Raw genomic sequence first — 72,089 nt, forward strand, 5'->3', positions numbered from 1 at the left:
CTTTAATTGATGACACATCCCTTTAAAGTTTAGACGAAGTCTGTAGCCGTAGAAGGATGTCAGTGCCTTCAGGGAACGTGTGTGTCATGCTGTGACATGGATTAATGAAGATGGACTAGGCCGTCACTACTGCACCACCAAACGGTTCCTTCCTGTCTGTCTGGACATTTACTACTGAAATACCTCCATCTGTCGGGCTAGTACGGTTCCTTCCTGTCTGTCTGGACATTTACTACTGAAATACCTCCATCTTTCGGGCTAGTACGGTTCCTTCCTGTCTGTCTGGAAATTTACTACTGAAATACCTCCATCTGTCGGGCTAGTACGGTTCCTTCCTGTCTGTCTGGACATTTACTACTGAAATACCTCCATCTGTCGGGCTAGTACGGTTCCTTCCCGTCTGTCTGGACATTTACTACTGAAATACCTACATTTGTCAAGGGACTGTTAGTACCACGGTCATCATGGGACTGTCTGTACAGCCATCATCATGGACTGTCAGTACAGCCGTCATCATGGACTGTCAGTACAGCCGTCATCATGGACTGTCAGTACAGCCGTCATCATGGACTGTCAGTTCCACCATCATCATGGGACTGTCAGTACAGCCATCATCATGGACTGTCAGTACAGCTGTCATTATGGACTGTCAGTACAGCCGTCATCATGGACTGTCAGTACAGCTGTCATCATGGGACTGTCAGTACCACCGTCATCATGGACTGTCAGTACAGCCGTCATCATGGACTGTCAGTACAGCCGTCATCATGGACTGTCAGTACCACCGTCATCATGGGACTGTCATTACAGCCGTTATCATGGGACTGTCAGTACCACCGTCACCATGGACTGTCAGTACAGCTGTCATCATGGGACTGTCAGTACAGCTGTCATCATGGACTGTAAGTACCACTGTCATCATGGACTGTCAGTACCACCGTCATCATGGACTGTCAGTACAGCCGTCATCATGGACTGTCAGTACAGCCGTCATCATGGGACTGTCAGTACCACCATCATCATGGACTGTCAGTACCACCGTCATCATGGACTGTCAGTACCGCCGTCATCATGGACTGTCAGTACAGCCGTCATCATGGACTGTCAGTACAGCCGTCATCATGGGACTGTCAGTACCACCGTCATCATGGACTGTCAGTACCACCGTCATCATGGCACTGTCAGTACCACCGTCACCATGGACTGTCAGTACCACCGTCATCATGGACTGTCAGTACAGCTGTCATCATGGACTGTCAGTACAGCCGTCATCATGGACTGTCAGTACAGCCGTCATCATGGGACTGTCAGTACAGCCGTCATCATGGGACTGCCAGTACAGCTGTCATCATGGACTGTCAGTACCACTGTCATCATGGGACTGTCAGTACCACCGTCATCATGGGACTGTCAGTACCACTGTCATTATGGACTGTCAGTACAGCTGTCATCATGGACTGTCAGTACCACTGTCATCATGGGACTGTCAGTACCACCGTCATCATGGGACTGTCAGTACCACTGTCATTATGGACTGTCAGTACAGCTGTCATCATGGACTGTCAGTACAGCCGTCATCATGGACTGTCAGTACAGCCGTCATCATGGACTGTCAGTACAGCCGTCATCATGGGACTGTCAGTACCACCGTCATCATGGACTGTCAGTACCACCGTCATCATGGACTGTCAGTACCACCGTCATCATGGACTGTCAGTATAGCCGTCATCATGGACTGTCAGTACAGCCGTCATCATGGACTGTCAGTACCACCGTCATCATGGACTGTCAGTACCGCCGTTATCATGGACTGTCAGTACCGCCGTCATCATGGACTGTCAGTACAGCCGTCATCATGGACTGTCAGTACAGCCGTCATCATGGACTGTCAGTACAGCCGTCATCATGGACTGTCAGTACAGCCGTCATCATGGGACTGTCAGTACCACCATCATCATGGACTGTCAGTACCACCGTCATCATGGACTGTCAGTACCACCGTCATCATGGACTGTCAGTACAGCCGTCATCATGGACTGTCAGTACAGCCGTCATCATGGGACTGTCAGTACAGCCGTCATCATGGGACTGTCAGTACAGCCGTCATCATGGACTGTCAGTACCACTGTCATCATGGGACTGTCAGTACCACCGTCATCATGGGACTGTCAGTACCACTGTCATTATGGACTGTCAGTACAGCTGTCATCATGGACTGTCAGTACAGCCGTCATCATGGACTGTCAGTACAGCCGTCATCATGGACTGTCAGTACAGCCGTCATCATGGGACTGTCAGTACCACCGTCATCATGGACTGTCAGTACCACCGTCATCATGGACTGTCAGTACCACCGTCATCATGGACTGTCAGTATAGCCTTCATCATGGACTGTCAGTACAGCCGTCATCATGGACTGTCAGTACCGCCATCATCATGGACTGTCAGTACCGCCGTTATCATGGACTGTCAGTACCGCCGTCATCATGGACTGTCAGTACAGCCGTCATCATGGACTGTCAGTACAGCCGTCATCATGGACTGTCAGTACAGCCGTCATCATGGACTGTCAGTACAGCCGTCATCATGGGACTGTCAGTACCACCGTCATCATGGACTGTCAGTACCACCGTCATCATGGACTGTCAGTACCACCGTCATCATGGACTGCCAGTACAGCCGTCATCATGGACTGTCAGTACAGCCGTCATCATGGACTGTCAGTACCACCATCATCATGGACTGTCAGTACCACCGTTATCATGGACTGTCAGTACCGCCGTCATCATGGACTGTCAGTACAGCCGTCATCATGGACTGTCAGTACAGCCGTCATCATGGACTGTCAGTACAGCCGTCATCATGGGACTGTCAGTACAGCCGTCATCATGGGACTGTCAGTACCACCATCATCATGGACTGTCAGTACAGCCGTCATCATGGGACTGTCAGTACCACCGTCATCATGGACTGTCAGTACCACCGTCATCATGGGACTGTCAGTACCACCGTCATCATGGGACTGTCAGTACCACCGTCACCATGGACTGTCAGTACCACCGTCATCATGGACTGTCAGTACAGCTGTCATCATGGACTGTCAGTACAGCCGTCATCATGGACTGTCAGTACAGCCGTCATCATGGGACTGTCAGTACAGCTGTCATCATGGACTGTCAGTACCACTGTCATCATGGGACTGTCAGTACCACCGTCATCATGGGACTGTCAGTACCACTGTCATTATGGACTGTCAGTACAGCTGTCATCATGGACTGTCAGTACAGCCGTCATCATGGACTGTCAGTACCACCGTCATCATGGGACTGTCAGTACAGCCGTCAACATGGGACTGTCAGTACAGCCGTCATCATGGGACTGTCAGTACAGCCGTCATCATGGGACTGTCAGTACAGCCGTCATCATGGGACTGTCAGTACCACCGTCATTATGGACTGTCAGTACAGCCGTCATCATGGGACTGTCAGTAAAGCTGTCATCATGGGACTGTCCGTACAGCCGTCAACATGGGACTGTCAGTACAGCCGTCAACATGGGACTGTCAGTACAGCCGTCAACATGGGACTGTCAGTACAGCCGTCATCATCCCCATCCTCTGTGCTTCTCATGTCAGAGAGATTATCAGAGATATTTCAGGGATGACTGAAGGGCTCATGTCATTGATCCTCCTTGGGAAACATATACAGTCCTCTGCCTATATGACTGTGTCGTTGATCCTCCTTGGGAAACATATACAGTCCTCTGTCTATATGACTGTGTCGTTGATCCTCCTTGGGAAACATATACAGTCCTCTGTCTATATGACTGTGTCGTTGATCCTCCTTGGGAAACATATACAGTCCTCTGTCTATATGACTGTGTCGTTGATCCTCCTTGGGAAACATATACAGTCCTCTGTCTATACGACTGGATGCATATCTTGTGCTGGGATTTTGAGTAGAAGTATCATCTGAAGCATAATACTAGTGTGGGGTTTTCTGATATGCTTGTAGGACTATGAAAGGGTCATCTAGCAGAGCATGCTCTTTTGAAACTGGTATCCTCTTCCATACTCATAAAGATGTTCTCTGCTTACTGAATGTGCTGTCCCAGTGCTGAACAGCCCTCATAGTGTTATTACTGAATGTGCTGTCCCAGTGCTGAACAACCCTCGTAGTGTTATTACTGAATGTGTTGTCCCAGTGCTGAACAGCCCTCATAGTGTTATTACTGAATGTGTTGTCCCAGTGCTGAACAGCCCTCATAGTGTTATTACTGAATGTGTTGTCCCAGTGCTGAACAACCCTCGTAGTGTTATTACTGAATGTGTTGTCCCAGTGCTGAACAACCCTCGTAGTGTTATTACTGAATGTGTTGTCCCAGTGCTGAACAGCCCTCATAGTGTTATTACTGAATGTGTTGTCCCAGTGCTGAACAACCCTGGTAGTGTTATTACTGAATGTGCTGTCCCAGTGCTGAACAGCTCTCGTAGTGTTATTACTGAATGTGTTGTCCCAGTGCTGAACAACCCTCGTAGTGTTATTACTGAATGTGTTGTCCCAGTGCTGAACAACCCTCGTAGTGTTATTACTGAATGTGTTGTCCCAGTGCTGAACAACCCTCGTAGTGTTATTACTGAATGTGCTGTCCCAATGCTGAACAGCCCTCGTAGTGTTATTACTGAATGTGTTGTCCCAGTGCTGAACAGCCCTCGTAGTGTTATTACTGAATGTGTTGTCCCAATGCTGAACAACCCTCGTAGTGTTATTACTGAATGTGTTGTCCCAGTGCTGAACAGCCCTCGTAGTGTTATTACTGAATGTGTTGTCCCAGTGCTGAGCAGCCCTCATAGTGTTATTACTGAATGTGTTGTCCCAGTGCTGAGCAGCCCTCGTAGTGTTATTACTGAATGTGTTGTCCCAGTGCTGAGCAGCCCTCGTAGTGTTATTACTGAATGTGCTGTCCCAGTGCTGAACAGCCCTCGTAGTGTTATTACTGAATGTGTTGTCCCAGTGCTGAACAGCCCTCGTAGTGTTATTACTGAATGTGCTGTCCCAGTGCTGAACAGCCCTCGTAGTGTTATTACTGAATGTGCTATCCCAGTGCTAAATAGTGTTATTCTGTGTTATGTGCATTCTGTTAATATCTCTACATCTGTCTGGATTAACATTCCTCCAGCGGCCAGAGGTCAGTGCACTAATTGTTCATGTCGTAGAGGGATTCCAACACTTTCTTCTGTCTGTTTTACAGGCCGTTGGGGGCTCAGGGGCGATCAGCCCTGTTAAGCAGGCTAAGCAGGCGCCTCAAAGGCAGTCTTAACCCCTAAGTGGCACCTAGCGAGACTAGCAGAGTTTAAGAGGAGGTAACTGACATCATGTGGGCAGAGGTTGAAAAACAAGCTTCACTTTCAATCTGTAAATTATATTATTATTATATTGACATGACTTTCATATTCTTTTATTATTTTGTAATTTGGGAGTGGCGCAGCGGTCTAAGGCACTGCATCTCAGCGCAAGACGTGTCACTACAGTCCCTGGTTTGAATCCAGGCGTGATTGGGAGTCCCATACAGCGACGCACAATTGGCCCAGTGTTGTCCGGATTTGGCCGGGGTAGAATTTGTTCTTAACTGACTTGTCTAGTTAAATAAAGGTTAAATAATAAATAAAAATTATTGTGGGAAAATTCTCATGGACATAAAAAGGCGAGAATCTGTCATGGCCTGCATAGAATTATGTGATTTCAAGCAGCAGTAGTTCCTGGTTTGGGGTTTTTGTTGTTGATTATTTGGACGAATCAGGATTGGGCGATTGGCGGTGCTTAAACTGGTGCTGTGATTTTCAACCCCATGTGCGGATAATACAATTTTTCCACTAGATACCACAGTCACAAAGTCATAATTGTCTGTATCATAACAATGTATGATAACAAAAATGTGCTTTTTGGCTGTGATAAACACAGGTGAAATTAGCAGAAGGGAGGGGTATGGCCGAGTTTCCGTTTGCGAGGGAGGAGACGTTGCTTCCTTCCTTTGCACAATTGTTAAAGCTGCAGTATGTAACTTTTTGGGTCGACCTGACCAAATTCACATAGAATTGTGAGTTATAGATCTGTCATTCTCATTGAAAGCAAGTCTAAGAAGCGGTAGTGTAACGGGCGTCGTATAGGGGGGACCAAGGCGCAGCGTGTTGAGTGCTCATCTTGAATTTTAATGAAATCGAACACTTAGACAAATAAACAACAGCCAACAGTTCTGCCAGGTTACACAAACGAAACAGAAAACAACTACCTACGAAAACCAAGTGGGAAAAGGCTGCCTAAGTATGGCTTCCAATCAGAGACAACGATAGACAGCTGCCTCTGATTGGAAACCATACCCGGCCAAAACATAGAAACAAAAACATAGAAGGCACACCCCCATCACACCCCGACCTAACTAAACAGAGAAAAAACTGTTCTCCTAGGTCAGGGCGTGACAGGTAGATGTATGCTATTTCTATGCTTCCCGTGCTTAAGTTCCATTTTTTCGTCTTTTACTTTCGGTTTTGTACACCAGCTTCAAACAGCTGAAAATACAATAATTTAGGTTAAAGATCTACTACTGCTTGATTTGGCACATAAACTGATATCAGGAGAACTATAAGAACTTTACAAACCAGGAAATGGTGGAGCGATTCCTGCATATTGCTCCTTTAACTATATTCCCCACAGAAGTACTTCTGGGTAACCGAGATGAATTATTGTGTCAGATAGTCATCTTCAAGTTCAGTGGGCGGATAGTCTCTCTGTGCAGTCAGTGAATGAGTAAGTTTTCCAATATATTCATTACACATGGAAGTTAAACTTGAAAAGGTAACACGAGTGGATGGTAGAATGACTGACTCTGCCTGCCACTGTGTTGCTGCTGATGACAGGCCTCTGAGGGATCGGTGCATGTCAGGCCAGGGTAGGAAGTAAGAATAGCCTTCTGAGACACCATAGAGTAGGTCACAGATGAGACAAAATGTCATCACAGGGTCACAGACCACCCAGGCTGACTGACAGACAGACAGACAGACAGACAGACAGACAGACAGACAGACAGACAGACAGACAGACAGACAGACAGACAGACAGACAGACAGACAGACAGACAGACAGACAGACAGACAGACAGACAGACAGACAGACAGCTCACACACATGCACACTGTAACACACACATACAGTTTGTTTGAGTAGGCAGCAGAAGACAACATATTCAACCATGCAGAGCAGCTGACCTCCTTTTGATGTCCAATATCACAACACTGCTATATCATTTAGGACAGTAAACCTGGTAAATAGTATTATGATAAGCTATAGTAGCAGCCGCAGGGACCACGGCTGTCAGGTGTAAAGATGTATGCTTTAAAGGGGGGACCTACAATACTAGATAGCCTGTCTCTACATATGACATCACTGAATCCAGTTGTAACAGGTTGATACGATTAGAATTAATCAAGAGAATTTACAGTATTTACATATTAGATGACATCATTTCCTCAAGTTCATGTAAACATTGTTGAAACATTAAAATGTGTTAATACATAATTGATAGACTGTAATGTTTCTAACATGTTTAGAACAAACAGTGCTGCAGAACAGAGGTTTAAACATGTTTAGGACAGACCGTGATGCAGGACAGAGGTTTATAACATGTTTAGGACAGACCGTGATGCAGGACAGAGGTTTATAACATGTTTAGGACAGACCGTGATGCAGGACAGAGGTTTATAACATGTTTAGGACAGACCGTGATGCAGGACAGAGGTTTATAACATGTTTAGGACAGACCGTGATGCAGGACAGAGGTTTATAACATGTTTAGGACAGACGGTTCTGCAGGACAGAGGTTTATAACATGTTTAGGACAGACCGTAATGCAGGACAGAGGTTTATAACATGTTTAGGACAGACCGTGATGCAGGACAGAGGTTTATAACATGTTTAGGACAGACCGTAATGCAGGACAGAGGTTTATAACATGTTTAGGACAGACGGTGCTGCAGGACAGAGGTTTCCCTTGATACCATGTATAACTCATACCCCATAGAGTCCCTGTTCACTTTTGGTCCTTCTGAAAAGATACCTCACTGAAAAGGTTCACTAGGCTTGGCTGGCTCCTCACTGAAAAGGTTCACTAGGCTTGGCTGGACTCCTCACTGAAAAGGTTCACTAGGCTTGGCTGGACTCCTCACTGAAAAGGTTCACTAGGCTTGGCTGGACTCCTCACTGAAAAGGTTCACTAGGCTTGGCTGGATTCCTCACTGAAAAGGTTCACTAGGCTTGGCTGGACTCCTCACTGAAAAGGTTCACTAGGCTTGGCTGGATTCCTCACTGAAAAGGTTCACTAGGCTTGGCTGGATTCCTCACTGAAAAGGTTCACTAGGCTTGGCTGGACTCCTCACTGAAAAGGTTCACTAGGCTTGGCTGGACTCCTCACTGAAAAGGTTCACTAGGCTTGGCTGGACTCCTCACTGAAAAGGTTCACTAGGCTTGGCTGGACTCCTCACTGAAAAGGTTCACTAGGCTTGGCTGACATTACATGGGTCATTCTGTCCTTTGTCCTAGTATCCATCACGTTTATGTATCCTGTGGATTCTTCGCAACAGCTTTGTAATGGATGGTCAGTCACACTATGTTGTTTGAATCCAACCCAGTTAACCATGGTATCCTCAGGAATGAATCCAACCCAGTTAACCATGGTATCCTCAGGAATGAATCCAACCCAGTTAACCATGGTATCCTCAGGAATGAATCCAACCCAGTTAACCATGGTATCCTCAGGAATGAATCCAACCCAGTTAACCATGGTATCCTCAGGAATGTTTGATTGTAATGATGCCCTCTAGGAACCAACGAAGAAGTCATCATTTTATCAACTCCCTTTTCTTTCTTTCTTTCTTTCTTTCTTTCTTTCTTTCTTTCTTTCTTTCTTTCTTTCTTTCTTTCTTTCTTTCTTTCTTTCTTTCTTTCTTTCTTTCTTTCTTTCTTTCTCTCTCTCTCTCTCTCTCTCCTCTCTCTCTCTCTCCTCTCTCTCCTCTCTCTCCTCTCTCAATTTCAATTTTCAATTTTCAATTTAAGAGGCTTTATTGGCATAGGAAACATATGCTTACATTGCCAAAGCAAGATAATAAACAATACAAAATTAACAGTAAACATTACACTCACAAAAGTTCCAAAAGAATAAAGACATTTCAAATGTCATATTATGTCTATATACAGTGTTATAATGATGTGCAAATAGTTACAAAAGGGAAAATAAATAAACATAAATATGGGTTGTATTTACAATGGTGTTTGTTCTTCACTGGTTGACCTTTTCTTGTGGCAACAGGTCACAAATCTTGCTGCTGTGATGTCACACTGTGATATTTCATCCAATAGATATGGGAGTTTATCAAAATTGAATTTGTTTTCTAATTCTTTGTGGGTCTGTGTAATTTTAGGGAAATATGTGTCTCTAATATTATCATACATTTGGGAGTCTGTACATAGTCAAAGATTTCCTTAAGTTTGGGTCAGTCACGGTGGTCAGGTATTCTGCCACTGTGTACTCTCTGTTAAGGGCCCCAAAAATTATTTCCAATGTGTCAAGTAATTATCTTTTTGTTTTCTCATGATTTGGTTGGGTCTAATTGTGTTGCTGTCCTGGGGCTCTGTGGTGTGTGTTTGTGTTTGTGAACAGAGCCCCAGGACCAGCTTGCTTAGGGGACTCTTCTCCAGGTTCATTGCTCTGTAGGTGATGGCCTTGTTATGGAAGGTTTGGGAATCACTTCCTTTTAGGTGGTTGTAGAATTTAACAGCTATTTTTCTAGATTTTGATAATTAATCTGCAGGTATTATTTGGTGTTTTACGTTGTACACAGAGGATATTTTTGCAGAATTCTGCATGCACTCTCTCAATTTGGTGTTTGTCCCATTTTGTGAATTCTTGGTCGGAATTCTCTCTCTCCTCTCTTACTTTCTCTTTTCACATGATCCTGTCTATGTTTATGTGCTGTTTAAAATGTATAAATAAAATACAAATGTATTGAATAGAAATGTTTTCAGAGTAACATCAAGCTGACCTTTTACTTATGTATGCTAAGAGGAATTCAGTAAGTCTGTGTACAGTCAGATGAAAGGGCATTCACAGACTAAACATTCATCTAATATCACTGGCATTAATCCAGAGACCATTCAAGTAAGGACACTGAAATCTCCTTTCTTGTCTTACATCATGTTGAAATGTTGAGCACACCGACACAGACAGAACGCAAATGAAAGGGTGTATTTCCAACACCAGCTAACAGCTGCGGCAGTTTGTGAAGGTGAACCTCTGCACAGTCAGGGCCAGAGTCAGTCACTCTCTCAACACACTGTCTTGATGGGTTGATAAATCCTTCAGGTTTCACAGCAAATAACACAGCAATCATGGCTAGCTGCTATTTTTTATATGTGTTCAGTTTCCAGAAAGTGGAAACTCTTACAACCCATGCCAATCTATTTCTATGTAAACCTAGTTTATGTTCAGACTTTATGTAGGCTTCATCTCTAGGTCTGTTCTTGAAGGATTTATGTATTTGGTAAATGAATGCATGTCACTGAGAGTTTTTCCACTGGGGAAAGGAATATTTTGTCACACACAATCAGCAATCAGCAAGTTCATAAAGCTATTCAACTTGTGGTGTTAAATGTTGCTAGTGGAAAGAGATCAAGAGGCACCATGTGTGGTCTGTCCGTCCCTAGTGGAATCTAAACCCCTTATAACAGACTTCAAAGAGCCAGCTAATAGTATATTTATTGGGTGTTGCTCCTAAAGAGTTATCCCCACAAGAGGACAGTGATTATGTGGAACTGATTTAGGTTTGTGTAAAACAGTTTAATAAATTACAAATATGTTTCCATTCTAGCCTCTTAATTTTATTGGAGTGATTTTATAATATGTGTAACAGTTAATTAATAACAAATAGCATAGTCAAAATTGTAATAACCATTTTAGCTCTTAAAAGTCAAAATATTGATATTGAAAAACATTTTCATTTGCCATGTCTTGACAATAGTCCATGTACCATATGTGTAGATTAACACAATGGATATGGGATGGATAAAGTGAAGACCTCACATCTTCCCAATCCCCCTGCATCTGTCTTGCACTGACGTTCCAATGGTTACGCATAATACACGCCTACAGAAACTCCCGAAGCTGCAAGAGGACGAAAAGAGCGGCATTCGTTCTCAGCAGTATGTCGATTCTATCGGGCTACACATCCAATTCTGAGCCCGAATGTAGTGTTTATCTAGAATAACAAGTGGAATATTCTTCAGTTGATTTACCCACGAAGTTCGGGAGGCGTTTTATTTGGGTAAGTGTTGTTTTCAGAGATTGCGGTGCAGTTTTTCTAAATGATTCCTTAGGTTGAACACTGTGCACAATGAAATGAGATATGAGACGTAAAAACAGCTGTGATCCACAAAAACAACTATTCTTATCTGCATGCTTCCTACCTGTCTATATTTCCAACAGACAAATCAGTGCGCGTTTTAGTTGATTACTAGTCAAATGTGAGTTGTTTGGAAACTGTACGTTTTACCTACAGTGGTCTCTGTACTATATAAAATACGATTAGCTCTCTATCTCGTTTTAAACTATTTCAAACTGAGTTTTCTCAAATTCAGCAGATTACGAATTGTGAGCATTCCATTATTTTAAGTGATCCCCATTCAAAGGGGATGAGATTGCAGAGCTGTCAGACTGATTTAGGGAATACTTAAAGTAGTAACGTTAGCAGGTGCATGGCACAGGTTTAGGAACTGCAATGCCAGTGCAGTGCTGCCATATGCGCCTAGCCCATAAATAATCCACTGAGTGTAAATTTACTTATAGCTGCCTCAGCACCATGAAAGACAATCGACACACTGAGCAGAGACAGCAGGAATTCTTCTCTCCAGATTTAACAGTTGGCCATATTGTTGTATTTTATTATATTGTAGCTAAATCAGGTTTGCTAGCGCTAAAATCGGTCAGATATGTGGAAGGGCTAGGCCGGGATGGGAAGCACTCTTCTACAGCTGTGTGGTAGGCCTACATTAAACAAGTGAGGTACACTACAGTGTTAAGTGGTGTTATTATGGCTGTAGGAATGACAGGGTTTCAAACACAGCAGGCTGCCCTGAGGCTTCTACCATCAGCAGGTTCACTAGAACCATACTGTAGAATTACTACTGTCCAGGTGTGCAGAGCCCTCACACTGACATCACTGTACACACATGTTCCTGCAGCCCACTGTCAGATTTTTTTCTGTTGCAAACATTTTTTAAATCCTGTTTTTGCTTTGTGATTATGGGGTATTGTGTGCAGATTGATGATGGGGGAAAAAACGATTGAATCCATTTTGGAATACGGCTGTAATGTAATAAAATGTGGAAAAAGTAAAGTGGTCGGAATACTTTCCGAATGCAGTGTATTTGGCATTTTCTCAGGAAGTCTGTCTGGCCTCTCCTAGAAATACATCTGCATGTGTTCTCAATTTATCTTCAATTCCAGTCTGTATTTTCCCAACTACTTAAAAAGATGTATCATGCGTCATGCTATAACTTTAAAATAAATAGGTATTGGGAAGCATTCTAAACAAGTTGTTTGTCGGAATTCCTTTTAAACTCACTCAAGTAAAAACATGTCTATTTGTGTGGCTGGCTGGCCATCACAGAGGCAGTCTGTCTGTGTGTGAGAGTGTGGAACGGGGTGTGAGTGTGGCTGTTGTGAGTCTTGTAATTTAGATTTTTTTTAGATGCCTCCTTTCCTTAATATGCAGAAGTCAGTGGTCTCTCCTCTCCCCCTCTCTTGCTCTCTCTCGCTCTCCCTTTTCACGTAAAGGCCATGCAACAGAAATTCCATTTGTACAGCACCCTACCTGGGGAGGGACAGCCTCTGGCCCCTGTAGTCCAAAGCGGGCCTCTCTCTTACAAATCACTTAATTAGAGATGGAAGTAGTGGAACCACAGGGGCAGGAAGAAGAGATGAGGGAGAAGTAGAGAATCAAAGTCTGTGACTCCAGGCAGCCAGAGGTCCAGAGGTCCAGAGGCCCAGAGGTCCAGAGGCCCAGAGGTCCAGAGCCTGCTGTGTGTCAATCCGTCCCGCTGGTCCATTCATTACTTCATAGCCTCACACCACCTGTCTGCCTGTCTACACCAATCTCAGCACCCAGCATTAAGGCCTAGATTCAATCAGATCAAGCATTAACCGGCGATAGCCGACACCCGCATAGCTGATGTTTTGGCGGTGTCGGAGGTGTCAAATCGGTGAGCAGCTACTCTTGATCATTGTCACAAAGCCACACCCATCCCACTCACAGTAGAAGTTCAGAATTATATTTTATTTATTTCACCTTTATTTAACCAGGTAGGCAAGTTGAGAACAAGTTCTCATTTACAATTGCGACCTGGCCAAGATAAAGCAAAGCAGTTCGACACATATAACAACACAGAGTTACACATGGAGTAAAACAAACATACAGTCAATAATACAGTAGAAATATAAGTCTATATACGATGTGAGCAAATGAGGTGAGATAAGGGAGGTAAAGGCAATAAATAGGCCATGGTGGCGAAGTAAATACAATATAGCAAGTAAAACACTGGAATGGTAGATTTGACAGTAGATGAGTGTGCAAAGTAGAAATACTAGGGTGCAAAGGAGCTAAATAAATAAATACAGGAGGGGAAGAGGTAGAATGAGAAAGTGTAGGCTATATCTCAAATTTAAAATCATTAATCAATATGAGGATTTCTATCAGCCTAATCAAGGTGTAGATTACATCTCACATTCCAGTGTTCAAACAAGGCTGCATGGGATTTCTCTTAATCCGACTCCGTGCAGCCAATGGCAATGCCCACTTTATGTATAATGCCAGGAACCACTTGTGGATCTGACAAAACAACCACTATGTGGATGTAGGCTAAAGCGGATCTGATTGAATAGAGCCCTAAATCAGCTTGGCATCATAAAGGAATGTTCTAGGTCATCATAAAGCATCATAAAGAATGTTCTAGGGCATCATAAAGGAATGTTCTAGGTTATCATAAAGGAATGTTCTAGGTCATCATAAAGGAATGTTCTAGGTCATCATAAAGCATCATAAAGGAATGTTCTACGCCATCATAAAGGAATGTTCTACGTCATGATAAAGGGCAGGATGGTACAGTAATAGAACCAACAGGATGTCCGGAGCTCTTGGAGAGTAGACCATATCTCAACAACTAGCACCATATCGCCAGCAGCCTCCCAGACAGCCTCTTGACGTTCCACAGTGACACTGAAGGGCACAACGCCTCCGCCATACATTTCTCTGTGCCAGTCCTGCTACTTCTCTAGCAGTCAGTCCCAGAGACCAGGCACATAGAGGTACAGTATGGCCTTCAGTCCATTGAAACATAGAGTACACTTAGAAAAAAGGGTTCCAAAAGGGTTCTTCGGCTGTCCCCATAGGATAACCCTTTTTGGTTACAGGTAGAACCTGTTCTACATGGAACCAAAAGGGTTCTACTTGGAACCCAAAAGGGTTCTACCTGCAACTAAAAAGGGGTTCTTCAAAGGGTTCTCCTATGAGGACAGCCAAAGAACCCTTTAAGGTTCTAGAAAGCTCCTTTTTTTCTAATAGTGTATTGTACAGTGAGTGACTTCCTGTACAACGAACAGCAGCAGGTTCTTAACCCAGCCTGCCCTCTGTATAACCACCATATCTACTCCCACAATACGGCCCTGTCTATGGAGTTACCAGAGGGTTAAGAGACCTTACAGTTGACTTACAACACCTCAAAGTGGTCCAGCAATCTGTGCTCTACGCACGATTCCATCTTGAATTCTAATGGAATGGATTTTGATTTAAAGCTTAATTGCGACCAGTCTTTCTTTGGAATCCAAAACCAATGATTTTGTTACATGAGACATATGCTATGTGACCTGAGGGAAATTCCTTTTGACCAGGTTATTATCATCTTCCAGATCAGCACTACACTTAGACTGAGTTGCTGTCTCTTCAGGGCCAATAGTTAAGCTGTTGTTGTCATTTAGGATTAAGGTATAATTTATCTTAACAAACCCGAGCCTCTTTTTAGTCATTTTCATCATATCTTATCCAGAATGACTTACAGTAGGGAGTGCATAGATATTCCTACTGGTCCCCCATGGGAATCAAACCCACAACTCTGGCTTTCCAAGCCCTATGCTCTACCGGCTGAGCTACTTGGGACTAACAAGATTCTCATAGATAGAGGCCCATGTCTAATGTATAATCCTCTGTCGGCTGACTACAGTGGTTCAGAAGTCTCTTAGCTTCTTACTCAGTGTTGTAGTATCCCACAGAGATAAATGACATCATAGAGAGAATCATACTACTACACCAACATTTGGTCTGACTAGTTCTTGTGGATCCCTGAACACAACAGAAGGTATTAGCGTCTCTCTCTGTGCCTCTGTACTGTTGTGAAGGGAAGAACCCCAGTCATTCACATAGGATTGTTGTTCCCTGTTTGACCTGGAATATCACGTTGCCTGGTTCAGGATCACCTTTCTGACCTGGCCCGAGGACAGGAGGACAGGAGTCCTGGTTCAGGATCACCTTTCTGACCTGGCCCTAGTACAGGAGGACAGGAGTCCTGGTTCAGGATCACCTTTCTGACCTGGCCCGAGGACAGGAGGACAGGAGTCCTGGTTCAGGATCACCTTTCCGACCTGGCCCTAGTACAGGAGGACAGGAGTCCTGGTTCAGGATCACCTTTCTGACCTGGCCCGAGGACAGGAGGACAGGAGGACAGGAGTCCTGGTTCAGGATCACCTTTCTGACCTGGCCCTAGTACAGGAGGACAGGAGTCCTGGTTCAGGATCACCTTTCTGACCTGGCCCTAGTACAGGAGGACAGGAGTCCTGGTTCAGGATCACCTTTCCCACCTGGCCCTAGTACAGGAGGACAGGAGTCCTGGTTCAGGATCACCTTTCTGACCTGGCCCTAGTACAGGAGGACAGGAGTCCTGGTTCAGGATCACCTTTCTGACCTGGCCCTAGTACAGGAGGACAGGAGTCCTGGTTCAGGATCACCTTTCCACCTGGCCCTAGTACAGGAGGACAGGAGTCCTGGTTCAGGATCACCTTTCTGACCTGGCCCTAGTACAGGAGGACAGGAGTCCTGGTTCAGGATCACCTTTCCACCTGGCCCTAGTACAGGAGGACAGGAGTCCTGGTTCAGGATCACCTTTCCACCTGGCCCTAGTACAGGAGGACAGGAGTCCTGGTTCAGGATCACCTTTCTGACCTGGCCCTAGTACAGGAGGACAGGAGTCCTGGTTCAGGATCACCTTTCTGACCTGGCCCTAGTACAGGAGGACAGGAGGACAGGAGTCCTGGTTCAGGATCACCTTTCTGACCTGGCCCTAGTACAGGAGGACAGGAGTCCTGGTTCAGGATCACCTTTCTGACCTGGCCCTAGTACAGGAGGACAGGAGTCCTGGTTCAGGATCACCTTTCTGACCTGGCCCTAGTACAGGAGGACAGGAGTCCTGGTTCAGGATCACCTTTCTGACCTGGCCCTAGTACAGGAGGACAGGAGTCCTGGTTCAGGATCACCTTTCTGACCTGGCCCTAGTACAGGAGGACAGGAGTCCTGGTTCAGGATCACCTTTCCACCTGGCCCTAGTACAGGAGGACAGGAGTCCTGGTTCAGGATCACCTTTCTGACCTGGCCCTAGTACAGGAGGACAGGAGTCCTGGTTCAGGATCACCTTTCCACCTGGCTCTAGTACAGGAGGACAGGAGTCCTGGTTCAGGATCACCTTTCTGACCTGGCCCGAGGACAGGAGGACAGGAGTCCTGGTTCAGGATCACCTTTCTGACCTGGCCCGAGGACAGGAGGACAGGAGGACAGGAGTCCTGGTTCAGGATCACCTTTCTGACCTGGCCCTAGTACAGGAGGACAGGAGTCCTGGTTCAGGATCACCTTTCTGACCTGGCCCTAGTACAGGAGGACAGGAGTCCTGGTTCAGGATCACCTTTCCACCTGGCCCTAGTACAGGAGGACAGGAGTCCTGGTTCAGGATCACCTTTCCCACCTGGCCCTAGTACAGGAGGACAGGAGTCCTGGTTCAGGATCACCTTTCCACCTGGCTCTAGTACAGGAGGACAGGAGTCCTGGTTCAGGATCACCTTTCTGACCTGGCCCTAGTACAGGAGGACAGGAGTCCTGGTTCAGGATCACCTTTCCACCTGGCTCTAGTACAGGAGGACAGGAGTCCTGGTTCAGGATCACCTTTCTGACCTGGCCCTAGTACAGGAGGACAGGAGTCCTGGTTCAGGATCACCTTTCCACCTGGCTCTAGTACAGGAGGACAGGAGTCCTGGTTCAGGATCACCTTTCCACCTGGCCCTAGTACAGGAGGACAGGACTCCTGTTTCAGGGAACTTTGTTGAGGAAGTCAGAAAACATTTATTTTGCCACTCTACTGTGGATAGAAAAGAAAACCTTCACACTGCACTGTGCTTGCCAGTAAATTAATAAATGTTTGTTTATCTGCCTCTCGGCCTTCATCAGTTTCAGTTCTGTCTTGTCCAGTTCTGTCTGTCTTGTTCAGGTTTGTCTGTCCAGTGCAGTGTGTGTGTGTGAAGTGTGTTTGGGAGCTGTGTGAATGATTCAGGTGAGACAGGCACTGTTATGCTGCTCTGTGGCACAATCACTGTAGATAACTGCATCTCTCTCTCTCTCTCTCTCTTTCTTTCTCCCTCTCTCTCCCTCTCTCTCTTTCTCCCTCTCTCTCTTTCTCCCCCTCTCTCTCTCTTTCTCTCTTTCTCCCCCCTCTCTCTCTCTCTCTCTCTTTCTCTCACTCTCTCTCTTTCTCTCTCTCACTCTCTCGCAATTCAATTCAATTTAAGGGCTTTATTGGCATGGGAAACACATGTTTACATTGCCAAAGCAAGTGAACTAGATAATAAACAAAAGTGAAATAAACAATAAAAATGAACAGTAAACATTACACTCTCTCTCTCTGTCTTTCTTTCTCATTGCCTGCCTGACCTTCCACCTGGGCAAGTGATTACTGGCCAGTGGCCAGTGGAATGCAGAGAAAGAGAGAGCGATGGAAATGGAGAAAGAAATTGAGAGAGATATAATGATGAGAGAGAACGCATGTGGTTTCTATGCAGGTCTCATCTTAGAGGAAGGATTTAATTGAAACCATTTCCTGCCATCAATCCAGTGTAAATCTGCCCTTGAATCTAATCAAAATAAAATACAATATTACTTTATATGCTAAAACAAACCACAGCTTTCATTTCCAAAAGAATGCATGCAGCACAGGGGGTTGGTGGCACCTTAATTGGGGAGGACGGGCTCGTGGTAATGACTGGAGCGGAATAGGTGGAATGTTATCAAATACATCAAACACACGGTTTCCAGGTGTTTGATGCCATTCCATTGACCCGTTCCAGCCATTATTATGAGCCGTACTCCCCTCAGCCTCCACTGGCATGCAGGTAGTAAAGTGTTGGTGACAGATCTGTTTATTGCTCCAGCTCTGGCAGAAGGGTTGAGAGGAAGGAGGAAGGTTTGAAATTCCTGTCTCAATGTATTCTAGTTGACATGCTTTGAAAAGAAAGACTTGAATGGAAGCTATATAATGTGCTTAGAATTATATGTGCATCAATCTGATACGAATAAATATAGAGTAAATATATCATACTTATCTTTTAGTTTGGATTAGATTGTCTGCTGTGTATCTCATGAAGATTGCACATAAATATATTTATACATAATTAGAGCGTTATTGAAGTACAAATTATAACAGTATCTCTATAGACCACAGACATATTATATTAAAGCATTTATAAGAAACTGTGAGAAATTATAAGAAAACAAACATTTACAACCATACAGTCGTCATGAAGGGCAGCAGGCAAAAATACAACCGTACGGTCGTTATGAAGGGCAGCAGGCAAAAATACAACCGTACGGTCGTCATGAAGGGCAGCAGGCAAAAATACAACCGTACGGTCGTCATGAAGGGCAGCAGGCAAAAATACAACCGTACGGTCGTCAACCGCCAATTGAAGTGGAATTAAAGGATCCAGAATGGAAGCCATCTGATCTCTTAAAAATCTAGCTACTCTTATAAATGTGACTTCATGTTCAAGCCAAGGCTGGCTAGACCTGGTCATCCTCTAGCTTTTTGCCAGTGGGCTTTATTCAAGATACTTTATTGAATAATGATGCACGCCAAGGCTTCTTATTAGAGATTGGGGAGTTTGTTTGAAGTTCAATCAATGAATATTGATTCGCTTTCTGATATGGGATAAGACTACTTAGCAAAGTAAATTGTGTGAATAAATTGATTATTTAAAAAAAAATTCCTCACATTACCTGGCTTTAAATGGAGGTAAAGGAGGGTGTCACGTCCTGACCTTAGAGAGACGTTTTATTCCTCTATTTGTTAGGTCAGGGTGTGATGTGGGGTGGGCATTCTATGTTGTTTATTTCTTTGTTTTTGGCTGAGTATGGTTCCTAATCAGAGGCAGCTGTCTATCGTTGTCTCTGATTGGGAATCATACTTAGGCAGCCCTTTTCCCACCTGTGATTGTGGGATCTTGTTTTTGTGTAGCTGCCTGTGAGCAGCCCAGAACGTCACGTTTAGTTTTTCTCCTGTTTTGTTGTTTGGAGAGTTTCATCTTCATTAAAAGATGTTGAATTCCATGCACGCTGCGCCTTGGTTTATTTATGATCGGGAGTTTGAAGATGGCGAACGTGACAGAGGGCTTTGTTATAGTGCAAAAAAAGTTTCTGTTTTCGGCAGAATGTGGATTAATAAAGTCCATCAATATCTTATCTCTGCAAGGTGTAAAATTCCAATCTTATCAGTATTGTTCTCTACCCGGGATTGAGTAATTGAACCCCTGCCATTGGCCCATACCTTGTAGAACCAAGTTGAGTCTGTGCATCCAGAGTCATGGAGGAGGAGAGGAGGCTGGTCATCTGGCCCTGGTCTGAACCCATAGAGAGTCCAGCATCAGGGGCTTTGTCATGGGTACTGGTCCCATTTACCAGGCTCACTGGTATGGAAGTAAAGATGGTCTTTAGTGGGGCAGCCACCAGTCTCCCTCCAGGCAGACCTACCATTGTCCTCTCTGGCCTGGGCTGGTAGTCAGGCTGTATAACGTAGGAAAACTAAACGGACATTCCATCTCTAATCTAGTTGGTCTTCTTTTTGTCCAGCTCCTCTTATTGCTTTACAGAGTCAGAGATTAACAACATTAACATCAGCTAATCTGACTTTGGTTATTTAGCTGTAGAGCTTTGGCTTACTTAACATGACTTCCCCATGACTGAGCCATCCTCTCTGGGTCACTGTGTGACCGGTGGGGGCCAGGAGCCTGACCTGGAGCTCTCTTACTGCCATAACCATTTGTTCAGTTACAATGCTTTGTGTTTTCAATGGGAGGGGAATAGGGATAGTTAGTAGTTGTAGACTATAATAGATGATTTAGTAACAGATTATTAATACAGCTTTAATAATATTTAATAGATAGATATAGACTATAATAGATGATTTAGTAACAGATTATGTAATACAGCTTTAATAATATTTAATAGATAGATATAGACCATAATAGATGATTTAGTAACAGATTATTAATACAGCTTTAATCATATTTAATAGATAGATATAGACTCATAATAGATGATTTAGTAACAGATTTGTGATACAGCTTTAATAATATTTAACAGATCATATATAGACTATAATAGATGATTTAGTAACAGATTAGTAATACAGCTTTAATAATATTTAATAGATAGATATAGACTATAATAGATGATTTAGTAACAGATTTGTAATACAGCTTTAATAATATTGAACAGTCATATATAGACTATAATAGATGATTTAGTAACACAGCTTTAATAATATTTAATAGATAGATATAGACTATAATAGATGATTTAGTAACAGATTTGTAATACAGCTTTAATAATATTTAATAGATAGATATAGACTATAATAGATGATTTAGTAACAGATTTGTAATACAGCTTTAATCATATTTAACAGATAGATATAGACTATAATAGATGATTTAGTAACAGATTTGTAATACAGCTTTAATAATATTTAATAGATAGATATAGACTATAATAGCTGATTTAGTAACAGATTATGAATACAGCTTTAATAATATTTAATAGATATAGACCATAATAGATGATTTAGTAACAGATTATTAATACAGCTTTAATAATATTTAATAGATAGATATAGACTATAATAGATGATTTAGTAACAGATTTGTAATACAGCTTTAATAATATTTAACAGATCAGATATAGACTATAATAGATGATTTAGTAACAGATTAGTAATACAGCTTTAATAACATTTAACAGATAGATAGAGTATAATAGAAGATTTAGTAACAGATTATGAATACAGCTTTAATAACATTTAATAGATAGAGACTATAATAGATGATTTAGTAACAGATTATGAATACAGCTTTAATAACTTTAATAGATAGATATAGACTATAATAGATTATTTAGTAACAGATTTGTAATACAGCTTTAATAGCATTTAATAGATTATAGACTATAATAGATGATTTAGTAACAGATTAGTAAAACAGCTTTAATAACATTTAATAGATATGATATGTCGGTCCTCAAAGTAATCATTACCCCATTCAAGCAACCTGAGAAAAGCCGTCATCACTCCACTTACTGTAGACTGTGATCCTAGCTTCATGGGATTCACTATAGGGTTAGTTACTGGAAGCCATCTGAGTCGGGGTCTGGATGACATTTAGCTAATGAAGCAAAGCACAGCACACACAACAGCATGAGTGAGATTCAGATAACTGATCACCTACTCCAGATGTACTGATCGATGTCTCTCAATCCATCTCTTTCTTTCTCTCTGTCGCTGTCTCTCTCCACCTCTGAGGATGTTTACCTTTAATATTTTATTCACTGATTGATTTCCCTCAACAGTGTCCTGGACGTTGACCAATCAGACAGCTGCATGTGGAAGGTCTCAGCCAATGATGGAGGCCTGGCCAGCAGCCTGGGTCCTACTTTTAACGCTAATCGCTGATTGGCTGGAAGCGGCTCAATCACGGGACTTCACTCTGAAGGACATCATCCTCCTCCATCCATCAAGTATGAATACACATGCATTGGAAATGTATTTTTGTATCAAACTGTAGTAGATGGAGTCTGATACCTACCTTTATTTTCTACTGGTTGAGTCTGCTGGCAATGTCTCTGAGTGACCTTTGAGATGAGTCATCAATACTGTGATGTGACCATTATAACAGCCAAGACAAAGGGCATCCATCCATGACCCTCGGATCCAGAGTTCTTATGGGGGCACACGGGCACGTTCCCCCTCAGATTTGTCCTGTAAATGTTTTTTTAAATATATATTATTGTAATTTGTATTATTATGATACATTTTTTTGTTCTTCTTTTATGAAGTTGTCTTTAGCTCGCCCAGATAGGTTCCCAATCTCCAAACCTCATAACTAGATACCAAGAAGCCATTTCAGGCTATCAATCAAATTAGAGTCGCTATTGTCACGACTTCCACCTGTCAAGGTGTTGGGTGCGTACTGGTTGCGAAGTCAGGTGCAGGAGAGCAGAGAGTTGTGAACAGGCGCACACTTTATTGAGGCAGGAGAAAACAGCAGACGGGCGCAACTGCGTCAAAACCTCCAGCCACAACAGCAAAAGTGCAGAGCGCAAAACACAGTTACAAAAGCTAAAGATACCAAATAAACATACTACGTGCAAAAACACAAATCATTAAACACCAGCCTGGCGCGTAACCTCAAACACGTAACACCAAACAATTTCACACAAAGACATGGGGGGGAACAGAGGAATAAATACATGCAGTGTGATTGGGAATGTAAAACAGGTGTGCAGGGAACAAGACAAAACAAGTGGAACAATAAAAAATGGAGCGGCGATGGCTAGAAAGCTGGTGACGTCGACCGCCGGAAGTCGTGACAGTACCCCCCCTTGATGCGCGGCTCCAGCGGCGCGCCGACACTGGCCTCGGGGACAACCCGGAGGGCGAGGCGCAAGGCGATCCGGCCGGCAACGGTGGAACTCCCGCAGCAGTTCAGGGTCCAACACATCCGCCACCGGAACTCAGCACCTCTCCTCCGGGCCGTACCTCTCCCACTCCACGAGGTACTGAAGGCACCCTGCCCGACGCCTTGAATCCAGGATGGAACGAACGGAGTACGCCGGGGCCCCCTCCACGCGCAGGAACCAGTCGTCCACCGCAGGAGCCTCGGTCTGACTCTGATGCCAAGGAGCCAGAACCGGCTGATACCCCAATACACACTGGAAGGGGGAGAGGTTAGTGGAGGAGTGGCGGAGGCCCTACAGACTGCGGAGGCCTTGTTTACGCACGTCTTCCGGCACAACGGGGTGCCTGAGGATATAGTGTCTGATCGAGGTCCCCAGTTCACTTCGAGGGTCTGGAAGGCGTTCATGGAACGTCTGGGGGTCTCGATCAGCCTTAACTCGGGGTTTCATCCCGAGAGTAATGGGCAGGTGGATAGAGTGAACCAGGATGTGGGCAGGTTTCTGCGGTCGTATTGCCAGGATCGGCCGGGGGAGTGGGCAGCGTTCGTGCCCTGGGCCGAGATGGCTCAGAACTCGCTCCGCCACTCCTCCACTAACCTCTCCCCCTTCCAGTGCGTTCTGGGGTACCAGCCGGTTCTGACGCCTTGGCATCAGAGTCAGACCGAGGCTCCTGCGGTTGACGACTGGTTCAGGCGCGCGGAGGAGACATGGGACGCCGCCCATGTTCACCTCCAGCGGGCTGTGCTGCGCCAGAAATCCTGCGCAGACCGTCACCGCAGTGAGGCCCCGGTGCTCACACTGGGGGACCAGGTCTGGCTCTCGCCCCGGAACCTGCCCCTCCGCCTGCCCTGTCGGAAGCTGGGTCCGCGGTTTCTGGGGCCATTTAAAGTCCTGAGGAGAGTGAACGAGGTTTGTTATAGGTTACAGCTCCCCCCGATTACCGTACTAACCACTCGTTCCATGTGTCTCTCCTCAGGCCGGTGGTGGTTGGCCTGCTCCAGGAGTCTGAGGTGCGGGAGGTTCCTCCGCCCCCTCTGGACATCGAGGGGGTCGGGGCGTACTTCGTTCGCTCTATACTGGATTCGAGGCGTCGGGCGAGGGGTCTTCAGTACCTCGTGGAGTGGGAGGGGTACGGTCCGGAGGAGAAGTGCTGGGTTCCGTTGGAGGACGTGTTGGACCCTTCAATGCTGCGGCAGTTCCACCGTCTTCTTCCGGATCGCCCTGTGCCTCGCCCTCCGGGTCGTCCCCGAGGCCGGCGTCGGCGCGCTGCTGGGGCCGCGCGTCGGGGGGGGGGGGGTACTGTCTCGACTTCCGGCGAAGTCGGGTCCTCTCCTTGTTCGAGCGGCGTTCGGCGATCGGTGTCGCCGGTCTTCTAGCCATCATTGATCCATTTTTCATTTTCCATGTGTTTTGTCTTGTTTTTCCTCACACCTGGTTTCAATTCCCTCAATTACTTGTTGTGTATTTAACCCTCTGTTCCCCCCATGTCTTTGTGTGGGATTGTTTATTGTAGTGTTTGTGCACGTTCCCCGTGAGCGCACAACGGGTTATTTTTGTGCCCATTTATCTTATTCTTCTGGATGCCGTTGGTTTTGCTTAATAAATCTCCGGTTATTACCCAGTTCTGCTCTCCTGCGCCTGACTTCTCTGCCGCCAATTACGCACCCCGCTACAGCTATTTATAAAACAAGCTATAGAAAGTTTGTTTCAATTTCAGTTTAATCCCCCAGAAAAGACAGATATGACAAATATGACAACAAATATTAAGGTTAAACTTAAATATTGTAATTGATAAAAAAAAAAAGATATTTTTGGGGAGAAATAACGCCCCCCCCCCCAAAACGGTATAATCTTTGTAAATGATATCATAAATAGGACTGGTGGAGTTGTCACACACGCAGCTAACAAAAATATATGCCTGCTCTACTCAAAATTACAACCAACTAATTGCAGCATTACCGCAAAAATGGAAGAGGCAAGTGGAATTGGGAGAAAGTAAGGAACTTGTCTGTCAGCCCTGCGTTAAAGACCAACATTGGTTAAAGACAATTGTGATAAATAAAAAAGTATACCAGTTTTATTTAAGGACCAAAAAATGGACAGCTGTTCCATATAGATTGCAAAATAGTTGGGGAGAGATTTCAATGTACCGATTCCATGGCACATGGTTTATAAACTGATTCACAAAACAACGCTGGATTCAAAACTTAGATTATGATACAAAATTCTTGCAACCAATAACATTTTATCTATATGTGGGATACAACCATCCCAGCTCTGCAGATTTTGCTGCGAAGAGACAGAATCATTAGCTCATTTGTTTTGGTACTGTCCATATGTAGCTTGTTTTTGGTCGCAGGTTCAGGAATGGCTGAAGAATTGAAACATTTGGAGCTAGCTCTGCAGATAGCACTGCTGGGTGATTTAAAAAGTCATAGTCAATCGATAAATAATATTTAAATTGAACCTTTAACTAGGCAAGTCAGTTAAGAACAAATTCTTATTTACAATGACGGCCTACCCCTGCCAAACCTGGACGATGCTGGGCCCTATGGGACTCCCAATCACGGTCGGATGTGATACAGCCTGGATTCGAACCAAGGACTCTAGTGACACCTCTTGCACTGAGATGCAGTGCCTTAGATCGCTGCGCCACTCGGAAGCCCTATATAATAATACTCTTAACAAAAATCTTTATCTTTAACTTACGATCTGTATAACCTATGAGAATAGAAAGGTTCAGCACTTTTCACATACTTTGTGCCCCCTCAGATCTTTGAGGGGCATGCCGCCCCTGCTCTGATCCCCAGACAAAGGTGACATGGCCACAGCTGTTAATGGCCACAGTCAGGCCTCTCTCCACCCTGCCTTCATCTTTGAAGGTACTTTCCATATCTTGAAGAGATTATAATAAAACAATATTCATCCACAATGCCAGTGTAGAGACATCTTCCTCATCCACTCAGAATATGTACCACTGTGTGACACAGTCTCTCTGGCTTACTACATCTGCGGTGTTAGGTATCAGTGAGATGTGTGCGAGTTTCCAGATGTGACTTCCTGTTTTCCACCCCTTTCTCTCTGTGAAACTGAGACGCATTCTGTCCCTCAGCCTTCAGTTCCTCAGACTACAGTACAGTATACTGGTCCACAGTGAGAACTGCGCTCACCGCCGTGTGAGAAATATGGAAACGCACAGTAGCTCTAAGAGGCAGGAACGTACGAGGTCAGACCCCTAATGGTTCCCCTCCCCCTCCTCTACATCTCCCTGCAGTCAAACACTGAAATCTCATCTAATGTATTTTACCTCAGCTCTCTTGGCACAATCTGCCTTCAACATCTGATAAGCCAAGAGCTCCTATATCAGGTTTATGGTTGTTAATTTCATAGGGATATCTGAGCTGAATTCCCCAAGAAATGCGTGTCTGTTTGGACCCACGCCCGGCTTGTACAGGGGGATAGGATGACCTTGACCAGCCCTGGGGGCTTGGGGTATGGAGGGTGGATTAGAGGGTGTGTGTGTGTGTGTGTGTGTGTGTGTGTGTGTGTGTGTGTGTGTGTGTGTAACAGGCAGGCAGGCAGACTTTTGTTCTTTGAGTGAAGTTTGGATGACCCTGAGACCTGTAGCTGTCTTATGCTCTGCCCCAAATGGTACGTCATTCCCTTTATAGTGCACTACTACCCCATTGGCCATGATCAAAATTAGTGCACTATATAGGGAATAGGGTGCCATTTGGGATGCACAATATCCAATGGGAGGCCCAATATCCAATGGGAGGCCTGATTCCCAGTGTTCTTAGTATTAACATAATGGTTGCCAATTGAACAAACTAAACAAGCCTACTGTTTGATCACGGCAGATGGTCTCCATGCAAAGTTTAGAGACCATTCTATTCTAGAATCTAGACGGTTGAACTGATGGTTCATTAATTCAATTCAAACTGTATTGTCCTCTCATAATATAACACTTAACAAAGACACACAGTGTGAATGTAGTTAAATGTCCTGAATGTACTGTAGTTAAATGTCCTGTATGTACTGTAGTTAAATGTCCTGTATGTACTGTAGTTAAATGTCCTGTATGTACTGTAGTTAAATGTCATGTATGCTACTGTAGTTAAATGTCCTGAATGTACTGTAGTGTAAATGCTCCTGAATGTACTGTAGTTAAATGTCGCTGTATGCTACTGTAGGTCTAAATGTCGCTGTATGTACTGTAGGTCTAAATGTATGTCGCTCTCTGCTTTGTAGCAGCTACATCAATCTTTTGTTTACTGTAGCGCTGAGGACTACATATCGCTGTAGCGCTGAGGACTACATATCGCTACATATCGCTGTAGCTCTGAGGACAACATATCGCTGTAGCGCTGAGGACTACATATCGCTGTAGCTCTGAGGACTACATATCGCTGTAGCGCTGAGGACTACATATCACTGTAGCGCTGAGGACTACACATTGCTGTAGCTCTGAGGACTACATATCGCTGTAGCGCTGAGGACTACATATCGCTGTAGCTCTGAGGACTACATATCGCTGTAGCTCTGAGGACTACATATCGCTGTAGCGCTGAGGACTATATATCGCTGTAGCTCTGAGGACTACATATCGCTGTAGCTCTGAGGACTACATATCGCTGTAGCTCTGAGGACTACATATCGCTGTAGCGCTGAGGACTACATATCGCTGTAGCTCTGAGGACTACATATCGCTGTAGCGCTGAGGACTACATATCGCTGTAGCTCTGAGGACTACATATCGCTGTAGCACTGAGGACTGAAAGAACTCACAATTAGGAGTCAATTGTACAATTTGCATTTCTTCTATAGCTCATTGAGTAATGACAATGTATTGATTCAGGGAAGTGTTTTTTCATTTTGGGACATGTTATTAAATCTACTAAAAATATGTGATTAAATCTAGATGGTGAATAATAGACGTGTGCTTGTCTCCTCTTGTATCCACAGCCACACCTCATCCTGGAGGGTTCAAGTGCTTCACATGTAAAGATGCACCAGACAACTACGAATGCAATCGCTGGGCTCCGGACGTATACTGCCCACGAGGTAATTACAGTAAGGTATTTCTGGTATTTACAGCCTGCTCTGTATCTATCATCAAACCCTGTTTTAAGACCCTCTCGACTCCGTCCAGAGCAGAAATATAAATTAGAGGAAAATACCAGGCTGTAAAATGAAGGGTTATCAATGTTTTCTTTGCTGGTCTCTGTATCTTTAACACAGTGTATTTCACTTAAGCTGGACATGTTTATTTAAGAAATTGAATTGGCAGGTTGTATAACTCCACAGGCTCTCTTCTTTTATATAGATATATGGTTGTCTACTAAATGTCTGAAATCATTGTGAAGTTATTTGTTGCCTTAAAGATTTGATCTAAAAAGCACATTCTTTGAGTTATAAACAAATGATAAAGGGTAGTTTATCACATGAAACGTGAGGATTGGTTTAAATCACTGGAATACATCTGAACCCTCAGTCTCTTTCAGTGTTACCGTTCACTTCAGTAAGAAGTAGATTGTTAACACATGATATTCATGGAAATGAATTACATTGCTGTTGAAAAGTAAGCTACATTAGCGTTTACATTAACTGACATACAATAATGTGAAAGTGATGTGTTTTTATCATCGTTCAACTTATTGCTCATTGGCCCGTTATTTCTCAGGATTCCATAGTGTCTAAATGTTAGATCAAGTTTGACAATATATAAAGCTAAGCAGCCCTGACATTTAGCGCTGGAGAAATGGATCCATCTCTCAGCTGTAAATATTGGAGATTGCACCTTTAAGGACAGTGTCTGTGTGTCTGACAGAGACCAGGTACTGCTACACCCTCCATGTGATGGACGTCCAGGGGAACACTGTGTCTGTGACCAAACGCTGCGTGGCCCTGGTCCACTGTCTGTCTACAGGCTGCACCCAGGACAACCATGAAGGATACAAGGTCATTAAAGAAGCCTCTTTCCTTTGAATAACATAACTCCTACAAGTACATTTAACTTACAATGGGGACACACATTTTTATTATATTTTACCTTTATTTAACTAGGCAAGTCAGGTAAGAACAAATTCTTATTTTCAATGACAACCTAGGAACAGTGGGTTAACTGCCTTGTTCAGGGTCAGAAGGACAGATTTGTACCTTGTCAGCTGTGGGATTTGATCTTGCAACCATTCAGTTATTAGTCCAACACTCTAACCACTAGGCTACCCTGTGCCCCAGCATGTATGGAAAGAAAGATGATATTTGAACTTTTATTAGTAATATTTGCAGTTCAGAATGTGGCTCTCTGCTCTGTGGTGTCTGGTGTGATTTACCACACTGTCATGGTAACCCCAGGCCCTGGTTTACAATGATCTCACTTGGATAAGAATCTGGTCTCTTCTCAGCAGTTGTTATTTCAATCTCTTTCTGGAAATTCCTCTGTCTGTGTTCTGTTTGTGGACTGTCTGTAGTTGGTCTGTGTTCTGTCTGTAGTCTGTCTGTTGACTGTCTGTGTTCTGTTTGTGGACTGTCTGTAGTTTGTTTGTGTTCTGTCTGTAGTTTGTATGTGTTCTGTCTGTAGTCTGTCTGTATATTTAGTTTTTTGCTGGAAGCACCATTTCACCTATTCAAATTCTGTGTATGTGTTAATGTACTAGGTGAATAAAAGTGATTCTATCTCTATTCCTGATTCCAGGTCTGCACTGTTTGCTGTGAAGGAAACATCTGTAACATGCAGTTGCCAAGAAACAAGACAGATGCCATCTTTTCCACCACCTCTCTCCTCCACAGCAGTAACGGTCTACTCACACACTACTGGCTGCTCACTGGCTGTCTGAGCTCTACCGTCATCAGCGTCATGCTTTCCAACAGTCTATGACATTAACAATCCTACCGTCATCAGCGTCATGCTATCCAACAGTCTATGACATCTAACACTCCTACCGTCATCAGCGTCATGCTATCTAACACTCCTACCATCATCAGCGTCATGCTATCCAACAGTCTATGACATCTAACACTCCTACCGTCATCAGCGTCATGCTATCTAACACTCCTACCGTCATCAGCGTCATGCTGTCCAACAGTCTATGACATTAACACTCCTACCGTCATCAGCGTCATGCTATCCAACAGTCTATGACATTAACACTCCTACCGTCATCAGCGTCATGCTGTCCAACAGTCTATGACATCTAACACTCCTACCGTCATCAGCGTCATGCTATCCAACAGTCCATGACATTAACACTCCTACCGTCATCAGCGTCATGCTATCTAACACTCCTACCGTCATCAGCGTCATGCTGTCTAACAGTCTATGACATCTAACACTCCTACCGTCATCAGCGTCATGCTATCTAACACTCCTACCGTCATCAGCGTCATGCTATCTAACACTCCTACCGTCATCAGCGTCATGCTGTCCAACAGTCTATGACATCTAACACTCCTACCGTCATCAGCGTCATGCTATCTAACACTCCTACCGTCATCAGCATCATGCTATCTAACAGTCTATGACATTAACACTCCTACCGTCATCAGCGTCATGCTATCCAACAGTCTATGACATTAACACTCCTACCGTCATCAGCGTCATGCTATCTAACACTCCTACCGTCATCAGCGTCATGCTATCTAACAGTCTATGACATTAACACTCCTACCGTCATCAGCATCATGCTATCCAACAGTCTATGACATCTAACACTCCTACCGTCATCAGCGTCATGCTAACACTCCTACTGTCATCAGCGTCATGCTATCTAACAGTCTATGACATTAACACTCCTACCGTCATCAGCGTCATGCTATCCAACAGTCTATGACATTAACACTCCTACCGTCATCAGCGTCATGCTATCCAACAGTCTATGACATTAACACTCCTACCGTCATCAGCGTCATGCTATCTAACACTCCTACCGTCATCAGCGTCATGCTATCTAACAGTCTATGACATTAACACTCCTACCGTCATCAGCGTCATGCTATCCAACAGTCTATGACATTAACACTCCTACCGTCATCAGCGTCATGCTATCCAACACTCCTACCGTCATCAGCGTCATGCTATCTAACAGTCTATGACATTAACACTCCTACCGTCATCAGCATCATGCTATCCAACAGTCTATGACATCTAACACTCCTACCGTCATCAGCGTCATGCTATCTAACACTCCTACTGTCATCAGCGTCATGCTATCTAACAGTCTATGACATTAACACTCCTACCGTCATCAGCGTCATGCTATCTAACAGTCTATGACATCTAACACTCCTACCGTCATCAGCGTCATGCTATCCAACAGTCTATGACATCTAACACTCCTACCGTCATCAGCGTCATGCTATCTAACAGTCTATGACATTAACACTCCTACCGTCATCAGCGTCATGCTATCCAACAGTCTATGACATCTAACACTCCTTCTGCATGGTAGAGGAAGTATATCTAAAATTTGATCACCAGATATTTGGTGTTATAATTTTATTAAGTTGTTTAATTTATTACATTTTTCCTCTTTTTTAACCGAGACGGTATTGATGGAATCTTCTAGATTTTGGCTCATCCTAAGAAGTTCTGTTATATTTACTGGATTCTATGTGCAGTATGTGATATATGTACATAGTATTTATTTTGTATAATACATTTAACAATTGTTAAATACCTGTAGTTAACATTAGATTCAGGTAGAATGAAACGTGAACTAGGTTGCAGTGCAGTGTTTTTGTTCCTGGAGTCTTGTGGTTGGTTGATTTAGGCTGTGTGCCCACCATACACATGAGACTGATGACTGATCATTTCCTCTCAACCCATTGGCTATCTGGCGCTGGCTGTGGAAGATATGACGTCAACCATAACACTACAATGTTGTAACATGTTTCTGTATTTCTTACAGTTCTGTCCAATAGAAAGGTTGGCACTTATTGATTAGCATGTTGTCTTTAGGATGATGGTCTAAACATCCTGTACAGATCCCATATACCAGGTTTGGTATACATTGTTCACAATTAAATGTATTACACCAGGTTTGGTATACATTGTTCACAATTAAATGTATTACACCAGGTTTGGTATACATTATGTTCACAATTAAATGTATTACACCAGGTTTGGTATACACTGTGTTCACCAATTAAATGTATTACACCAGGTTTGGTATACATTGTTCACAATTAAATGTATTACACCAGGTTTGGTATACATTATGTTCACCATTAAATGTATTACACCAGGTTTGGTATACAGTGTTCACCATTAAATGTATTACACCAGGTTTGGTATACATTGTGTTCACCATTAAATGTATTACACCAGGTTTGGTATACAGTGTTCACCATTAAATGTATTACACCAGGTTTGGTATACATTGTCTTCACCATTAAATGTATTACGCCAGGTTTGGTATACAGTGTTCACCATTAAATGTATTGCACCAGGTTTGGTATACAGTGTTCACCATTAAATGTATTACACCGGGGAGGCCCGTCCCGGTTTGGTATAGTGTTCACCATTAAATGTATTGTTTGCCTGAACATGTTGTTTCTACAGTATAAACAGTATCCACATAACCAGATAGTGCATTTTGTGGAATGCAAGATATTTTAGATGCCGCATGAGGCGTGTGGAGTCAGACTGCGGTAAAGTTTCACAGTTAAGGTAACATTAGGCAGAAATACGAGGTTTGGAGCTTAGAGGTGCAGTAAAAAAGGACCATTCTAACACCCCTCTCTTTCTCTTGCCTCTCTGCTTTCCTCTCCAGGAAGTAAAAAGGTAATGTCTTTCTCAGACCCTCTGCGTCCAGGAGGTGTAGTTTAAAAGCCTTGTGAAGGAGATTATGTTAAGCTGCAGAGGTGTTCATTTTAAAGGACTTTCTTTATCTGATTCTGGCCGACAGACTGGATGGTCACAGCTCCAAACCAAACCCATCAGTCCTTCTCAAATCAGTGTTTAGCCTAAAGTTTTTAGAGGTGTGAAATGAGATGTTTCTCTTACCCAAACAACATACTCCTTGTCCTGGGAACACTTTACTAAAAGAGAAGGCCCAGAAGTCACATATTTTTATGGGACTCCCAATCACGGCCGGTTGAGATACAGCCTGGATTCGAACCAGGGTCTGTAGTGGCACCTCTAGCACTGAGATGCAGAGTAACGCATTACCTCAAGGCCAGGCATATTCTTTTCAATTTCTCTTAGTGTTTGTGTTCCCTAATTAGCAAAGACTTAAGTGTTAATTGCATTGTCTAAATTTCTAATCGTATGTAGAGGACAAACTGAAAATCTCTTTTGGATTAGCTATTCATTATTATTTTGTTTAGTGTTGTGTGTTGCCTCACACGTCCCTACTTTCTTACATCTATTAGATGATTGAATAATTAAATGACTGAATGATCTGTGTACCATACCAGCCACATTAGACATTTTAATTCATTATGGTAGAAACGGACAACAGACTCCTCCAAGACACCATATTTCTATTCCCATTGTGCAAGTGAAGGAAAACCCTGTACAGTAGCAATACTCTGTAGACACTAGATTAGTCTGAAAGTGTTAACTATTGACTATATTAGACTAGATTCAATCCGTAGTGCTGAATTTGAGTGTTACAGCACGATCGAAATGTAAAGGTTCTCTCAGATTGAACTGAAATATGTGAATGGGGAACATTGCTTTTGGAGTTATATCGTGAGGATCTTCAGCGGTAAGGCTAGAAAAAGGGCCCTCAGTCAAAAGGTAGCTAGGTGGTTCATTGGGTGTTTAAACACAGCTGCCAAAGAGATCTTCCTCAGTCAAGTCTTTATGATATCATCAGAATCAACAATAGATCGCTGCAGTACTGTACGCAACCTACCCGTCTACTTCCAAGTACATAGTTATATAGCCTGGTCCCAGATCTGTTTGTGTCCTCGTACCAACTTTGGCAAGACAGCACAAACAGAATAACACAAACAGATCTGGAACCAGGTTAACATAGTTAGGCATGTGTCTGAAGACAACAACCCATCAGAACTTTTTCTCCATGCTGGTGTGGTGAAGACAATGGCATTATGGGTAAGGGTTTTCCTCCAAAACAATCCAAAGTGAACAAACAGAGGTCAGGGCACAAACAGTCTTTTGGATAGTGAGATACATCATTCTCACATGGTGATAACTAAATATAAAAACTAGTCCCCGTCTTCAAATGCACTTGACTGGCCTTGAAGTCTTTCCATGACATGACTGTTAGCAGGTGCGGTAGTGAAAACAGTTCCAACAAACGTAGGTGTTCCCCTCAGGACGTGACGGATAACTGTGCAGGATCCAGAGGCCTCGATATGGAAACCTAGATGGCTCCACTCCTCCTCTTTGAGTAGTGGGTGGTTGGAGTGAGATCCAAAGAACTGTGGGACAAGACAAAGGAATGATGTGATGTGGTTGTCTTGAAGACTACATACGTCTCCTGGAAAATATCTCAGGTTGATGAAGTGCAGTAAACACTACATCAATATTGTATTACATATGTATTACACATTATATAGATATTTTGACATAAACAATTAATAAACAAACAAAACAGGTAGGACAACAACTCACAGCTGATCCTGATGAGGGGTCAATGAAGTCAGCCCAGAAGCCAGCTGTCCACAGAGCAAAGCAGATTTCCTTAGCACCACTAACAAACTGGGGAATAACAGTAGTAAGGTCAGTAGTAAAAATAACTGAAAATATCTAGTATCTGTCAGTAGTCAAACTAACTGAAATAACCGAAAACATCCAGTATGTCAGTAGTCAAACTAACTGACAGTTAACGGACAAGAAAACAGTTCTCCAATAAAGGGGAGGTACAGAGTAAGACCTTCAATAAGTACACAGGCCTACAACTCCAAAAAGTGATGGCAGAATCATTTACTGAAATTACTATCACTGAATCCATATCAATGGGAAACAAACAGTGGACATGGAGTTCCAACTCACTTTGTGAAGTAGCTGTTCTCTGTCGATCACTTCGTTGTCGATCACCTCACATCTGGTGTGTTTCACCGTGACAACAGTGATGGCGCTGGCTGGGGCCGAGGGGAAATAGGATTCAAACTCTAACAGAGGAAATAAAGAGACATTTGCTACACATTCAACTGCTAGCTAGCCAATAGGCCTACAGAAAGGTCAGCCATCACGCACCTGGACAACATTAGTGACGTTAGTAATGAAGTTACTTCCCCCTAGTGGACATGGCTTGATATTGCATACAGCCATCTGACGTGTGTGGATTGCGGTTGATAAAACACGACATGAATAGGTAATGTTATGATAAGTATGACTACACCATGCTAATAAAAAAGGCTACCTTTCTTCAGCAGCTCAGGACAGGTCTGTATAGAACAGTTCACATTGGGCTGATCAAAGTAGTGCTCTGCCTTGCGGACGCTCATCGATAACATGTGAACACTTTTGACCTACAAAGAAAAAACCTCTAAGTATTCAACATATAACTCTACCAGTATGAAACATAATAGAAATACTTTTAGAAAATTATATAAACATATTTTTGAAATGTTTAAGAATAATATCCATGTTTATTTACAATTGAATAAGGACACATTTTGTTTAGTTAAAGAGTTATTGTGAGTGACGTATTTACCTGAAACTCGCTGACAAACTGGGCCATTACAAACTCATGTCTCTCACTGCTAGTAGCAGCAGTCAGAACGTCAGGTACCGTCCGGTGGACTGGGCCTTTAATCCTCTGGTCTGCCATGCCTTCCAGGTGAAAGTCAAAGCCTGAGTTACCTGGCAACTGGAACCGCTGGTCCTGGGGGCCAAATGGTCCCATGTTTTCATCAGGCCATACTGTCCTAGGGCCTGGTAGGGAGAAAGAGGAGTATATTACAATAATGGTAAATCTGACAAATTTCAAAACGTATTTTCTGCCTAACAGTAGCTACATTTATGTAAAGTTTGAGATCATTTTCTCATAATAAAATGTTTAATGCATACAGTGCATTCGGAAGTATTCAGACCCCATAACTTTTCCCACATCTTGTTACGTCACAGCCTTATTCTAAAATGGATTAAATAGTTTCCCCCCCCATCAATCTACACATAATGACAAAGAAAAAACCTTATGTTTTTTTGCAAATGTATTAAAAATAAAAAACTGAAATATCATATTTACATAAGTATTCAGACCCTTTACTCAGTATTTTGTTGAAGCAGCTTTGGCAGCGATTACAGCCTCGAGTCTTCTTGGGTATGACGCTACAAGCTTGGCACACCTGTATTTGGAGAGTTTCTCCCATTTTCTCAGCAAATCCTCTCAAGCTCTGTCAGATTGGATGGGGAGCGTCGCTGCACAGCTATTTTCAGTTCTCTCCAGAGATGTTCGATCAGGTTCAAGTCCGGGCTCTGGATAGGCCACTCAAGAGCATTCAGAGACGAAAAGGTTTTCATCAAGGATCTCTCTGTACTTTGCTCCGTTCATCTTTTGAAAGTCTCCCAGTCCTTGCCACTGAAAAACATCCCTACAGGCCAAATAGTTCAATATTGGTTTCATCAGAACAGAGAATCTTGTTTCTCATGGTCTGAGAGTCCTTTAGGGGCCTTTTGACAAACTCCAAACGGGCTGTCATGTGTCTTTTACTCAGGAGTGGCTTCCGTCTGGCCACTCTACCATACAGGCCTGATTGGTGGAGTGCTGCAGAGATGGTTGTCCTTCCGGAAGGTTCTCCCATCTCCACAAAGGAACTCTGGAGCTCTGTCAGACTGACCATCGGGTTCTTGGTCACCTCCCTGACCAAGCCTCTTCTCCTCCAATTGCTCAGTTTGGCCGGGCAGCCAGCTCTAGGAAGAGTCTTGGTGGTTCCAAACTCCTCCCATTTAAGAATGATGGAGGCCACAGTGTTCTTGGGGACCTTCAATGCTGCAGACATTTTTTGGTACACTTCCCCAGATCTGTCCCTCGACACAATCCTGTCTGGAAGCTCTACGGACAAGTCCTTCAACATCATGGCTTGGTTTTTGCTCTGAAATACACTGTCAACTGTGGGACCTTATATAGACAGGTGTGTGCCTTTCCAAATCATGTCCAACTAATGGAATTTACCACAGGTGGACTCCAATCAAGTTGTAGAAACATCTCAAGGATGATCAATGGCAACAGGATGCAGCTGAGCTCAATTTCAAGTCTCATAGCAAAGGGTCTGAATACTGATGTAAATAAGGTATTTCTGTTAAAAAAAAAAATATGAATTTGCACCAAAAAACGTAACCTGTTTTCGCTTTGTCGTGATGGGGTATTGTGTGTAGAATGTTGAGGAATTTATTTAATATAATACATTTTAGAATAAGGTTGTAACGTAACAAAATGTGGAAAATGGGAAGGGGTCTGAATACTTTCCGAATGCACCGTATTTACAATTTATAACTCAAAAACACAAAGTCCAAAATTCGGTCACAGTTAGTGTAAAATAACAAATGAACCAGTGTTACCAGTGTTGTGGTTGATATAGCAGTAGCCTACCTGAGTCTGAGTCCCCCCGTGACACGACAAAATAAGGCTCATCAGAACCAGCAGCTGAGAAGGTTCGTATCCAGCCCACCCGGAGTGCAGATAAGGCCTGACGCCCTGACGACTGGGTTATCACCAGCCGGGCTCGCCCACACAGCACCTACACAGTTATTAATCAAATCAATCAGAGGAGAAGCGTCAAGCACCCTAGTTACAGTATTATATATATATATATATATATATATACTGCTCAAAAAAATAAAGGGAACACTTAAACAACACATCCTAGATCTGAATGAAATAAATAATCTTATTAAATACTTTTTTCTTTACATAGTTGAATGTGCTGACAACAAAATCACACAAAAATAATCAATGGAAATCCAATCTATCAACCCATGGAGGTCTGGATTTGGAGTCACACTCAAAATTAAAGTGGAAAACCACACTACAGGCTGATCCAACTTTGATGTAATGTCCTTAAAACAAGTCAAAATGAGGCTCAGTAGTGTGTGTGGCCTCCACGTGCCCGTATGACCCCCCTACAACGCCTGGGCATGCTCCTGATGAGGTGGCGGATGGTCTCCTGAGGGATCTCCTCCCAGACCTGGACTAAAGCATCCGCCAACTCCTGGACAGTCTGTGGTGCAACGTGGCGTTGGTGGATGGAGCGAGACATGATGTCCCAGATGTGCTCAATTGGATTCAGGTCTGGGGTACGGGCGGGCCAGTCCATAGCATCAATGCCTTCCTCTTGCAGGAACTGCTGACACACTCCAGCCACATGAGGTCTAGCATTGTCTTGCATTAGGAGGAACCCAGGGCCAACCGCACCAGCATATGATCTCACAAGGGGTCTGAGGATCTCATCTCGGTACCTAATGGCAGTCAAGCTACTCTGGCGAGCACATGGAGGGCTGTGCGGCCCCCCAAATAAATGCCACCCCACACCATGACTGACCCACCACCAAACCGGTCATGCTGGAGGATGTTGCAGGCAGCAGAATGTTCTCCACGGCGTCTCCAGACTGTGTCACGTCTGTCACGTGCTCAGTGTGAACCTGCTTTCATCTGTGAAGAGCACAGGGCGCCAGTGGCGAATTTGCCAATCTTGGTGTTCTCTGGCAAATGCCAAACGTCCTGCACGGTGTTGGGCTGTAAGCACAACCCCCACCTGTGGACGTCGGGCCCTCATACCACCCTCATGGAGTCTGTTTCTGACCGTTTGAGCAGACACATGCACATTTGTGGCCTGCTGGAGGTCATTTTGCAGGGCTCTGGCAGTGCTTCTCCTGCTCCTCCTTGCTCAAAGGCGGAGGTAGCGGTCCTGCTGCTGGGTTGTTGCCCTCCTACGGCCTCCTCCACGTCTCCTGATGTACTGGCCTGTCTCCTGGTAGCGCCTCCATACTCTGGACACTACGCTGACAGACACAGCAAACCTTCTTGCCACAGCTCGCATTGATGTGCCATCCTGGATGAGCTGCACTACCTGAGCCACTTGTGTGGGTTGTAGACTCCGTCTCATGCTACCACTAGAGTGAAAGCACCGCCAGCATTCAAAAGTGACCAAAACATCAGCCAGGAAGCATAAGAACTGAGAAGTGGTCTGTGGTCCCCACCTGCAGAACCACTCCTTTATTGGGGGTGTCTTGCTAATTGCCTATAATTTCCACCTGTTGTCTATTCCATTTGCACAACAGCATGTGAAATTTATTGTCAATCAGTGTTGCTTCCTAAGTGGGCAGTTTGATTTCACAGAAGTGTGATTGACTTGGAGTTACATTGTGTTGTTTAAATGTTCCCTTTAGTTTTTTGAGCAGTATATATATATATATATATATATGATGCAATGTAAATGTTTAGTACTTACACTAGTCATCCTGGTGGCCCTCTGTCACTAGTTTTACACCTGAAGATGTGGAAACAAGATGAATACTACATGTGTGACATTACATAATAGGACAGCTAATAAACCATGCAAGACAGACAGAATACAGCAGACACTGGGAAATATAATTGAATTGATCAAACGTGAACTTGATATTGCAAGTTAGCTTGTACGGTTATATACTATGAGTGTTGCCTTAACAATATGACGAAATCGCTGCTTACTGCTATGCTTTTGACTATCTAGCAAACTAAAAGGGACAAAAACAAGATGATACGTAAGTATTTGATACAGCTAACTAGTGTTGTTGTTGACAACTGGCAGTGACAGACAGCCTGCAGCTATGCGGTAGCAAAGAGCTGACACAAGTCCAGTCTTGTTTGTTTTGATCGGCTGCACTCTCACTTCTCGTTCGCGACAGACGTAAGTTTGAGATGACAATTTCTTATTTTTCAAAGTTACATTTCAATGTAAACATACACCATTACAATATGATGATATGCGTTAAGTTCCTGAAATATTCGTGTGAATGTGTGCTGTTATGTAAAGGAACATAATGTTCTTACCTAATCAGACGACCTGTAAGCTGCAGCACGTCCGCACGTATGCGAGTTCACATGACTTGAGAACAGTATACGACGAGGGACAAACCGAGCTTTTTGATTGCATGTGTTATCAGAGGTTGTCCGTCAGATGGCAGCATATCTACACGAATCAGAAAAATTCATAAAAAAATGTATAATGGAAAAAGCCCACCTAGGTCGACTGCTGTTCTATAAAATAACCTTGATGAAATTGTGATAGCAATAATCACAAAAAAAGTAGTCTACTGATTACTAGACCTCTGCACAGTAAGTAATATACTACTTGACAACTAAGGTATATCTATTAGGGTATTGGAAATAATTATAATCAGTGACTCTATTCAACATCCATTCATCTCCTACTGAGCTATAGGCTTGACCTCCTATAGAGATGTATTATTGCAGCCTCCCTCGTTATAATCTCAGAGCTCCTACAATCAGGAGGTATTTTCCTTTGCTGCCAATGATACAACCATACAGCCTACTCTATTGTGTACTGACCTTCCACCACTAGTAGACAGAGAGAAGCTGGATGTGAAGAGTCAATGTATTTTCCCCTGAGCAGACTCTTTCATCTAAACTGACTCAAAGTACACTGAGTGTATACTGTACATTTATAGAATGTGTATGTGATCCCCATGTGGGAATTTAACCCACAACCTTGTCATTGCTAGCACCACACTCTTACCAACCGAGCCCTGAGTTCCGAATCTGATGACCACGACAGAGCTGAGAGCTAGCTAACGTCAGTTGGGACAAGGGCGGACATTCGACAAGGGTATAAACAAGGCCTTTCAGAGAGCCTGTCACTGTCAGGTCCCCTGTGGCCGGGAGGGTTGACACACTGAGTGACACTTTCACAGAGCTGAGAGGAAGTGGAGTGGGGAGTTATGGGACTTTTGCTCCAGGGCTTTAGTGCTGGAAGAGGTCTCTCTATTTCTCTTCTACCTGTCTTTCTCCCTCTCCCTGTCCCTTTCTCTCTTTCTCTGCATGTGTTCATGTGACTGGTGTGTGCTTATCAATGTGTGTGTGAGTTCTCTCTCTCTCTCCCTCTCTCTCTCTCTCTCTCTCTCTCTTAATATGTGCAGATGCAGTGGAATGGTTATGCAGGGAGGCATTTGGAGGACTCAGCCTGCCTGTCAGTGTTTCCCTGGGATACATAAAGACTAGTACAGCACCACTCTCAGCATCACTCCAAACACTACATTTTATTGGCATGGCATGCACTCTGGAGTCTGGAGGGGGTCCCACAGGAACAAGGCTGCTCTCTCACCAACAAACAAGCAGAACACCTACTGAAGAACATATATTCACGTTTTCAGGGGGAGGGGCTAAAATATAATTTTCATGTAACAAAAATGATGCAATATAGGCAATTGTGCATATTCATTGTGACACCATGAAAATTACATCAAGGTTTGATTCTCTGCTAATAATGATTTTCAAAAGCCATTTTTACTTCAGCACAAAGTGCTTTCACAGTGGCCTTAGTAATGAGGTGGCCTTGAGAATCCTACGCAGACAAAGTTATGAGTCAGGCCGAAGGTTTATTGCTGTGCTGTCAAGCTGTCTGATAGGCCGTGCCAAGAATCAGCTATTTTCTTTCTATTGCCCATTTCATCCTCCTTGTGTGTTGTCATTAAACATTCCATCTTACACTGGGGCATTGTATTCTGTTCATTCTATCTGCTTCAGGCAAATAACTAAAGTGATTTAGTTCCAGGGCTGAGAAATAGAATTAGAACGGGCATAGCCACTCCATAGACATTTGACAGTACTCTCATGGGTACACTCAATATGGCCATAATGGTTGAAACGCTGCGGAACATTATAGACCTCTAGAACGTGTTGTTCTAAACTCCATCTGTCTTTGGAAACACGCAGAAACGTGGAGGATGATCAACCTTTTTCACAGCACCACAGAGAAGGAGCAACTTGAGTGCATTTACCCACCCCTTTACACAGCCTGTTCTCTCTCTCTCTCTCTCTCTCTCTCTCTCTCTCTCTCTCTCTCTCTCTCTCTCTCTCTCTCTCTCTCTCTCTCTCTCTCTCTCTGTCGTGTCGTGTTGCAGCTAGCTACAGCTGACTGACTCAAACCATGTGTAATGTCTTGCCATCTGTCCCCTAACTCGCCCACTACCATCTCTGAATCCTGAGCTTTGCTTTCTCAGCTGGATGTGCCTGCTTCAGATGGAATGTTTAGAACTCAGGGTTTTAGGCTGTAGGGTTTAGGTGTGGTTGTAGTGTTTAGGTGTGGTTGTAGTGTTTAGGTGTGGTTGTAGTGTTTAGATGTGGTTGTAGTGTTTAGATGTGGTTGTAGTGGTTAGGTGTGGCTGTAGTGTTTAGGTGTGTTTGTAGTGTTTAGGTGTGGCTGTAGGGTTTAGGTGTGGTTGTAGTGTTTAGGTGTGGTTGTAGTGTTTAGATGTGGTTGTAGTGTTTAGGTGTGGCTGTAGTGGTTAGATGTGGTTGTAGTGTTTAGATGTGGTTGTAGTGTTTAGATGTGGTTGTAGTGTTTAGGTGTGGCTGTAGTGGTTAGATGTGGTTGTAGTGTTTAGGTGTGGCTGTAGTGGTTAGATGTGGTTGTAGTGTTTAGATGTGGTTGTAGTGTTTAGATGTGGTTGTAGTGTTTAGGTGTGGCTGTAGTGTTTAGGTGTGGTTGTAGTGTTTAGATGTGGTTGTAGTGTTTAGATGTGGTTGTAGTGTTTAGATGTGGTTGTAGTGTTTAGGTGTGCCTGTAGTGTTTAGGTGTATTTGTAGTGTTTAGGTGTGGCTGTAGTGTTTAGGTGTGGTTGTAGTGTTTAGGTGTGGTTGTAGTGTTTAGGTGTGGTTGTAGTGTTTAGGTGTGGTTGTAGTGTTTAGATGTGGTTGTAGTGTTTAGGTGTGCCTGTAGTGGTTAGGTGTGGCTGTAGTGTTTAGGTGTGGTTGTAGTGTTTAGGTGTGGCTGTAGTGTTTAGGTGTGGTTGTAGTGTTTAGGTGTGGTTGTAGTGTTTAGGTGTGGCTGTAGTGTTTAGGTGTGGTTGTAGTGTTTAGGTGTGGTTGTAGGGTTTAGGTGTGGTTGTAGTGTTTAGGTGTGGTTGTAGTGTTTAGATGTGGTTGTAGTGTTTAGGTGTGGCTGTAGGGTTTAGGTGTGGCTGTAGTGTTTAGGTGTGGCTGTAGTGTTTAGGTGTGGTTGTAGTGTTTAGGTGTGGTTGTAGTGTTTAGATGTGGTTGTAGTGTTTAGGTGTGGCTGTAGTGTTTAGTTGTGGTTGTAGTGTTTAGGTGTGGTTGTAGTGTTTAGGTGTGACTGTAGTGTTTAGGTGTGGCTGTAGGGTTTAGGTGTGGCTGTAGGGTTTAGGTGTGGCTGTAGGGTTTAGGTGTGCTTGTAGTGTTTAAGTGTGGCTGTAGGGTTTAGGTGTGACTGTAGTGTTTAGGTGTGGTTGTAGTGTTTAGGTGTGGCTGTAGTGGTTAGATGTGGTTGTAGTGTTTAGGTGTGGTTGTAGTGTTTAGGTGTGACTGTAGTGTTTAGGTGTGGTTGTAGTGTTTAGGTGTGGTTGTAGTGTTTAGGTGTGGCTGTAGTGTTTAGGTGTGGTTGTAGTGTTTAGGTGTGGTTGTAGTGTTTAGGTGTGGTTGTAGTGTTTAGGTGTGGTTGTAGTGTTTATGTGTGGTTGTAGTGTTTAGGTGTGGTTGTAGTGTTTAGGTGTGACTGTAGTGTTTAGGTGTGGTTGTAGTGTTTATGTGTGGTTGTAGTGTTTAGATGTGGTTGTAGTGTTTAGGTGTGGTTGTAGTGGTTAGGTGTGGCTGTAGTGTTTAGGTGTGGTTGTTGTGTTTAGGTGTGGTTGTAGTGTTTAGATGTGGTTGTAGTGTTTAGGTGTGGTTGTAGTGTTTATGTGTGGTTGTAGTGTTTAGGTGTGGCTGTAGTGTTTAGATGTGGTTGTAGTGTTTAGATGTGGTTGTAATGTTTAGGTGTGGTTGTAGTGGTTAGGTGTGGCTGTAGTGTTTAGATGTGGTTGTAGTGTTTAGATGTGGTTGTAGTGTTTAGGTGTGGTTGTAGTGGTTAGGTGTGGCTGTAGTGTTTAGGTGTGGTTGTTGTGTTTAGGTGTGGTTGTAGTGTTTAGATGTGGTTGTAGTGTTTAGGTGTGGTTGTAGTGTTTATGTGTGGTTGTAGTGTTTAGGTGTGGCTGTAGTGTTTAGATGTGGTTGTAGTGTTTAGGTGTGGTTGTAGTGGTTAGGTGTGGCTGTAGTGTTTAGGTGTGGTTGTAGTGTTTAGGTGTGGTTGTAGTGTTTAGTGTGGCTGAGTGTTTAGTGTGGTGTAGTGTTATGTGGTTGTAGGGTTTAGGTGTGGTTGTAGTGTTTAGGTGTGGTTGTAGGGTTTAGGTGTGGTTGTAGTGTTTAGGTGTGGTTGTAGTGTTTAGGTGTGGTTGTAGTGTTTAGGTGTGGCTGTAGTGTTTAGGTGTGGTTGTAGTGTTTAGGTGTGGTTGTAGTGTTAAGTGTGGTTGTAGTGTTTAGGTGTGGTTGTAGTGTTTAGGTGTGGTTGTAGGGTTTAGGTGTGGTTGTAGTGTTTAGATGTGGTTGTAGTGTTTAGGTGTGGCTGTAGTGTTTAGGTGTGGTTGTAGTGTTTAGGTGTGGCTGTAGTGTTTAGGTGTGGTTGTAGGGTTTAGGTGTGGTTGTAGGGGTTAGGTGTGGTTGTAGTGTTTAGGTGTGGGTCTGTAGTGTTTAGGTGTGGTTGTAGTGTTTAGGTGTGGTGTGTGAGGGGGTGGTGTTAGGTGTGGTTGTAGTGTTTAGGTGTGGTTGTAGTGTTTAGGTGTGGTTGTAGTGTTTAGGTGTGGTTGTAGTGTTTAGGTGTGGTTGTAGTGTTTAGGTGTGGTTGTAGTGTTTAGGTGTGGCTGTAGTGTTTAGGTGTGGTTGTAGTGTTTATGTGTGGTTGTAGTGTTTAGATGTGGTTGTAGTGTTTAGGTGTGGTTGTAGTGGTTAGGTGTGGCTGTAGTGTTTAGGTGTGGTTGTAGTGTTTAGGTGTGGTTGTAGTGTTTAGGTGTGGTTGTAGTGTTTAGGTGTGGTTGTAGTGTTTAGAGTGTGGTTGTAGTGTTTAGGTGTGGTTGTAGTGTTTAGGTGTGGTTGTAGTGTTTAGGTGTGGTTGTAGTGTTTAGGTGTGGTTGTAGTGTTTAGGTGTGGTTGTAGTGTTTAGTGTGGTTGTAGTGTTTAGGTGTGGTTGTAGTGTTTAGGTGTGGTTGTAGTGTTTAGGTGTGGTTGTAGTGTTTAGGTGTGTGTTGTAGTGTTTAGGTGTGGTTGTAGTGTTTAGGTGTGTGTTGTAGTGTTTAAGGTGTGGTTGTAGTGTTTAGGTGTGATGTAGTGTTTAGTGTTTAGGTGTGGTTGTAGGGTTTAGGTGTGGCTGTAGTGTTTAGATGTGGTTGTAGTGTTTAGATGTGGTTGTAGTGTTTAGGTGTGGCTGTAGTGTTTAGGTGTGGTTGTAGTGTTTAGGTGTGGTTGTAGTGTTTAGGTGTGGCTGTAGTGTTTAGGTGTGGTTGTAGTGTTTACATGTGGTTGTAGTGTTTAGATGTGGTTGTAGTGTTTAGGTGTGGTTGTAGTGTTTAGGTGTGGTTGTAGTGTTTAGATGTGGTTGTAGTGTTAAGTGTGGTTGTAGTGTTTAGGTGTGGTTGTAGTGTTTAGGTGTGGCTGTAGTGTTTTTGTCTGAGTGAGTTGGCCTCAGTAATCCATGTTAGAATGAAGCAACAAAGCCGGTTTTATTTGACCTAGATAGTTTGTGTGTATGCATTGTTATGTTGGCTACGTGTGCCTTTATATTCTGTCCTTGAGCTGTCCTTGAGCTGTTGTTGTCTGTTGATGTTCTGTATTATGTCATTCTGTATTATGTTTCATGTTTTGTGTGGACCCCAGGAAGAGTAGCTGCTGCTTTTGCAACAGCTAATGGGGATCCTAATAAAATACCTAATACCAATACCAGTCAGAGACGTTTGCAGTGTTGAGTTATCATCAGCCTACACCCTGCTCCCAGATCTGTTTGTGCTGTATTGCCAACTCCTATGGTCTTTGTCACACCAAACAGTCAGGATGCTGACTTCAAAGTTGAGTTAACAAACTGAGCAAAATCAACATGAATGGAAGTCTTATGAAGCCCACAAAATACAAAGCCTATTATCTATGGAGATACCGGTAAGCTAATAAGCTAAGCTTTTGTCTTCAACCTCAGTTCATACAATGAATACATACTCACAGAGACAGGGACATTATGCTGGATAGTACATGCATCCCAATGGAGGTTATCTGAGTTCTGTTCTGCCCACTACCTGTCCTTAGTAGGCCTGTGAATAAACCATCTGTATCTCATGTCCTTAGTAGGCCTGTGAATAAACCATCTGTATCTCATGTCCTTAGTAGGCCTGTGAATAAACCATCTGTATCTCATGTCCTTAGTAGGCCTGTGAATAAACGATCTGTATCTCATGTCCTTAGTAGGCCTGTGAATAAACCATCTGTATCTCATGTCCTTAGTAGGCCTGTGAATAAATCCATCTGTATCTCATGTCCTTAGTAGGCCTATGAATAAACCATCTGTATCTCATATCCTTAGTAGGCCTGTGAATAAACCATCTTTATTCCATGTCCTTAGTAGGCCTGTGAATAAACCATCTGTATCTCATGTCCTTAGTAGGCCTGTGAATAAACCATCTGTATCTCATGTCCTTAGTAGGCCTGTGAATAAACCATCTGTATCTCATGTCCTTAGTAGGCCTGTGAATAAACCATCTGTATCTCATGTCCTTAGTAGGCCTGTGAATAAACCATCTGTATCTCATATCCTTAGTAGGCCTGTGAATAAACCATCTTTATTCCATATCCTTAGTAGGCCTGTGAATAAACCATCTGTATCTCATGTCCTTAGTAGGCCTGTGAATAAACCATCTGTATCTCATGTCCTTAGTAGGCCTGTGAATAAACCATCTGTATCTCATGTCCTTAGTAGGCCTGTGAATAAACCATCTGTATCTCATGTCCTTAGTAGGCCTGTGAATAAACCATCTGTATCTCATGTCCTTAGTAGGCCTGTGAATAAACCATCTGTATCTCATGTCCTTAGTAGGCCTGTGAATAAACCATCTGTATCTCATGTCCTTAGTAGGCCTGTGAATAAACCATCTGTATCTCATATCCTTAGTAGGCCTGTGAATAAACCATCTTTATTCCATATCCTTAGTAGGCCTGTTAATAAACCAAATATGTGAATATAAACTCTTAATAGTAAGGTACAGTATATACTGTCTTTGTAGTTTGGGATTTCTTTTCAACAAAACACTGCTGTCAGTATATATAAATGTAGTGAGCCAGCCAGCTAGGGGCCAGGGTGCACACTGTCAGCTCAGCAGTTTCCCCAGCAACCCCTAGTCCTCTTAGCTCCTGATTGGCACTTGGCCCTGAGATACAGGAAGCAGCCTTCTACAGAACATCTCCCAACTCTTTGTTCAACTTCTTTGATTTCTAAAGCTCTTCGGTGCATAGTCACCTGGAGGAGAGCGGTTTCCATCCGATGCGGGCCAACTTGTCATCCTGTCAAAACAGTAAGAGCTCCTGTATCTAAATCACCTAGAATATGCTCCTGAAATGTGTTTGAGAGAATAACATCCTGGATGTGCTTACTGATGGATACTGGCTTCTTCATGCAGGTAACTCTCAATCCAGGAGATTGGGATCTCCTAGTAAACAATCAGCTACACACACACGCACGCACGCATGCACGCACACACACACACACACACACACACACACACACACACACACATACACATCTGACATCGACACCAAGGGAGCCTGGCCAAGTGGATGAGTCATGGGGTTAAATATTTGTGTTGACGAGCCTTAGGTTGTCACAGCTGATGTTTCTGGGTAGATAGAGGGTCAGCTAGAGAGATTGTCACAGCTGAGGTTTCTGGGTAGATAGAGGGTCAGCTAGAGAGATTGTCACAGCTGATGTTTCTGGGTAGATAGAGGGTCAGCTAGAGAGATTGTCACAGCTGATGTTTCTGGGTAGATAGAGGGTCAGCTAGAGAGATTGTCACATCTAAGGTTTCTGGGTAGATAGAGGGTCAGCTAGAGAGATTGTCACAGCTAAGGTTTCTGGGTAGATAGAGGGTCAGCTAGAGAGATTGTGACAGCTGAGGTTTCTGGGTAGATAGAGGGTCAGCTAGAGAGATTGTGACAGCTGAGGTTTCTGGGTAGATAGAGGGTCAGCTAGAGAGATTGTGACAGCTGAGGTTTCTGGGTAGATAGAGGGTCAGCTAGAGAGATTGTGTCAGCTGAGGTTTCTGGGTAGATAGAGGGTCAGCTAGAGAAATTGTCACAGCTGAGGTTTCTGGGTAGATAGAGGGTCAGCTAGAGAGATTGTCACAGCTGAGGTTTCTGGGTAGATAGAGGGTCAGCTAGAGAGATTGTGTCAGCTGAGGTTTCTGGGTAGATAGAGGGTCAGCTAGAGAGATTGTGTCAGCTGAGGTTTCTGGGTAGATAGAGGGTCAGCTAGAGAGATTGTGTCAGCTGAGGTTTCTGGGTAGATAGAGGGTCAGCTAGAGAGATTGTGTCAGCTGAGGTTTCTGGGTAGATAGAGGGTCAGCTAGAGAGATTGTGACAGCTGAGGTTTCTGGGTAGATAGAGGGTCAGCTAGAGAGATTGTCACAGCTGAGGTTTCTGGGTAGATAGAGGGTCAGCTAGAGAGATTGTGACAGCTGAGGTTTCTGGGTAGATAGAGGGTCAGCTAGAGAGATTGTCACAGCTAAGGTTTCTGGGTAGATAGAGGGTCAGCTAGAGAGATTGTGTCAGCTGAGGTTTCTGGGTAGATAGAGGGTCAGCTAGAGAGATTGTGTCAGCTGAGGTTTCTGGGTAGATAGAGGGTCAGCTAGAGAAATTGTCACAGCTGAGGTTTCTGGGTAGATAGAGGGTCAGCTAGAGAGATTGTGACAGCTAAGGTTTCTGGGTAGATAGAGGGTCAGCTAGAGAGATTGTGACAGCTAAGGTTTCTGGGTAGATAGAGGGTCAGCTAGAGAGATTGTCACAGCTGAGGTTTCTGGGTAGATAGAGGGTTAGCTAGAGAGATTGTGACAGCTGAGGTTTCTGGGTAGATAGAGGGTCAGCTAGAGAGATTGTCACAGCTGAGGTTTCTGGGTAGATAGAGGGTTAGCTAGAGAGGACAACACATATCTGGTTTCTGGAGAGGCCATGCAAAGGACAAGCACAGCGGATATAAAATAAATACAACATCAATTAATAATACTAGTTGGGCGATATACCGTTTATAACGTATACCGGGGTACTTCGAAATATCGATGGTATGATTTTCAGTACCGGGGGTGCGTGCTATGCCACTGCTTATATCTATCTATAAGTTAAGTGGTTACCGCTCAACCCTAAATCATTGTGATATTAAAATAAACTACATGATTCTCTGAGTGCAGAATTCCCATAAACTAGGTTTAACTGTTAATATACCTCCTTTTCCTTTATTTTTATGAAGAAAATAAAAAATATATTATTAACTAAATTAGTTTCACTCCTATCGCCCTATCTGCTAACAATGCAGAATGCAACATGATAGCTGTAAGAGGAGTGAACCTCTAATGTAATGTAATGTTCCTCAGGGCTGAATGGCGGAGGAGAGTATCATTATGACTGCAGCATGCACTGAGGGTGTGCTAGGGCTTCCCTGGTGTCAGGATTCACATAGCCTCTCTAACATGTTCCCTCATGTCACATTAAACACTATACAGGCTTATGGGCTTTGGCATATCTGCTACAGGAGAGAGAGGGTGGCAATGCCATATACATGTACAAGAGGTAAAAAGGTGGTCTCATAACTGTAACATGTTGTGATTGGGGTGAGGTGGTCTCATAACTGTAACATGTTGTGATTGGGGCGAGGTGGTTTCATAACTGTAACATGTTGTGATTGGGGTGAGGTGGTCTCATAACTGTAATGTTGTGATTGGGGTGAGGTGGTCTCATAACTGTAACATGTTGTAATTGGGGCGAGGTGGTCTCATAACTGTAATATATTGTGATTGGGGCGAGGTGGTCTCATAACTGTAACATGTTGTGATTGGGGCGAGGTGGTCTCATAACTGTAATGTTGTGATTGGGGCGAGGTGGTCTCATAACTGTAACATGTTGTGATTGGGGCGAGGTGGTCTCATAACTGTAATGTTGTGATTGGGGTGAGGTGGTCTCATAACTGTAATGTTGTGATTGGGGTGAGGTGGTCTCATAACTGTAATGTTGTGATTGGGGTGAGGTGGTCTCATAACTGTAATGTTGTGATTGGGGTGAGGTGGTCTCATAACTGTAATGTTGTGATTGGGGTGAGGTGGTCTCATAACTGTAATGTTGTGATTGGGGTGAGGTGGTCTCATAACTGTAATGTTGTGATTGGGGTGAGGTGGTCTCATAACTGTAATGTTGTGATTGGGGAGAAGTGGTCTCATAACTGTAATGTTGTGATTGGGGTGAGGTGGTCTCATAACTGTAATGTTGTGATTGGGGTGAGGTGGTCTCATAACTGTAGTGTTGTGATTGGGGTGAGGTGGTCTCATAACTAACATGTTGTGATTGGGGCGAGGTGGTTTCATAACTGTAATGTTGTGATTGGGATGAGGTGGTCTCATAACTGTAATGTTGTGATTGGGGTGAGGTGGTCTCATAACTGTAATGTTGTGATTGAGGTGAGGTGGTCTCATAACTAACATGTTGTGATTGGGGCGAGGTGGTTTCATAACTGTAATGTTGTGATTGGGGTGAGGTGGTCTCATAACTGTAATGTTGTGGTTGGGGTGAGGTGGTCTCATAACTGTAACATTTTGTGATTGGGGTGAGGTGGTCTCATAACTGTAATGTTGTGATTGGGGTGAGGTGGTCTCATAACTGTAATGTTGTGATTGGGGTGAGGTGGTCTCATAACTGTAATGTTGTGATTGGGGTGAGGTGGTCTCATAACTGTAATGTTGTGATTGGGGTGAGGTGGTCTCATAACTGTAATGTTGTGATTGGGGTGAGGTGGTCTCATAACTGTAATGTTGTGATTGGGGTGAGGTGGTCTCATAACTGTAACATGTTGTGATTGGGGTGAGGTGGTCTCATAACTGTAACATGTTGTGATTGGGGCGAGGTGGTTTCATAACTGTAATGTTGTGATTGGGGTGAGGTGGTCTCATAACTGTAACATTTTGTGATTGGGGTGAGGTGGTCTCATAACTGTAATGTTGTGATTGGGATGAGGTGGTCTCATAACTGTAACATTTTGTGATTGGGGTGAGGTGGTCTCATAACTGTAATGTTGTGATTGGGGTGAGGTGGTCTCATAACTGTAATGTTGTGATTGGGGTGAGGTGGTCTCATAACTGTAATGTTGTGATTGGGGTGAGGTGGTCTCATAACTGAGCTGGATGGTTTACAGTAAACTGACAGGAGTCCTATAAGAGAAGCTGGATGGTTTACAGTAAACTAACAGGAGACCTATAAGAGAAGCTGGATGGTTTACAGTAAACTAACAGGAGTCCTATAGGAGAAGCTGGATGGTTTACAGTAAACTAACAGGAGACCTATAGGAGAAGCTGGATGGTTTACAGTAAACTAACAGGAGACCTATAGGAGGAGCTGGATGATTTACAGTAAACTAACAGGAGACCTATAGGAGAAGCTGGATGGTTTACAGTAAACTAACAGGAGACCTATAGGAGAAGCTGGATGGTTTACAGTAAACTAACAGGAGACCTATAGGAGGAGCTGGATGATTTACAGTAAACTAACAGGAGACCTATAGGAGGAGCTGGATGGTTTACAGTAAACTAACAGGAGACCTATAGGAGGAGCTGGATGATTTACAGTAAACTAACAGGAGACCTATAGGAGAAGCTGGATGGTTTACAGTAAACTGACAGGAGTCCTATAAGAGAAGCTGGATGGTTTACAGTACACTAACAGGAGACCTATAAGAGAAGCTGGATGGTTTACAGTAAACTAACAGGAGACCTATAGGAGAAGCTGGATGGTTTACAGTAAACTAACAGGAGACCTATAGGAGGAGCTGGATGATTTACAGTAAACTAACAGGAGACCTATAGGAGAAGCTGGATGGTTTACAGTAAACTAACAGGAGACCTATAGGAGAAGCTGGATGGTTTACAGTAAACTAACAGGAGACCTATAGGAGGAGCTGGATGATTTACAGTAAACTGACAGGAGACCTATAGGAGGAGCTGGATGATTTACAGTAAACTAACAGGAGACCTATAGGAGAAGCTGGATGGTTTACAGTAAACTAACAGGAGACCTATAGGAGAAGCTGGATGATTTACAGTAAACTAACAGGAGACCTATAGGAGGAGCTGGATGATTTACAGTAAACTAACAGGAGACCTATAGGAGAAGCTGGATGGTTTACAGTAAACTAACAGGAGACCTATAGGAGAAGCTGGATGGTTTACAGTAAACTAACAGGAGACCTATAGGAGGAGCTGGATGATTTACAGTAAACTGACAGGAGACCTATAGGAGGAGCTGGATGATTTACAGTAAACTAACAGGAGACCTATAGGAGGAGCTGGATGGTTTACAGTAAACTAACAGGAGACATATAGGAGAAGCTGGATGGTTTACAGTAAACTAACAGGAGACCTATAGGAGAAGCTGGATGGTTTACAGTAAACCAACAGGAGACATATAGGAGAAGCTGGATGGTTTACAGTAAACTGACAGGAGTCCTATAGGAGAAGCGTTAGCGGAGCTCCAAGTTAGTCCACTTAGCTGCTGTCTCCTATTAGTAGACTCCCTGTCATTCTGAATATGTGCCCCATTTGCCTAGTGCTCCTCATCAGACATACACTGACTGTATCCTGCTGGCTGCCACTGCTCAGTACTCAGCGATCATCAGCCTCATATTAACATAATGTTAGTGTCAGCTCACGTCAACGCTCTCTCACTGAACTGTTACTGTACTGTCATCAACTCTGATTGGGATGACAACGTTTGGCCACAGGGCAGACAGATCAGAGAGTTTAGTTCATTAACGAGCTATGGGACTCTATGCACCAGGCTCTGAAGGATGGAGGGAGGCTGGGAGGGAGGGAGGGAAGGAGAGAGGCTGGTAGGGAGGGAGGGAGGCTGGGAGGGAGGGAGGGAGGGAGGGAGGGAGGAAGGAAGGAAGGAAGGAAGGAAGGAAGGAAGGAAGGAAGGAAGGAAGGAAGGAAGGAAGGAAGGAAGGAAGGAAGGAAGGAAGGAAGAAGGAAGGAAGGAAGGAAGGAAGGAAGGAAGGAAGGAAGGAAGGAAGGAAGGAAAGAGGGAGGGAGGGAGGGAGGCTGGGAGGGAGGAAGGGAAGGAGGGAGGCTGGGTGGGAGGAAGGGAGGGTAGGAAGGAGGGAAGGAGGGAGGGAGGCTGGGAGGGAGGGAGCAGAAAGTACAATTATTGTACTGTAGTCAGCTATCTAACCTACTGAAAAGACCATAATGCTAAGCCTGTTTGATCCAGTCCTGTCTCAACACCAAGTTAATATACTGTCTCTTTCAGGTCAATTTCTACACATTACCCCAGTGTACTCTGAACCCATGAAACCATGTGCTGGAGACACATCTCCTGTTATGAACCGAGAAAACATTGAAGACATGGTCAGAGCCTGCAGTGCTTCCAGGTTAAAGGTTAAGTAGGATGCTGTGTTAAAGATAACTGTTGGTTCCCTTTGAAGACCATGTCACATGAAATGATGCTGAACGATCTCCTCTCTTCTTGTGACCGCTAGTCTGTGTTTAGAAGCCTGGCGGTTGGTTGGTTCATCCTCTACCTTTAACTACATTCACTAGAAGGCTGTATGTATGTTGGTATACATGACTTCTCTTCATTTGAGATACTCTCTTTTGGGTTTAGGTTTGGCATAGTTTGCATTTTTGTGTCTTTAGAACACATTCCAAGCATTCAAGATTTATATCACAATTATACTGCTCTGTGGTCCAGATTTTGAATTCTGTTTCTGAGATATAATATGTGAACTGGCGTAGAAAGAGCTTTCAGTCATGTCAAGGATGGTTTGGACTGGAGGGATATTTAACTTGAAGTTATGTCCATGGACAGTTACAGCACCTCTGGTGTCCCTTGAGTTTCCCAGGCAGGCAGGCTGGCAGGCACCCATGGCAGGCAAGCAGGCAGGCTGGCACCCATGGCAGGCAGGGGTTTCAACAGTGCTGCTATGGAGGGCACCGCGTCCCCTGACTCAACGATCAGGCTCAGTAGGACAGAGATCATGTCTATCTTTGGCAAGGTCACCAACTACGCCTGTAGCTAATTGGATGAGTCTCTACAGTTCTACTGCAATTTGAAAAATGTATTCTTGACAGTTCACACCAAAATGTCCACAGAATATCTGTAAAAATGAACATTTAAAATAAGAAAGTTATTTTTCATGTCAAAAGACCTAACATCGGCAAAAACAGATCGTGATCAAGTGTTTACAAGAAAATGCACCAAACAGACTGATGATAATAATATTGGTCTGCATCACTCTTTCCTTTTATTAACACAAAAGTTGAGCATACAGTAAAACTAGTTGACCATACAGTAAAACTAGTTGAACATACAGTAAAACTAGCTGAATATACAGTAAAACTAGTCGACCATACAGTAAAACTAGTTGAACATACAGTAAAACTAGCTGAATATACAGTAAAACTAGTTGACCATACAGTAAAACTAGTTTACCATACAGTAAAACTAGTTGAATATACAATAAAACTAGTTGACCATACAGTAAAACTAGCTGAATATACAATAAAATTAGTTGACCATACAGTAAAACTAGTTGACCATACAGTAAATCTAGTTGACCATACAGTAAAACTAGTTGACCATACAGTAAAACTAGTTGAATATACAATAAAACTAGTTGACCATACGGTACAACTAGTTGACCATACAGTAAAACTAGCTGAATATACAGTAAAACTAGTTGACCATACAGTAAAACTAGTTTACCATACAGTAAAACTAGTTGAATATACAATAAAACTAGTTGACCATACAGTAAAACTAGTTGACCATACAGTAAAACTAGCTGAATATACAATAAAACGAGTTGATCATACAGTAAAACTAGTTGACCATACAGTAAAACTAGTTGACCATACAGTAAAACTAGTTGAATATACAATAAAACTAGTTGACCATACAGTACAACTAGTTGACCATACAGTAAAACTAGCTGAATATACAGTAAAACTAGTTGACCATACAGTAAAACTAGTTGACCATACAGTAAAACTAGTTGAATATACAATAAAACTAGTTGACCATACAGTAAAACTAGTTGACCATACAATAAAACTAGCTGAATATACAGTAAAATTAGTTGACCATACAGTAAAACTAGTTGACCATACAGTAAAACTAGCTGAACGTACAGTAAAACTAGTTTACAAAGTCAATTCCAAAAGCCACTTTCTTATTTTAATTTATTTATTTTTATTTCATCTTTATTTAACCAGGTAGGCAAGTTGAGAACAAGTTCTCATTTACAATTGCGACCTGGCCAAGATAAAGCAAAGCAGTTCGACAACATACAAAAACACAGAGTTACAAATGGAGTAAAACAACATACAATCAATGATACAGTAGACAAAAATAAGACTATATACAATGTGAGCAAATTATGTGAGATAAGGGAGGTAAAGGCAACAAAAGGCCATGGTGGCAAAGTAAATAAAGTATAGCAAGTAAAACACTGGAATGGTAGAATTATAATTTGAAGAAAGTTCAAAGTTAAAATATAAATAATATGGTGCAAAGGAGCAAAATAATAAATAAAATAAATAAATACAGTAGGGGAAGAGGTAGTAGTTTGGGCTAAATTATAGATGGGCTATGTACAGGTGCAGTGATCTGGGAGCTGCTCTGATAGCTGGTGCTTAAAGCTAGTGAGGGAGATAAGTGTATCCAGTTTCAGAGATTTTTGTAGTTCGTTCCAGTCATTGGCAGCAGAGAACTGGAAGGAGAGACGACCAAAGGAGGAGTTGGCTTTAGGGGTGACCAGAGAGATATACCTGCTGGAGCGCGTGCTACAGGTCGGTGCTGCTATGGTGACCAGTGAGCGGAGATAAGGGGGGACTTTACCTAGCAGGGTCTTGTAGATGACCTGGAGCCAATGTGTTTGGCGACGATTATGAAGCGAAGGCCAGCCAACGAGAGCGTACAGGTCGCAGTGGTGGGTAGTATATAGGGCTTTGGTGACAAAACGGATGGCACTGTGATAGACTGCATCCAGCTTGTTGAGTAGGGTATTGGAGGCTATTTTGTAAATGACATCGCCGAAGTCGAGGATTGGTAGGATGGTCAGTTTTACGAGGGTATGTTTGGCAGCATGAGTGAAGGATGCTTTGTTGCGAAATAGGAAGCCAATTCTAGATTTAACTTTGGATTGGAGATGATTGATGTGAGTCTGGAAGGAGAGTTTACAGTCTAACCAGACACCTAGGTATTTGTAGTTATCCACAAATTCTAAGTCAGAACCGTCCAGAGAAGTGATGCTGGACAGGCGGGCAGGTTCAGGCAGTGATCGGTTGAAGAGCATGCATTTAGTTTTACTTGTATTTAGGAGCAGTTGGAGACCACGGAAGGAGAGTTGTATGGCATTGAAGCTCGTCTGGAGGGTTGTTAACACAGTGTCCAAAGAAGGGCCAGAAGTATACAGAATGGTGTCGTCTGCGTAGAGGTGGGTCAGAGATTCACCAGCAGCAAGAGCGACATCATTGATGTATACAGAGAAAAGAGTTGGCCCAAGAATTGAACCCTGTGGTACCCCCATAGAGACTGCCAGAGGTCCGGACAGTAGGCCCTCCGATTTGACACACTGAACTCTATCAGAGAAGTAGTTGGTGAACCAGGCGACGCAATCGTTTGAGAAACCAAGGCTACTGAGTCTGCCGATGAGGATGTGGTGATTAACAGAGTCAAAAGCTTTGGCCAGGTCAATGAATACGGCAGCACAGTATTGTTTCTTATCGATGGCGGTTACGATGTCGTTTAGGACCTTGAGCGTGGCTGAGGTGCACCCATGACCAGCTCTGAAACCAGATTGCATAGCGGAGAGGGTGCGGTGGGATTCGAAATGGTCGGTAATCTGTTTGTTGACTTGGCTTTCGAAGACCTTAGAAAGGCAGGGTAGGATGGATATAGGTCTGTAGCAATTTGGGTCAAGAGTGTCACCTCCTTTGAAGAGGGGGATGACAGCAGCTGCTTTCCAATCTATGGGAATCTCAGACGACACGAAAGAGAGGTTGAACAGGCTAGTAATAGGGGTTGCAATAATTTCGGCAGATAATTTTAGAACGAAAGGGTCCAGATTGTCAAGCCCAGCTGATTTGTAGGGGTCCAGATTTTGCAGCTCTTTCAGAACATCAGCTGAATGGATTTGGGAGAAGGAGAAATGGGGGAGGCTTGGGCGAGTAGCTGTGGGGGGTGCAGTGCTGTTGAATGCAGTAGGGGTAGTTAGGTGGAAAGCATGGCCAGCCGTAGAAAAATGCTTATTGAAATTCTCAATTATAGTGGGCTTATCGGTGGTGACAGAGTTTCCTATCCTCAGTGCAGTGGGCAGTTGGGAGGAGGTGTTCTTATTCTCCATGGACTTTACAGTGTCCCAGAACTTTTTAGAGTTTGAGTTGCAGGAAGCAAATTTCTGTTTGAAAAAGCTAGCCTTGGCATTTCTAACTGCCTGTGTGTATTGGTTTCTAACTTCTCTGAAAAGTTGCATATCGCGGGGGCAGTTCGATGCTAATGCAGAACGCCACAGGATATTTTTGTGTTGGTTAAGGGCAGTCAGGTCTGGGGAGAAGCAAGGGCTATATCTGTTCCTGGTTCTAAATTTCTTGAAAGGGGCATGCTTATTTAAGATGGTGAGGAAGGCATTTAAAAAAAATAACCAGGCATCCTCTACTGACGGGATGAGGTCAATATCTTTCCAGGATACCAGGGCCAGGTCGATTAGAAAGGCTTGCTCGTTGAAATGTTTCAAGGAGCATTTGACAGTGATGAGTGGAGGTCGTTTGACCTCTGAACCATTACGGGTGCAGGCAATGAGGCAGTGATCGCTGAGATCTTGATTGAAAACAGCAGAGGTGTATTTAGAGGGCACGTTGGTTAGGATGATATCTATGAGGGTGCCAGTGTTTGCGGCTTTGGGGTTGTACCTGGTGGGTTCTTTAATAATTTGTGTGAGATTGAGGGCATCAAGCTTGGATTGTAGGATGGCTGGGGTGTTAAGCATGTCCCAGTTTAGGTCACCTAGTAGCACGAGCTCTGAAGATAGATGGGGGGCAATCAGTTCACATATGGTGTCCAGAGCACAGCTAGGGGCCGAGGGGGGTCTATAGCAGGCGGCGACGGTGAGAGACTTGTTTTTGGAGAGGTGGATTTTTAAAAGTAGAAGTTCAAATTGTTTGGGTACAGACCTGGATAGCAGGACAGAGTTTTTGGTGGACTTCCTAAGCCAAGATTCAGACACAGCTAGGACATCCGGGTTGGCAGAGTGTGCTAAAGCAGTGAATAAAACAAACTTAGGGAGGAGGCTTCTAATGTTAACATGCATGAAACCAAGGCTATTACGGTTACAGAAGTCATCAAAAGAGAGCGCCTGGGGAGTAGGAGTGGAGCCAGGCACTGCAGGGCCTGGATTCACCTCTACATCCCCAGAGGAGCAGAGAAGAATGAGTATAAGGGTACGGCTAAAAGCTATAAGAATTGGTTGTCTGTGACGTCCAGAATAGAGAGAAAAAGGAGCAGGTTTCTGGGGGCGATAAAATAGCTTCAAGGTATAATGTACAGACAAAGGTATGGTGGGATGTGAATACAGAGGAGGTAAACCTAGGCATTTAGTGATGATGAGAGAGATATTGTCTCTAGAAACATAATTGAAACCAGAAGATGTCATAGCATGTGTGGGTGGAGGAACTGAGAGGTTGGATAAGGTATAATGAGCAGGGCTAGAGGCTCTACAGTGAAATAAGCCAATAAACACTAACCAGAACAGCAATGGACATTGCATATTGACATTGAGGAGAGGCATGCTTAGCCGAGTGATCAAAGGGTCCAGTGAGATTCAGACAGCTAGCCGGGCCATAGGTAGCAAGCTGGTGGAAGATGGAGGGAGGTCTGTTTTTAGCCACCTCGTGCGATTCCGTCTGTGGGTTAGTGGGGTTCCGTGTGGAAGGGGGGACCAGTCCAAGTTGGCAAAATAGTTAGTTATAGTGGCCAAAGAAAAGTGTCCGATAGACCTATTCAGATCGCAGCCGATAAGACAGCTAACGATTAACGATTAGTGGGCCGCAGATGGGCGATCAGGTTACGTCGCGATAACTCCCTCGGGCAGATAACGTCGGAGGTCCAGTCGTGAGGGCCCGATGGGGCTCCGCATCGGCAGTAAAGCGGGTCAGGATAGGTGATTGTAGCCCAGGGGACACTTCAGCTGGCTAGCTCAGGAAAAGCCCACGAGTGGCTGACGGAACTCTTCAGCTGGCTAGCTCCGGGATAATGTGTGTTAATTCCGGGACCAACGTTGCCAATAGTCACTCAGGTAGCAGCTAGTTAGCTGCAAGATCCAGGTGTAAATGTCCTGAGCCTGCGGTAGAAATCGGGAAAAGGAGAGAGAATAGGTCCGGTATGCTCTGGTCTGAGTCGCGCTGTACAAAAAACTGGTGATAGCTTTTCGAGCTAACGGATAGCTGAGGACAGCTAACCGTGGCTAGCTGAACTCCAACGTTAGCCAGTGAAAATGGCTAACCTCTGGCTAGCTTCTGTTGTGGATTTCGGATTTGAGGTAAATAATACTTTCTTTTTTAAATTGGTGAGGCAGGTTGCAGGAGAGTGCTTTGAGGTTGAGTTTTAGAAGAAAAAAAGAAAAAAAAAGAATGCGAAGAAAAATATGTAAATATATATATACACGACAAGAGGAGGGTAAAGGATGTCTGAACTGCTACGCCATCTTGGAATAATCCTGAATAATCCTTATAATGTCAGTTTGAAAGGAACGCCATCTCACAGGGATGTGAGTGAAGCCCAGTGCACCTGAGAGCAATATGGCTGCTGTTGTTGTTGTTTCGGTCCCAAAGGTCCAACTGCTGACTGTTGGGCTTTCTGTTGTGATGGACCTCACTATCCTGCCACAGCCAATCTAGCTCCACTCTGATAGCTTTCTCCCCCTGCTCTCTCTCTCTCTCTCTCTCTCTCTCTCTCTCTCTCTCTCTCTTTCTCTCTTTCTCCCCCTGCTCTCTCTCTTTCTCCCCCTGCTCTCTCTCTCTCTCTCTCTTTCTCTCCCTGCTCACTCTCTCTCTCTTTCTCCCCCTGCTCTCTCTCTTTCTCCCCCTGCTCTCTCTCTTTCTCCCCCTGCTCTCTCTCTCTCTCTCTCTCTCTCTCTCTCTCTCTCTTTGTCCCCCTGCTCTCTCTCTCTTTCTCCCCTACTTTCTCTCTTTCATTCTCCCCCAGCTCTCTCTCTTTCTTTCTCCCCCTGCTCTCTCTCTTTCTTTCTCCCCCTGCTCTCTCTCTCTCTTTCTTCCCCTGCTCTCCCTCTATCTTTCTCCCCCTGCTCTCTCTCTCTTTCTCCCCCTGCTCTCTCTCTTGCTCTCTCTTTCTCCCCCTGCTCTCTCTCTCTCTCTCTCTCTCTTTCTCCCCCTGCTCTTTCTCTCTCTCTCTCTTTCTCCCCCTGCTCTTGCTCTCTCTCTCTCTTTCTTTCTCCCCCTGCTCTCGCTCTCTCTCTCTCTTTCTTTCTCCCCCTGCTCTCTCTCTCTCTTGCTCTCTCTTTCTCCCCCTGCCATTTTGCTATCTTTCTCAATGCTCTGCTTTCTTGGAGCCCATCAGCTTTCAACAATGCTCACCTATCTATCTATCTATCTATCTATCTATCTATCTATCTATCTATCTATCTATCTATCTATCTATCTATCTATCTATCTATCTATCTATCTATCTATCTATCTATCTATCTATCTATCTATCTATCTATCTATCTATCTATCTATCTATCTATCTATCTATCTATCTATCTATCTATCTATCTATCTATCTATCTATCTATCTATCTATCTATCTATCTATCTATCTATCTATCTATCTATCTATCTATCTCTCTCTCTCTACAGCCACCATGTCCTTTACCTCCATCTTCTGCTGTCTTCACTCTGTCTCCTACAGTATTGTACTACAACCAACCTGAGCAGAAGAAGAGCAGAAGTCTCTCTCGCTCTCTCCCTCCCTCTCTCCCCCTCCCTCTCTCTCTCTCTTACAGTATTGTACTACAACCAACCTGAGCAGAAGAAGAGCAGAAGTCTCTCTCGCTCTCTCCCTCCCTCTCTCCCCCTCCCTCTCTCTCTCTCTTACAGTATTGTACTACAACCAACCTGAGCAGAAGAAGAGCAGAAGTCTCTCTCGCTCTCTCCCTCCCTCTCTCCCCCTCCCTCTCTCTCTCTCTTACAGTATTGTACTACAACCAACCTGAGCAGAAGAAGAGCAGAAGTCTCTCTCGCTCTCTCCCTCCCTCTCTCCCCCTCCCTCTCTCTCTCTCTTACAGTATTGTACTCCCACCAGTCTGAGCAGAATGTAGAGAGGTAGTCTCGCTCTGCTGTGTAGGCATGGCAGAGAGGGTGTCCTTGATGGAGGGCTTTCATGTGTGTCTTATGTGATTCAATAGTATTGTAAAGGAGTCACAATCTGCTATTAGAGAATGATTTCCCAGCAGAGCCTATATGTGCTGCAGCAGTTCAGCTCACAGGTTGCCTTTATGTTCTCATTAGGATTATTGTTGCTGATGCCAACTACAGATTCACACATTCTACTTCCTCTTTATCACCTTTCAAACTGTTAACATGACAATAATGGATGAGTGTACTGTGTTTCATACTGTATGTGTGTCCTTCAGTCTTCCCAACAACACATTATGTTTCCACCCGTCACCCTCCAGTTTGTCACCATACAGCCCTGCCGTGAGGGAGCACAAAGCAGCCTGTCACAACCTATTTACCGCTCACATCTGGCCTGCCACTCTGAGGTCCCTGCTCCAGGGGAGGACAGGTGGAGGAGAGGGGGATGAGGGAGAGATGGGGGGGGTGTAGGATTTGGAGGAGGAGAGGGCAGTGGCCCAGCTCTCCCATGTGTCATCTCTCCAGACTGTTTGTGTGGTGCAGGCGTCTGTTCTGAGGGTGGCTCCTCTCTAACTCTCATAGCTCTGATGGCACCAGTACTGCAGACATGTAACAAACAGATACGCTTTATACATTTCTGAATATGTTTCAAATCAGAAAGGAAATATTTATGTTGAAATAAGTAGAAAATAATAGTTTGACTCGTATCTTCTTTGGGCAGTTGAAGTCTGAGAGGGTTGGATAATCTTTCTTCCCTTCTTAAAAGTCATCTTTGAATTGGATCTTCTGAACGGTAAATCGGGCATCCTTATCAGGTCCAAACCTGGTCCACCACTATCCATCCATGAGAGGATATTGGACTGTGGGATTGAGGATTAGTTTGTTGTCCCATTCCAGCCTGCAGGAGAGGAGATCACAGCCATGTCAGGCACCTGTTTTCATCACAACACTGATCTCCTCTGGCTTCCAGCCCAGAGAGATTCAAGTTGGAGTTTGATTGGAGCGGTGTGTGTGTGTGTGTGTGTGTATGTTTGTGTGTGTGTGTTTGCGTTTGTGTGTGTGTGTGTGTGTTGTGTGTGTGTGTGTCCAGACTGTTTTGGATTGGAGCGCTGCTACGGTATGGGTTCTCTCCAGGACGTGTGCTGGATTTGGTGCACGCCACTCAGACTGAGGCCCTTATCAATAATGGCCAGTGGGTTAACACGTTGATCAGGGGCTGGGGGAAGATAAAGCATGTATTGACTGACAGGCCCCTGGAAGGTGGTCCAGATCATTAATTGAGCCAGAAGCCAATTCCTGACTCCAAGGTGCACTGGGGGGGCCAATCGATATGATTCTTCCAGTTGAACACATTTTTCAACCAATCTGATTTTCTCCTAAAATGGGTTGAAATATTGCCTAAGCAGTGCAATATTGGGGAAACATCTGTCCCTATTTTCTCAGTAATTTTTCTGCAAAGCGGGAGGTTATGTTGAAGATTCTCAAAGTTCACTTCTTGTTTTCTCAGTAAGTGAGAAAACCAAAATGTAGTCTTTTCAATTATCTTTGTTGTTTAAAGCTTCCAGAGCGAAAGACCTCACATTTATTTTACTTCCTCTTTTAACCCAAACACATACCGCTCCCAGACACACATTCAATTCTTCTTTTCTGTCTGTGTGAAGTAAAAATGATTCAGCGATTCGAGGGTGTTGGTTCTAATAGATTGGTGTGATCTTATGTAGTCCCCAGTTTATCAATCACACCAGTCCCACAGTATGGGATACATCTCACCTTCTTACTCCCTGTCGTCCCAGACATACCAGCCCAGGAACTGCTTCAGTCTCAGCACCAGCTGAGCCATACAAAAATAAACAATTTAATTATGTTTCTAACGCCTGCGTTTGTTTTCTATCAGGTTCATTTATTTGTTGCTGTTCATGTTGTTTTTTTGTTTTTTTTAAATATAAATGCATATTATGCTGAATGAGATCAACACAAATACACAGTCTGCATTTTTCCAGTATGCCCAGAAGGTTGGTGCAGCCCATGAACCTGAATACTTCTTCAGGAGATCAGATATTCCCTTTACTGTGTTGCCTCCAGCAGGAAGACATCATATGTAAACTAGCCTGTTAAGTTTTCAAGTGCCATGTTTAAAGTGATATTCCTAGATAGGTTTCCTAAATACTTTAGTATGTGGCATCGAACAGAACAATATTGAATTGAAAACTGATGCTAGAAACGGTTGGCTGTAATTAATCCTATTTACAGTATCACCTTTTCTACAGCGTAGAGGGTCCCATAGGACAGCTCTTTAAAAGCCTCTAGAATTCCTCAATATAGAGGATTATTTACAGTATAGGTCAGCATCATCTGCCCTTTCAATTGTCTTTCATCTCAGCATCATCAGAATGATCAAAGGGCATATACATAATTTATATTTGTCTGTTTGGCAGTGCGTGCCAAGTGCAGGTTGTGTAGTTATCACCCATCTCTCTACTCCTCAGTCTCTCTCTCCACTTTGTGATGTCTTCTAGCCTATCATGATAACAGTGCCGATTCTAGCGTTTTGGGGGCCCTAAGCGAGATTTGGTTGGGAGGCCCCCCACCTCGCTGTGAAACATTTTAGTCTGCGGAGAGACAAATGTACGTTTTATAGTTCATTTGCTGCAATTCTACACATTTTGCCATGGGGCGGAGAGAACATTTAGCTATTTTATAAAACATTTAATGTAATTCTACTCATTTTGCCACGAGGCAGAGAGAGAAAATATCCCATTTTACACCCAGTTTCCTGAAATTCGACCCATTTTGTTTGCATTTTTAAATCTAATTTCCTACAATTCTAAACATTTTACCTTGACTTATGCCATTTTTATATGATATTTGAGTGAGAATGACTAACAAAATCAATGGTGGCCCCCTGGAGGACAGGACACCTGGGAATGTGACCTGTGTGCCCGGTCGGTATTTGTCCATGATTATGTTTAGATAGCTGGCTAGACTAACTACTAGTCTAAAAATTTACATGGCTAATTGTCAGATAATTAAGTGACTGACATAGCAAGAGAAAAACTGCTGATGCACAAACACATTTTGAAATTGAACCTGGTGTATTCTACTATTCTTACTCTCAATAGTAAGTTGAGACTCCGACTGAGTCGGGGGCCCCCTAGCAACCGGGGGCCCTAAGTGACCGCTTATGTAGCTCATGCCTGGAGCCGGGCCAGGATGATAATCACACCCCTGTCCTTCCCTTGATAATAAACCTAAGACTCTTTGTGTGTGTTCACCAGCTTATAACAGTATAGTAGTCTACACGCAGCAACCTCCACTCCAGGTTGGTTTTGAACATTGCCTTTTCCTACGGACTACACGCAGCATCCTATCTTTGACCGTTCCCCAGTTGTAGGGGCCACCTGCTGCGCATGCTGCAGAGCACAAAGGGAGGTGGGCACCATGCTCTGTGAAGGGGGGTGGCCAAGCCATGTTCTGTGAAAGTGAGTGGCCATGCCATGCTCTGTGAATCCATGCAGCTACCTGATTGTAACAGGACCAGATCAGAGACACCAGTCAAATTAGGTCACTGATCATCAGATCACTTCCCCCCATCTGACCAGGGAAAGGTCAGTGGTCTCACCTTCTAAAACACTAACACGTTACCCTGGTAACCCACAACCCACTACATTGTTCTTAACGGACCTGCCTAGTCAAATAAAGGTCAAATAAAATTAAGTGTAGTCAAACACAACCCCTCCATGACCAGGTAACTAGACAGCTAGCTCACTAACCCACTCCTGTACCATACTATAACAGTCACCTGGTAACCCACTCCTGTACCGTACTATAACAGTCACCTGGTAACCCACTCCTGTACCGTACTATAACAGTCACCTGGTAACCCACTCCTGTACCATACTATAACAGTCACCTGGTAACCCACTCCTGTATCATACTATAACAGTCACCTGGTAACCCACTCCTGTACCGTACTATAACAGTCACCTGGTAACCCACTCCTGTACCGTACTATAACAGTCACCTGGTAACCCACTCCTGTACCGTACTATAACAGTCACCTGGTAACCCACTCCTGTACCATACTATAACAGTCACCTGGTAACCCACTCCTGTACCGTACTATAACAGTCACCTGGTAACCCACTCCTGTACCGTACTATAGCAGTCACCTGGTAACCCACTCCTGTACCGTACTATAACAGTCACCTGGTAACCCACTCCTGTACCGTACTATAACAGTCACCTGGTAACCCACCCCTGTACCATACTATAACAGTCACCTGGTAACCCACACCTGTACCATACTATAACAGTCACCTGGTAACCCACTCATGTACCATGCTATAACAGTCACCTGGTAACCCACTCCTGTACCGTACTATAACAGTCACCTGGTAACCCACCCCTGTACCATACTATAACAGTCACCTGGTAACCCACTCCTGTACCGTACTATAACAGTCACCTGGTAACCCACTCCTGTACCGTACTATAACAGTCACCTGGTAACCCACTCCTGTACCGTACTATAACAGTCACCTGGTAACCCACTCCTGTACCGTACTATAACAGTCACCTGGTAACCCACCCCTGTACCATACTATAACAGTCACCTGGTAACCCACACCTGTACCGTACTATAGCAGTCACCTGGTAACCCACTCCTGTACCGTACTATAACAGTCACCTGGTAACCCACTCCTGTACCGTACTATAACAGTCACCTGGTAACCCACTCCTGTACCGTACTATAACAGTCACCTGGTAACCCACTCCTGTACCGTACTATAACAGTCACCTGGTAACCCACTCCTGTACCGTACTATAACAGTCACCTGGTAACCCACTCCTGTACCGTACTATAACAGTCACCTGGTAACCCACTCCTGTACCGTACTATAACAGTCACCTGGTAACCCACTTCTGTACCGTACTATAACAGTCACCTGGTAACCCACTCCTGTACCGTACTATAACAGTCACCTGGTAACCCACTCCTGTACCGTACTATAACAGTCACCTGGTAACCCACTCCTGTACCGTACTATAACAGTCACCTGGTAACCCACTCCTGTACCGTACTATAACAGTCACCTGGTAACCCACCCCTGTACCATACTATAACAGTCACCTGGTAACCCACACCTGTACCGTACTATAGCAGTCACCTGGTAACCCACTCCTGTACCGTACTATAACAGTCACCTGGTAACCCACTCCTGTACCGTACTATAACAGTCACCTGGTAACCCACTCCTGTACCGTACTATAACAGTCACCTGGTAACCCACTCCTGTACCGTACTATAACAGTCACCTGGTAACCCACTCCTGTACCGTACTATAACAGTCACCTGGTAACCCACTCCTGTACCGTACTATAACAGTCACCTGGTAACCCACTCCTGTACCATACTATAACAGTCACCTGGTAACCCACTCCTGTACCGTACTATAACAGTCACCTGGTAACCCATTCCTGTACCGTACTATAACAGTCACCTGGTAACCCACTCCTGTACCGTACTATAACAGTCACCTGGTAACCCACTCCTGTACCGTACTATAACAGTCACCTGGTAACCCACTCCTGTACCGTACTATAACAGTCACCTGGTAACCCACTCCTGTACCGTACTATAACAGTCACCTGGTAACCCACTCCTGTACCGTACTATAACAGTCACCTGGTAACCCACTCCTGTACCGTACTATAACAGTCACCTGGTAACCCACTCCTGTACCGTACTATAACAGTCACCTGGTAACCCACTCCTGTACCATACTATAACAGTCACCTGGTAACCCACTCCTGTACCGTACTATAACAGTCACCTGGTAACCCATTCCTGTACCGTACTATAACAGTCACCTGGTAACCCACTCCTGTACCGTACTATAACAGTCACCTGGTAACCCACTCCTGTACCGTACTATAACAGTCACCTGGTAACCCACTCCTGTACCGTACTATAACAGTCACCTGGTAACCCATTCCTGTACCGTACTATAACAGTCACTTGGTAACCCACTCCTGCACCAAACTAAAGCTAACACAACCCCCTTCTTGACCTGCTAAAGGAATCCAGAGAGGTAGCTACTGGGCACGTCTGACGAACACACCACTGACCCATTTCCAGTGAGTTACTGTACAGTGGGCACGAGGTGGGTAGCTCTGTTTCAAAAATATCTGTTTCATTCATTTCTTTCAAGTGCTCTATTTCTGATGCTTCAGTAGGTCAGTGTAACAGGAAATTGGCATCACAATTAGTAAAATGTGAGTTCTGTTTTTGATACTCTGTTATGAATGAACGGTCAGTGGGGGCTCTGTCTGATCCCGCCATAAGATTAGCTCACACTGGAAGAAAAATAGAGATCCAATTAAACAAACAAGTCAACTCCCCACCACTGACCTGTGGTCTAGACCTAGAGAACTAGACCTGTGGTCTAGACCTAGAGAACTAGACCTGTGGTCCAGACCTAGAGAACTAGACCTGTGGTCTAGACCTAGAGAACTAGACCTGTGGTCTAGACCTAGAGAACTAGACCTGTGGTCCAGACCTAGAGAATAGAGAACTAGACCTGTGGTCTAGACCTAGAGAACTAGACCTGTGGTCTAGACCTAGAGAATAGAGAACTAGACCTGTGGTCTAGACCTAGAGAATAGAGAACTAGACCTGTGGTCTAGACCTAGAGAACTAGACCTGTGGTCTAGACCTAGAGAACTAGACCTGTGGTTTAGACCTAGAGAACTAGACCTGTGGTCCAGACCTAGAGAACTAGACCTGTGGTCTAGACCTAGAGAATAGAGAACTAGACCTGTGGTCTAGACCTAGAGAACTAGACCTGTGGTTTAGACCTAGAGAACTAGACCTGTGGTCCAGACCTAGAGAACTAGACCTGTGGTTTAGACCTAGAGAACTAGACCTGTGGTCTAGACCTAGAGAACTAGACCTGTGGTCTAGACCTAGAGAACTAGACCTGTGGTCTAGACCTAGAGAACTAGACCTGTGGTCTAGACCTAGAGAACTAGACCTGTGGTCTAGACCTAGAGAATAGAGAACTAGACCTGTGGTCTAGACCTAGAGAATAGAGAACTAGACCTGTGGTCTAGACCTAGAGAATAGAGAACTAGACCTGTTGTCCAGACCTAGAGAACTAGACCTGTGGTCTAGACCTAGAGAACTAGACCTGTGGTCTAGACCTAGAGAATAGAGAACTAGACCTGTGGTCTAGACCTAGAGAATAGAGAACTAGACCTGTGGTCCAGACCTAGAGAACTAGACCTGTGGTCTAGACCTAGAGAACTAGACCTGTGGTCTAGACCTAGAGAACTAGACCTGTGGTCTAGACCTAGAGAACTAGACCTGTGGTCTAGACCTAGAGAATAGAGAACTAGACCTGTGGTCTAGACCTAGAGAACTAGACCTGTGGTCTACACCTAGAGAACTAGACCTGTGGTCTAGACCTAGAGAACTAGACCTGTGGTCTAGACCTAGAGAACTAGACCTGTGGTCTAGACCTAGAGAACTAGACCTGTGGTCCAGACCTAGAGAACTAGACCTGTGGTCTAGACCTAGAGAACTAGACCTGTGGTCTAGACCTAGAGAACTAGACCTGTGGTCTACACCTAGAGAACTAGACCTGTGGTCTAGACCTAGAGAATAGAGAACTAGACCTGTGGTCTAGACCTAGAGAATAGAGAACTAGACATGTGGTCTAGACCTAGAGAATAGAGAACTAGACCTGTGGTCTAGACCTAGAGAACTAGACCTGTGGTCTACACCTAGAGAACTAGACCTGTGGTCTAGACCTAGAGAACTAGACCTGTGGTCTACACCTAGAGAACTAGACCTGTGGTCTAGACTTAGAGAACTAGACCTGTGGTCTACACCTAGAGAACTAGACCTGTGGTCTAGACCTAGAGAACTAGACCTGTGGTCTAGACCTAGAGAACTAGACCTGTGGTCCAGACCTAGAGAACTAGACCTGTGGTCTAGACCTAGAGAACTAGACCTGTGGTCTAGACCTAGAGAAATAGACCTGTGGTCTAGACCTAGAGAATAGAGAACTAGACCTGTGGTCTAGACCTAGAGAATAGAGAACTAGACCTGTGGTCTAGACCTAGAGAACTAGACCTGTGGTCTACACCTAGAGAACTAGACCTGTGAGACGTAATATGTGAAGACTGAAACAGGTTAGTGTGTCTGTCACAGGAGGTTGGTGACACCATAATTGGGGAGGATGAGCTTGTGTTAATGATTAGAGGGATAAGTGGAACGGTATCAAATACATCAAACACATGGTTTCCATGGTTTCCATGGTTTCCAGGTGTTTTATACCATTCTATTTGCTCCGTTCGACCATTATTATGAGCCGTCCTCCCCTCAGCAGCCTCCTGTGGTGTCTGTGGCTGGGGGGTCAGTCTGCTGTGGCTGGGGGGTCAGTCTGCTGTGGCTGGGGGGGTCAGTCTGCTGGGGGGGTCAGTCTGCTGTGGCTGGGGGGTCAGTCTGCTGTGGCTGGGGGGTCAATCTGCTGTGGCTGAGGGGTCAGTCTGCTGGGGGGTCAGTCTGCTGTGGCTGGGGGGTCAGTCTGCTGGGAGGTCAGTCTGCTGGGGGGTCAGTCTGCTGTGGCTGGGGGGTCAGTCTGCTGGGGGGTCTGTCTGCTGTGGCTGGGGGGGTCAGTCTGCTGTGGCTGGGGGGTCAGTCTGCTGTGGCTGGGGGGTCAGTCTGCTGTGGCTGGGGGGTCAGTCTGCTGGGAGGTCAGTCTGCTGTGGCTGGGGGGTCAGTCTGCTGGGGGGTCAGTCTGCTGTGGCTGGGGGTCAGTCTGCTGTGGCTGGGGGGTCAGTCTGCTGTGGCTGGGGGGTCAGTCTGCTGTGGCGGGGGGCGCTGCGGGGGTCAGCTGCGTGGCTGGGGGGTCAGTCTGCTGTGGCTGGGGGGTCAGTCTGCTGGGGGTCGCGCGTGGCGGGGGCAGCTGCGGGGGTCAGTCGCTGGGCGGGGGGTCGCGCGGGGGGTCAGTCTGCTGTGGCGGGGCGCTGCGGGCGGGGTCAGCTGCGTGGCTGGGGGCAGCCGTGGCGGGGGCAGTCTGCTGTGGCTGGGGGGTCAGTCTGCTGGGCTGGGGGTCAGTCTGCTGGGGGGTCGCGCTGGGGGGTCAGCTGCGTGGCTGGGGGTCGCGCGTGGCGGGGGTCAGTCTGCTGTGGCTGGGGGGTCAGTCTTCTGTGGCTGGGGGTCAGTCTGCTGTGGCTGGGGGGTCAGTCTGCTGTGGCTGAGGGGTCAGTCTGCTGGGGGGTCAGTCTGCTGTGGCTTGGGGCCAGTCTGCTGGGGGGTCAGTCTGCTGTGGCTGGGGGCCATCTGACCATACATTTCACATCAGCTACTATGAACAAATCTGATTTATATCAGGGTGGCTTTGTATGTAGTATGCCTACAACTGTTTTACCTACTATATTCTAAATGATTGACTTTTGACCTGCAAATATTTCATGGACTTACCTCAGTTAATTGGCAAGTTATCAATCGGCAGTATGGGAATTAGTCTTACTGCAGCACTAGTCCAATAACATCCTTTTTGAAGCTTACATACTTTATGCAAGGCAGCACTGCAGTAGCAAGCATCATTCATTCCATTTGAGCACATTAAAACAAATGTATTTATGAAATGTGGCTTATCACCAGTTCACAGGCTCTAGAACCCATCAGCACATTGAGATATCATTCTCAGCTCTCTGCAGGGAATTTGTCAATGTTCCTTTAATCTCATGCTGCCTGTGACATTCTCCTCAAAACTCTGGAAACAAAGGAAAGAAGAAGTGAGAGGAAGAGAGAAGAAGAGAGAAGAGACGAGAGGAAAACACTCTGGTTTCAACAGATCCGGTTTGAATCCCAGAACGATCAATACCAAACACGACTCTCCCATTTCCTCTTTCTTCACTGTACTGCTTCTTCCTCTCCTAGGTTTGTGTGTGTGTGTGTGTGTGTGTGTGTGTGTGTGTGTGTGTGTGTGTGTGTGTGTGTGTGTGTGTGTGTGTGTGTGTGTGCGCGCGTGCGCATGTGTGTGGACATGTTTAACTATTCTTGCGGGGACCAGAATTCCCCACTATAATAGTAAACAAACAAAATTTTGACCAACTGGGGAGTTTTTGACCAGTCCCCATGAAGTCAAATGCTATTTCTAGGGGGTTTAGGGTTAAGGTTAGAATTCGTTTTTGGGATAGAATTAGGTTTAGAGTTAGGAGCTAGAGTTAGGTTTAGAGTTAGGTTTAGGAGCTAGGGTTAGGTTTAGAGTTAGGGTTAGGAGCTAGGGTTAGGTTTAGAGTTAGGGTTAGGGTTAGGTTTAGGGTTAGGTTTAGAGTTAGG

General features: G+C 44.3%; 2 protein-coding genes across 6 annotated transcripts; one reads left to right on the forward strand and one right to left on the reverse strand.

The window, feature by feature from the left end:
- The first annotated feature begins 11,183 nt into the window (after positions 1–11,183).
- Positions 11,184–32,584, forward strand: LOC106575839 (ly6/PLAUR domain-containing protein 6). Of its 2 annotated transcripts, XR_014381006.1 has the most exons (6): positions 11,184–11,367; positions 22,027–22,194; positions 28,099–28,197; positions 28,964–29,094; positions 29,831–32,254; positions 32,298–32,584. XR_014381006.1 is itself a non-coding variant. In XM_045699421.2 (5 exons), exons 2-5 carry the CDS (start codon positions 22,077–22,079, stop codon positions 30,011–30,013), a joined length of 531 nt encoding a protein of 176 aa, XP_045555377.1. In that variant the 5' UTR covers positions 11,184–11,367; positions 22,027–22,076; the 3' UTR covers positions 30,014–32,584. The 2 variants fall into 2 exon arrangements, 1 of the variants encoding a protein (XP_045555377.1); XM_045699421.2 differs by having other exon boundaries at positions 29,831–32,584.
- A 951-nt stretch (positions 32,585–33,535) lies between these two features.
- On the reverse strand, positions 33,536–40,156 carry LOC100194579 (mammary gland protein-like). Of its 4 annotated transcripts, none has more exons than XM_082962325.1 (8): positions 40,083–40,156; positions 39,499–39,537; positions 37,641–37,788; positions 35,763–35,983; positions 35,469–35,577; positions 35,099–35,187; positions 34,718–34,804; positions 33,536–34,524 (listed from the first exon to the last, which is right to left on the reverse strand). In XM_082962325.1, the coding sequence occupies exons 2-8, from the start codon at positions 39,505–39,507 to the stop codon at positions 34,309–34,311; spliced, it is 879 nt and encodes a 292-aa protein (XP_082818451.1). In that variant the 5' UTR covers positions 39,508–39,537; positions 40,083–40,156; the 3' UTR covers positions 33,536–34,308.
- Between the last annotated feature and the right edge of the window lie 31,933 nt (positions 40,157–72,089).

Source organism: Salmo salar, chromosome 16 (assembly GCF_965601325.2).
Source record: "Salmo salar chromosome 16, fSalSal1, whole genome shotgun sequence".
Classification (NCBI taxonomy): domain Eukaryota; kingdom Metazoa; phylum Chordata; class Actinopteri; order Salmoniformes; family Salmonidae; genus Salmo; species Salmo salar.

Bases quoted from the DNA above. Each gene is read 5' to 3' on its own strand.
- LOC106575839 (XM_045699421.2), top strand. From the start codon at position 22,077: ATGATGGAGGCCTGGCCAGCAGCCTGGGTCCTACTTTTAACGCTAATC. The intron at 22,195-28,098 runs GTATGAATACAC...TTGTATCCACAG, and splicing joins CATCCTCCTCCATCCATCAA to CCACACCTCATCCTGGAGGG. The intron at 28,198-28,963 runs GTAATTACAGTA...TGTGTCTGACAG, and splicing joins GGACGTATACTGCCCACGAG to AGACCAGGTACTGCTACACC.
- LOC100194579 (XM_082962324.1), bottom strand. The intron at 35,578-35,762 runs GTAAATACGTCA...TTTTCTTTGTAG, and splicing joins AGTTTGTCAGCGAGTTTCAG to GTCAAAAGTGTTCACATGTT. The intron at 35,218-35,468 runs GTAGCCTTTTTT...TTCCTCTGTTAG, and splicing joins TCCTGAGCTGCTGAAGAAAG to AGTTTGAATCCTATTTCCCC.